The 55,589-nt window shown below is 46.5% G+C and overlaps 1 protein-coding gene across 1 annotated transcript; it reads left to right on the forward strand.

The window, feature by feature from the left end:
* Positions 1–18,693: 18,693 nt before the first annotated feature.
* Positions 18,694–52,980, forward strand: HTATIP2 (HIV-1 Tat interactive protein 2). The gene is made up of 6 exons (XM_063437263.1): positions 18,694–18,857; positions 22,665–22,854; positions 25,714–25,821; positions 32,114–32,251; positions 32,511–32,572; positions 52,482–52,980. Exons 1-6 carry the CDS (start codon positions 18,763–18,765, stop codon positions 52,702–52,704), a joined length of 816 nt encoding a protein of 271 aa, XP_063293333.1. The 5' UTR covers positions 18,694–18,762; the 3' UTR covers positions 52,705–52,980.
* The last annotated feature ends 2,609 nt before the right edge of the window (positions 52,981–55,589 follow it).

Below are 55,589 nucleotides of genomic sequence, written 5' to 3' on the forward strand. Positions count from 1 at the left end.
CATCCAGCACACACACACACACACACAGATCATCCAGCACACACACACACACACACACACACACACACACACAGATCATCCAGCACACACACACACACACACACACAGATCATCCAGCACACACACACACAGATCATCCAGCACACACACACACACACAGATCATCCAGCACACACACACACACACAGATCATCCAGCACACACACACACACACACACACACACAGATCATCCAGCACACACACACACACACACAGACACAGATCATCCAGCACACACACACACACACACAGAGATCATCCAGCACACACACACACACACACACACACACACACACACAGAGATCATCCAGCACACACACACACACACACAGATCATCCAGCACACACACAGATCATCCAGCACACACACAGATCATCCAGCACACACACACACACACACAGATCATCCAGCGCACACACACACACACAGATCATCCAGCGCACACACACAGATCATCCAGCGCACACACACACCATCCAGCACACACACATCATCCAGCACACACACATCATCCAGCACACACACATCATCCAGCACACACACATCATCCAGCACACACACTTCATCCAGCACACACTGCATTCATTATACACAATCTGCACTTACTACAAACACACTACATTCATTATACACACTATGCACTCATTACAAACACACTACATTCATTATACACACTATGCACTCATTACAAACACACTACATTCACTATACACACTCTGCACTCACTACAAACACACTACATTCACTACACACACACTGCATTCATTATACACACTCTGCACGCACTACAAACACACTACATTCACTATACACACTGCACTCACCACACACACTGCATTCACTATACACACTATGCATTCAATATACACACTCTGCATTCACTACAAACACACTCACACTACATACGCTGCATTCATTATACACACTCTGCACTCACTACAAATACACTGCATTCATTATACACACTCTGCACTCACTACAAACTACATTCATTATACACACTCTGCGCTCACTACAAACTACATTCATTATACACACTCTGCACTCACTACAAACACACTACATTCATTATACACACACTGCACTCACTACAAACACACTACATTCATTATAGACACACTGTACTCACTACAAACACACTACATTCATTATACACACTGCACTCACTACAAACACACTACATTCATTATACACACTTTGCACGCACTACAAACACATTACATTCACTATACACACTCTGCACTCACTACAAACACACTACATTCACTATACACACTTTGCACTCACTACACACACTACATTCATTATACACATTCTGCACTCACTACAAACACACTACATTCATTATAGACACTCTGCACTTACTACAAACACACTACATTCATTATACACACACTGTACTCACTACAAACACACTACATTCATTATACACAATTTGCACGCACTACAAATACATTACATTCACTATACACACTCTGCACTCACTACAAACACACTACATTCACTATACACACTTTGCACTCACTACACACACTACATTCATTATACACATTCTGCACGCACTACAAACACACTACATTCATTATACACACACTGTACTCACTACATTCATTATACACTCTGCACTCACTACAAATACACTGCATTCATTATACACACTCTGCACTCACTACAAACTACATTCATTATACACACTCTGCACTCACTACAAACTACATTCATTATACACACTCTGCACTCACTACAAACTACATTCATTATACACACTCTGCACTCAGTACAAACACACTACATTCATTATACACACACTGCACTCACTACAAACACACTACATTCATTATAGACACACTGTACTCACTACAAACACACTACATTCATTATACACACTGCACTCACTACAAACACACTACATTCATTATACACACTTTGCACGCACTACAAACACATTACATTCACTATACACACTGCACTCACTACAAACACACTACATTCACTATACACACTTTGCACTCACTACACACACTACATTCACTATACACACTTTGCACTCACTACACACACTACATTCATTATACACATTCTGCACTCACTACAAACACACTACATTTATTATACACACTGCACTCACTACAAACATACTACATTCATTATACACACTCTGCACTCACTACAAACACACTGAATTCATTATACAAACTCTGCACTCACTACAAACACACTACATTTATTATACACACTGCATTCACTACAAACACACTACATTCATTATACACACCCTGCACTATATGCATAGGAGTGGATTTTTTTTTTATGGGGGGGGAGGCGGGTGGAGAGGGGTGGCGGGACTCTTGGGTGAGTTCCCACACTTTTTTCCCCAGGACTTGACCCCTGATGGTTATAGACATATTTTGTAAGGCAAGATAAAGAAGATTAGGCGTGAGCTTTCACAGGTTAATTTAAGTTGATTATTGTCAGGGTACCTGTAGTCTCTACCCCTGAGACGGGTAGAGATTTAGACGTTTTTCCATCCAGACGGCATGATTCTCCCGTTCCTCGCGGTCCCCTCGCGCATGTAAACGCCGGCCGCGAGAGAACTATGCCTTTTTGTAACGTGACGCTCAATAGTCGACGTCATGACGCTATTCTAGCCCGACCTGTCAGTCAAATCCCGGACACGAATCAGGTCTCGGCGGAGGCGTGATTAGTCTCTAGAACCAGGGTATTTAAGGGAGCTCTCAGCATTTGCTCATTGCCCTGTCGTGGTTCTAGCCAGCCTAGTCACACAGTGCTCTTGTATTCTCTTGTCTTTTGGTTCTGACCCGGCTTTGTTATTACTTACCTGTCTTCTCTGTTATCCTTGACCCGGCTTGTCTCTCGCTTACCTGTCTTCTCGTTCCCTCGACCTCGGCTTGTCCCTGACCATTCTATACGTAGTATTACGTTTAGTCCGGCCATTCTAAGGTCCGGTATAAGTATCTGCTACTCTTTGTACTCTGCGTGTTGGATCCCTGTCCCGATCCTGACAATTATACAGGTAGTTACTTCGATAAGAGAGTTCACTGACTTGATGTGCCTCACTACTCAAACTCTGTCTAACATACTCATAAGTATAGGTTACATTTGCAAGCTAATACTTAAGGCTTAAAAGGCCCTAGAATGAGTATACTCATTGGTTAGCAAGCAGACAGAGGTTTTACCATGCTAGTAACTGTAGGCTGGTTGTCTGGGTGCGTGCCTAATGAGTGGGTTGCATGGTTTAACCGATACAGTATACTAATAATCTTAATATACTAGTGCAACATGTAAGTATCAGTAGCATGCTTACATAACGAAAAGAGGAGCATGGCTAATGAGCAGGTGTACAATAAAGTGTTCAAACTATGTACAATGCGGTGGCTAGTCTCAGCAGCAGTATACAAGAGGGCATAGCATTCGTTATCACCTGTGCGGTAGGACCATGTGTTGCCCTGTTTTTGGGCCTGCAGGAGCATAGTCCAACTACGTGCATGTCGTCCCATTCAGCTGATGCCGGCTCTGGAGGCTTGACAGGTGGGCCTTGGGCACTTGCGGAGTTGGTGCTGTGGCAAGAGTCTGTCGCCTGTGTGTCCCGGAGAGGCCCCCTGCCTGCGTTCTGTGAAAGCTGTGTTGCTTTCCGGTAAGCCTCATGTCTATTTGGGTGTATGAGCGCAAGGTTGTGCTTCTTTGGCTGGAGGATTCCGGTATTGCTGAGCGGTATGTTAATCGTGCGCGCTTGGTCTCTCGCTGTTATGTGTGCGGGTGGGTGCCGGAGCCTGGGAGGCACGTCGCCGTTCTCCGCCGTTTTGAACTCCGATGTTGGCACTGTCTGGAGGCTGCTCTGGGGGCTCGGGTGGGCCTCTGCTCAGGCGGCGTCGAGTAGCTGGGTGGATCCATGCCTCCACATTTTGCATCGCCAGCTTGAAGTGCCGACCCTTTGTGTGAAGCAATGTCCAGAGGGTAGTGCGGAGCTGGTCAAAGAATTCTAGGGTGTGCTTCGGTGGTCTGATGAGGTTGTTTTGTGCCACCATCTTGCATGGGCCCCTGTAGTCCCGTGCGTTTGCGGGTTTGGTCGCTTGGTTGAGCCGCGTTGTCCAGGTAGTCGTCCCCAGCGAGGATCGGGATATCCCCCGCCAGTCCAGGGGGGGGGTAGCGGGGCAGCATCCGAGTGAGTCTTATGAGCAGGTCCCATGTTGGGGGATCGGCTGCCTCCCCCAGGCCTCAGGCCCCGCTCCAGTGTAGGCCGCGAGGCCGGTATGGGTGCTCGTTTTATGTGTCGATGCGGGACAGATTTCATTCTGTTCCCTGTGTGGCCCTGTATGGGTTTTGGGGCATTTTGTGCTGCTAACGTGGTTGGATTGTTCAGGCTAAACGTTTTTGTGCTCGTTGGCTTGAGAGCTCTCATGGAGCATGTCCGGCCATATTGGCTGTCAGGCCCGCCCCCTGTTTCTCAACTTTTACCTTTATTGGAAGTGCACGCTATTTCACCTGTCAGCTTTTGTAGGATTTGGTGAGTGTCCCCCATCTGAGTCTCCCCTCATCTATGGGTCTCCCTCTGAGGCTGGTGAGGCTGGAGTATGTGGGTTTGGTTGGCCACCGTCTTGTGAAGCCTGCTGCACTGCACTCGAGACAGCAAACATTTCAGCCACTCTATTTCTGCTATATGCAGATCTTTTATCGTGTTTGCTGGGTGTCCACATGCCAGATGCTGTAGTAAGTGTCACTCTTTTTGCGTTGGTGCTGTTTGTTGGTGCTTATCAGGCAGGAGCTCTTTGCTTATGTGGCCATCTTGGTCAGCAGTCAGACCACACCCTTCTGATTGCCCTTTTATGGAGCCATACAAATAAAATAAATTATTAGAGAACTCAACATTACTTTGCTTTTTTTGTAGTGAGACATTTTATTAAGTGTTTACCACCTGACCCTACATATCAGTGTTACATGTTATGTCCCAATATGATAACACACAAACACATCACCTTTTATTTATCTACTACTGAATCAATATTCATCACCAATTTTCTAAAAGTTTTAAGATTCATAAGAAGTCCCAGTGACTTCAAGAAATATTTGTTGGCCAGTCACTCGCCTTGATTTTAGGGAATTTGGTTCATCCCTCATTTCAGGACTTCCTGCAATGGACACCTTCAAAACTATTTCAGTGGGATTAAGGTCCAAAGCTTGTTGCGTGGTCCATTTTTTGGTTTTAGCTTCTGCTTGCTTTGTGTCCTGACACTTTCTTTTAGAATCTACAGGTACTATCTGTGCTGGAGTGAGGGCTTCGTAGGACTAGAATCACACATTTTGAGGGATTTACTGAGAAAAGGTGAAGATAAATTTACATTGTCATTATTATGTCATAACTCTTGTAAAATACATGTGCAATATATATCAGATTTACCACTGGTCCATACGACCTCTGGATTCTCCTTTCTGTGCGACTGCAATATGACATAACTAGAATACATCTAGTATACAACCAAAATCCCAGATTTTGTGTACACCTTTCAGCAGGAATACTGTGAGGTGACTGGGAAGCAATTAAATTAAAAAAAGATAGTTTCGACATAAGAGTGGGCCACTGTTGTAGGAATAAGAATAAATAATGATTAATGAAGAAAACCTTAAAGTTCTTTGGACCCATTGTAAATCATGGTCCTGGAGCTGCTGCTCCAAACGGTCCTGTGTTAATCTGGCCCTGAATACAATCAAGGGTTTGTGGTTGTGTCAATGATGGCCATCCTGTCCCAGGACTACAAATCATTCCTGTGTAGACTGGTTGCCAGGAAAATATTTTGATCAGAATGCAATAAAGTGTCAATCTCTATAATAATTTACATGAAGAGCAATAAACAGTGCTGTTTCCACTAATTGCACTGGACAAGGGCATCATATGTCAGCCTTCTGAATATTGTATGATCAAGGACTCCGTGTTATTAATGAGATCTGAATCACATAGTGGCCAATAAAATTATGTATTCTTTCATCTGTTAAGAGGATTATTGATGCCAGCTGACCCAGACCAGGTTGATTCTGAGTGAGGGCTATTCAAAACCCATAAGTACTAGGGAATATAAATATGAAGGAGGTTCCTTGCAAGGCAGGCATAATGTTAATGATTTAATCCTTACAGCTGTGCCTAGCTCGCTCTCCAGAGGGGTCCATTTGTGTGTCTACTCTGTCCAGTTACCTACTGTCAGTGAATATGATCGGAGCCAATACACAGAGGACAATAAGAAGCAGATTGTAGTGTCAGGCTTCATTAAAGATCATAATTAGTATTCCGGTGTATCCTAATCTTTTACCATAAACCTCGGGTTTGGACCAGAGGGTGGGAAGTTGGTCTTTGTAACCGATGGTTCAGCTGCCATGTGTACCACTTTGTCCATGGTGCAGGGGGTGGCAGAAGGTGGAGTAACTGGAAACGTGTTAAATATCCACACGTCCTTTTGATCATGTTGCAGACACCTGCTTTTAGTTTGACTATGCTAAATGGTCCTTTTTTTGACGTTCTACCTAATATTCAGAAATCATCCAGTCCCTTGTTTTACATTGCAGAACAAATATATATTTTCACTGTGTCAATACCAGCTGTAAGTGGTATCTATCCAGAAGAGCTTACATTCTAAACAGACAGTAGTTCCCTTACAGATACAATCAGTATGCGTGACATGAAATAATATGGAGTTTTCAAATTCATGAGATGTTCAATAAGTTTCCTTCTAAAGTTTTGGAAGGTTGAAGCTTGCCAAATAGAAGTTTGGTAAGGTTGAAGCTTGCCACATGAAACTATAGCCTTTTTTTCTTTTTTAAACAAGGTTAGCAATAATCTGCGTTGACTGATAAAGGAAGATGGAGAAAGGGAGGTGCAGGGGGTGCACATAAAAAGGAATATTTGAACCGAGGAAAAGAAACATCAACATTTAGAATGGGGAGATTGAGTTTACCAGTATCTAGATAAATATACCCCATGCTGAATGACATCCCATACTGATGGCTGAATTCTTTGAAGGAAAAAAGGAATTGATAGTCTATAAAAAAAGAAGATAGTTGAGGTGGGAAGTTTTAAAATACAAAAATGTTTTAAAGATAGAGGAATAGAGGAGGGGACATTTTTTTTTAAATTCACTAATGGAAACAATTACAGTTCATTATTTCACTGAATGTACTATGAGCAGATTTAAAAAGAACAAAGTTCTGAAACAGCCTATTTTAGCCCAGAATGTATGTAACTGGAACCAGCAGTAAGACTAGAATGAGATGTTAAATGAGGTTGAGGCACTGGGACTGAAGGGATTCTTAATTGAATGGATGAAGAGCTATTTGACAAAAGACAACGTAAAATTATTCTGAACTCACTGCAGTGTTATGGATACAAGAGCAAGAGGGGCAGATAGATTTCAGAATCATCTGTTTAAAGATAGAAGTTTACGGTCACCTCAATTGTTTAAAGACTGACGGAATTTGAGTTGCTCAATAAAACTGGTAGAATGGAGAAGACTTGGAGATCTCCTGCTGAGAAGACTAATAGGAGTAAAAGGAGCAAGTGTAGAATACAATCATTATTAGACCATTAATTCCAGGAGTCAGAAGAACCTTGGAGGGAATGTGTAGACATCACGGGGATTGGACTTACCGTAATAGGTGTTTTAGCGAATACTGATTGTAAGCTCTTTGGCTAGGGAAAGTGTGTCGTTAAACCTTACTTAACTATATTTTTAATGAGCATATAATGTCATATATATTAATGTACTAGACATAGTAACAGGCATTGCATGACCATGCTACCCCTTTATTATAGATACTTATAAAGCATGTATCTTGCAGAGATCTAAATGTATATATATGTTTTCAATATCCGACCCTATATCAATTAACAGATATATATAATATATTAAATGTATAATATATATATATTATTATATGTTTTCAATATCCGACCCGATAACAATTAACAGAGATATATAATATATTAAATGTATAATATATATATATTATTATATGTTTTCAATATCCGACCCGATAACAATTAACAGATATATATATATAATGATAATATAATATATTAAATGTATAATATATATATATATATATATATATATATATATATATATATATATATATGTTTTCACTAAAAAAAACGGCATGATTTAGAAAGATTTTTATTTTACACAATGAAATGACTTGATCTTCAGAGCAGAAAAATTCTAAACCAAAAGAAATTTTAAAGAAACTCCCTCCCCCCCATAAAGATCCAAAGTAAAATGTCTATATAATTTAAAATAAAACAAAACAAAAAGCCAACAGATTGTTTTAATAAATCAGGGCAAGTTTTTTTTGCACCTGAGACTTTTACTAAATAATCCCTTTAAACATGTAAATCTTCTTGGCTGTTACACAGATTTGGCAATTGTCATGATGATTTTAGGGATGTGGTTTTTCATTAACATGAGAAATGTCTGGAAAACCAAACCGCTCCAGGAAGACCCCAATGTCTGGACTAGATGGACAATGGTTCTGGGGGCAACGAGGCAGTCAGACGATTTTAGGATATTAGAGCTTCACTGCCCTCTGGTGCGAGGACATGAAACTATAGCTTTTTTTTTTTTTTTTTTTTAAGCAATGTTAGTAGTAATGTGTGTTGACTGATAGGGATATTTACCAAACAGAGAATTTTAAGTGAATTTCAAATTTAAGGTTAAAATAGTTGAACTGGAATAAATATTTTAGCCATTCTCACTTTAAAAGAAAAAGGGGTAATTACTGTCAAATTGGGTTGAGTTATTTAGAAACACAAAGGGAATATCCTTTTTTTTATCGTTATTCTGAAGATCTTTATGGCAATAGAACTTATATAGGTCAAATTAGCCAAAATAGAAAAAAAGACTCAATTCATGTTTCATTTCCAGTTTGGCTATTGTAGATTAAAATTTGCAATTTCATTGCTTGTTCTTCACAGTTCCTGATTTTGCGAATAAAGCTCTGGGTCTGAAAGGTAAAGGAAGCCTATAAAGGTCCAAACATCTTTCATACATGGACGATCTCATTGGAACCATACAGAACGCCAACAATTGTGAAGATTCACAACTTGAGAGTTCCACCCATAGCATCATGGCAATACTGTCCTGTTCTATAAAGTCAAATAAATATCTTAATCCAAATCCCTGGGTTTGATATAGAACATGCCACTATTTTTAAAACAGCTGTGTTGAAGATTCCTTGTTGAGTTGATAATATTTTAATTGAATGTGTCAAAATGATAATATACACAATAAGTGGGGACAGAACTTATGTCATGTGTATAGTTTTATGCGCACAATTTTTTTAATGTTTGTTTGAACACAGATTGGTTTGCCAAGATATTTAATGGTTGCAGCACTGAGTTTATATTTAAAGGGACACTATAGTCCCCAAAACAACTTTAGCTTAATGAAGCAGTTTTGGTGTATAGATCTTGCCTCTGCAGTATTGCTGCTCAGTTATCTGCCATTTAGGAGTTAAATCACTTTGTTTATGCACCCTAGTCACAACTCACTGCATGTGACTTGCAAAGCCTTCCAATACACTTCCTGTAAAGAGTCATCTAATATTTATCCTTCCTTTATTGCAAGTTCTGTTTAATTTAGAGTTTCTTATCCCCTGCTATGTTAATAGCTTGCTAGACCCTGCAGGAGCCTCCTGTATGTAATTAAAGTTCAATTTACAGAGCAAGAGAGAAAATCGTTGAAGGTTAGTTACATCTGATTGAAAGTTAAACTATTTTTTCTTTCATGCAGGCTGTGTCCATCAGAGCCAGGGGAGGTGTGACAAGTGCTGCATAAACAGAAACAACGTGATTTAACTCCTAAATGGCAGTGAATTGAACAGTGAAATTTGAGACGCCTAATCTATACACTAAAACTGCTTCATTAACCCCTGAAGGACCAAACTTCTGGAATAAAAGGGAATCATGACGTGTCAGACATGTCATGTGTCCTTAAGGGGTTAAAGGGACACTCCAGGCACCCAGACCACTTCTGCCCATTGGAGCGGTCTGGGTGCCAACTCCCACTACTCTTAACCCTGCAAGTGTAATTATTGCAGTTTTTTATAAACTGCAATAATTACCTTGCAGGGTTAACTCCACCTCTAGTGGCTGTCTACTGGACAGCCACTAGAGGTCACTTCCTGCTCTATAGCACAGGAAACCTGTGCTAGAGCATCGCTGGATGTCCTCATGCTGTGTGAGGACCTCCAGCGTCGCTCAAATCCCCATAGGAAAGCATTGAAATGAGTTTTTAATGTTTTCCTATAGGGAGAACTAATGCGCATACGCGGCATTGCCGCGCATGCGCATTAGGTCTCCTCGGCCAGTGGGTGGGATCAGTCTCGCAAACCGGCCGATGCAATGGAGAGGAGGAGCGTCGCGGAGGAGGAGACAGTGGCGAGGGACATCGCTGCTGCCTCAGGTAAGTGACTGAAGGGGTTTTCACCCCTTCAGTACCTGGGGATTGGTGGGTGGGTGGGAGGGAGAGGGACCCCTCAGTGCCAGGAAAACGGATCGTTTTCCTGGAACTGGAGATTCCCTTTAAGCTAAAGTTGTTTTGGTGACCATAGTGTTCCTTTAATAGTGAAAAGGTTTTAATTGTCAACATACATTTTTAAAGTTATTTCTTGCACTTCAAATACTGCGTCACTTTACTACTTATAAGTACCATGTGTAGAATATAGCTCACAGATATCAGCGTAAAAGTATCACCTAAGCTGTAATGCTCTGGTTTAACTTGGCATCTTGTAGTAAGTACTATGCTGTCAGACTGCAATCCTGACAGAGCTGTTGACTAAACTAAAGTGTGAAATTCAAACATTCAGAGTTGTATTTAGAAACAAAGTGAGGGCAAATAAGAACCATTCGGCCCATCTAGTCTGCCCAATTTTCTAAATACTTTCATTAGTCCCTGGCCTTATCTTATAGTTAGGATAGCCTTATGCCTATCCCACGCATGCTTAAATTCCCTCATTGTGTTAACCTCTACCACTTCAGCTGGAAGGCTATTCCATGCATCCACTACCCTCTCAATAAAGTAATACTTTAATATTATTTATTATTTTTAAACCTTTGCCCCTCTGATTTAAGACTATGTCCACTTGTTGTGGTAGTTTTTCTTCTTTTTTTAAATATAGTCTCCTCCTTTACTGTGTGGTAGTTTTTCTATTATTCATTATTAAATGGACACTAGAGGCACCCAGCCCACCTCAGCTCACTGAAGGGGTCTGGGTGCAGTGTCCCAGGTCCCATAACCCTGAGCAGGTTTGTATTGCAGTTTTTACAAAACTACAATAATTACCTCCTAGGGTTAACTCCTGTCTGGTAGGCAGCCACTACAGGGACTTCCGGATTGACGCTGGACATCCTCACGCTATGCATGGGGACGTGCAGCATCACCCAAGACCCTATAGGAAAGCATTGAATAAAGCTTAATGCGAGAGTGGCCACTCATGTGTAATAGGTCTCCCGGCTGGCTGACGTTGGCGAGGGAGGAAAGAAGGCAGATCTGAGCCAGTGCTGAGGGGCATCGGAGCGGGACCCAGGTAAGTGACACGTATATGTAAATCCAAATTATAGCTACATTTAGTGAAATTATGTCCGGATTTTCTACTTAAGTGAGAATTGCCAGGAATTGAAAGTGAGTTTAAATTTTAAAGTCAAAGTAGCCAAATTGGAAGCATATCTGACTATTTTAGCCTGAATTATGAATAACCCTATTAGATATAAATATGATTCTTGTTACTTTACTGGATTTATAAAATTACCCTTCCTTCTGGCTTCCTGGAAGAAGTGTGTTTGATGTTTGTTATACATATTAGCAACCTGCCTAAGCTTGACCCTGGGCGTTTTATCCAAACGTCCCTACTCTCCGAAACCCTGACCTCTGTTGTCCATGAGGTTTATATGTTAAATGCTGAATTGTATTAGATTAATTTCAGATTGCAAAATGAATGCAGATTTTGAAAAATTCTTCCATGGAGCTATAGTCACAGCCTGGCGGGTTTAGTCTAAATTTTGCAAACCAATTATTAATTCACTACTTTTATATCTTATGGTGTCGTTTCATAAATTAACTCTAACAGGGTTATTTACTAAAGCAGGCTTTCCCAAACTCCAGTCCTCCAGATGTTGCTGAACTACAACTCCCATGATTCTCCGCCTATTTCATTCATATAATCATGGGAGTTGTAGTTCAGCAAATATAATTGGTCATTTCATATTTAATCTATAAATAAAATCAACATTTGCTGCTCCCTAATTGTTAACCACCTTTTTTTTTTTTATTTTTTTTAAACCAATGGACTAAATGCCAAATCATGAACAAACTAAATAGCTCATCCATTTGATTTGTTTTGCGATTCATTTGCCATATGGCGAATCCTAGTTGCAAAATTTGGACAAATCCTGATCAGCCAAACTGTGAATAAACCCCTCGTATCCAAATGCATGTCTTAATTGAATTGTAAAATGAAATTACAAACTTAGGGCCTCGATTTAACCCCTTAAGGACACATGACATGTGTGACATGTCAAGATTCCCTTTTATTTCAGAAGTTTGGTCCTTAAAGGGACACTCCAGGCACCCAGACCACTTCTGCTCATTGGAGTGGTCTGGGTGCCAACTCCCACTACCCTTAACCCTGCAAGTGTAATTATTGCAGTTTTTCATAAACTGCAATAATTACATTGCAGGGTTAACTCCACCTCTAGTGGCTGTCTAGTAGACAGCCACTAGAGGTCACTTCCTAGTTTGTAGCACAGGTTTCCTGTGCTAGAGCGTCGCTGGATGTCCTCACGCTGTGTGAGGACCTCCAGCGTCGCTCAAAACCCCATAGGAAAGCATTGAAATGATTTTTCAATGCTTTCCTATGGGGAGACGTAATGCGCATGCGCGGCATTTCCGCGCATGCGCATTAGGTCTCCTCGGCCGGTGAGCGAGATTGGTCTCGCCCACCGGCCGACGTAATCACTAGGAGGAGCGTCGCGGAGGCGGAGAAAGCGGCGAGGGACATTGCCGCTGTCCCAGGTAAGTCACTGAAGGGGTTTTCACCCCTTCAGTAACCGGGGATTGGGGGGTGGGAGGGAGAGGGACCCTCCAGTGCCAGAAAAACGGATCGTTTTTCTGGCACTGGAGTTTCCCTTTAAGGGGTTAATTTGTTTGAATCAAAAAACACAAATGATTCCATTCTGTTAGAAAAAGCTCATAAAATTATTTATCTACAAAAATTCACATAGACTTTATTGGTGACTTCTGTGAATAAATTATTTTAAATGTGGTTTTTTTTCTTACATGATTCTTTTTCGAACAAAGTAAATCGAGACCTTAGTTGGAAAAAAATTAAATTCAGTTGGTTTTCCACCTTGAGTATTTGAGATTAGTTACTGCAATTCAATTAACTCTGAATTGCAAAATCCAGCTGATTTGGAAAAAATGTTCAATTTACCTACAGTCAGAACTTGGATATTTTAGCCTTAAAGGAACACTATAGGGTCCGGAACACAAGCATGTATTTAAATTTAGTTGCCCCCCAATTAAGTTGCCCCCCCTTGCCTTGTCCCCTTTAGAAAGGCTTAAAACTTACCTTATTTCCAGCTCTCCATAGGTCTGCAGGCACTGGCCCCACTCCCGATCTTTCCCACAATGAAAGCATTGGAGTGGCTGAGTGATCATTAAAGGGACACTATAGTCACCGGGATGACTGCAACTTATTGCATTTTTTCAGTTAAGTAGAATTATTCCCTTCAGGCTTTTTGCTGTAAACCCTGTCTTTTCAGAGAAAATGCAGTATTTACATTAGAGCCTAGTGATAACTCCACTGCCCACTCCTCAGATGGCTGTTAGAGGTGCTTCCTGGGGCAGTGCTGCAAAGTGAGCAGCACTGCCATTCAGTGTCTCCACCCTCTGCATGCAGACACTGAAATTTCCTCATAGAGATGAATTGATTCAATGCATCTATATGAAGAGATGCTGATTGACCAGGGCTGTGTTTGACTTGTGCTGGCTCTGCCCCTGATCATCCTCCTTCACAGTCTCAGCCAATCCTATGGGAAAGCATTGTGATTGGCTCAGATCACCACTTCTGATGATGTCAGCAGACAGAGGCAGTTCAGGGGCAGAGGCAGCAGCTTCAGACTTGAATACAAGCACGATTTTACTTTTTACTATATTTAGGGAGGCAAGGGGGGACAGGAGGGCAAGATGGTGGGTTTAACACTATAGGGTCAGGAATATATGTTTGTCTTCCTAAACCTGTAGTGTTCCTTTAAGAAGGAAGTGGCGGGGGAACAAACACCACCATGGGCAATCAGCATCTCCTCATAGAGATACATTGAATCAATGCATCTCTATGAGGAAAGTTCAGTTAGTTTCTCCATGCAGAGTGTGGAGAGGCTCACAGTGCAGCATTGCCCCAGGAAACTCCTCTATTAGCTATCTGAGGAGTGGCCAGTGGAGATGTCCCTTGACTTTGATGTAAAACACTGCATTTTCTCTAAAAAAAACAGTGTTTACAACAACAACAAAAAAGCCTTCAGGGACTGACTATACTCACCAAAACCACTACTTAAGCTGTAGCTGTTCTGGTGACTAGAGTGTCCCTTTAACTTTCTCATTCAGGTTTTAATTTTAATTGTCTACAATTTGGAGTATAGTGAATTAACCTCAAACTATTTAGAGAATAGATTCCATGGAAAACTGTAAAAGATATACAGAGAAAACGTTTTGGCAAATTAGCTGAGATGTAAGAATCTTTTTTTTCACTGTTCAGTGAATTAACTGAATTACATTGGAGGTTAAAAAAATATAAAAATTCAATAGGGATTGGAACCAAGTATACGAACACCATAAAAAGGGGCATAAACTCTAAATAGTGAACTAACTAAAAGGGAAGAAGAATGAGGGGTGTGGAAAAGGAGTATATGGTTAAAGATTGTCCACCTCAGAAAGACTACTGGGACCTAAATATTTGCTAAATACATCCTAAGGGTAAAATAAAAGTTAACTTTTATTGGTATAGAGAAAAACTAAATAATTATATACAAGCAAAAAACTAAAAATCATGTACATACAGAACCGATAACATAATGTAAAAAATCTCCTTGATGTTGCTACAATGTGATATCCACTGCCTGTATAATGAAAAATTAAACAAAGTAGCAATGAAAAGAAACAGAGAAGTGATAAGGTGAACGGAAGTTTCATTTAATTATTATTTTATTATTGGTATTTATATAGCACCAGCATATTCCGTAGCGCTTTACAATATTATCAAAGGGGGAGATTTAACAATAAATGAGACAATTACAAAAACTTACAGGAACGATAGGTTGAAGAGGACCTGCTCAAAGGAGCTTACAGTCTATAGGAGGTGGGGCGTAAAACCCAACAGGAGAGGAGGTAGCAATCAAACAAGGTGGAGTGAAGCAGAGCTGGAGGAGATAATAGAGTCCTGCTCTTTAGGAGAGAGCAAGGGACAGGTACATGAGGTAGAGGTTACTCTGGGAGGCCATAATCTTTCCTACAGAGATGGGTTTTGAGGCACCTTTTAAATGATTAAAGACTATGGGAGAGCTTGATGGTCGTAGGCAGGCAATTCCATAGGAAGGGAGCAGCCCGCGAGAAGTCCCGGTAGCGTGAGTTGGCCATACGAATGCAAGCATCGGACAGGAGAAGGTCATGGGCAGAGCGGAGACACCAAGAATTAGCAAGAGTAGCAACAGGGTAGTATACACGGTACAGACTGGAGCTCACAGTCTGGCCTAACACTCTGACAGCTGCAAACCAACAATCTAGGTAAACTAAACTAAAATTTGGTACTATACCTATACGAGGAAAGGGGGGAAATACCTATACTGGACGCTTGTGCCTTCGAGGGCACCCCCAGTCTATACCCCTCTCCTCCTCAAATAACAAAGTCGGCAGTAGTCTTAGAAGGTACCTAGCAACTGTAGAGAGAAACTACCGGAATAGCAAGAAACAGGAAAAATCTAAAGTATAATACCAAAAAAATCAACTCCCCAATCAATCAGATTAACCCCTTAAGGACCAAACTTCTGGAATAAAAGGGAATCATGACGTGTCAGACATGTCATGTGTCCTTAAGGGGTTAAAGAAACAGACTGGATAGCTGGTCTGATAATCATTGAAGCTACACAGGCTTTGGGAAGATAGTTAAAGTCCCTGACGTACGTTTCACCAGTGGTGGCTCATCAGAGGGGCTCATCAGAGTCTGTACCGTGCATACAACCCTGTTGCTACTCTTGCTAATTGCTAAAAGTACAAAGCAAAATGGAACGTCTGCACCGTGTATTATCTGCCTTAATACATTCTTAAAGCAAGACTGTCACTGTCTGAGGACTTTGCAGAATTACCCAAGACCTCCAATGGTGACATTGCCTTGGGGGTCTGGTGGCAGGGGGGGCAGGCATGGAATAGTGAGTTCTACTTACCTGAACCTGTCGCTCATGGGCGCTGCCATCTTCCCAAGGCAGGTTTTCTTTGAGCCAACGTCATTACTGTTCTCTTGAGACTGCAGCAATGAGGTCTCTATAGGAGCCCCCGGGATGCTTTGAGAAGCATTTGATTGGACAGTGTGAATGAGACTGTGAAGTCAGACCGGAGCTTGCCTGGCCCTGGAATCCAGGTAAGTTTATAACGTAATTTGCTGCTTTATAACTGGGGGGTCCTAATTAGAAATGTCCAGTAGGACATTCTTATCGGAACTAGCAAAAAGAACTGGAGTAAGCCTTTAATATCTGTAAAAGAATTAATGTGCTCTTTCACACTGCCCGTGAATTTAAGTGCTGACTGTCTGATATATTGTTTAAAGCAGAACGTACACATTAATATGTAGATGCGATTTTTGCAACCAATTTTTTTTTTTTTATAATTACGCTCAGTATTAGAAGAGGCAAAAGTATAACCCACAAGTCAAACACGGTTCAGTACCACACCTATGTTTACCTTTTTATTGAATCCAATTATGATTCTGCTTTGATGCCAGTGTAAATAAGCAGGGCGATAGTATAGATGTCAAAGCCGGAACGTTCTTAGCTATTGCTTTAAAGGACCACTCTAGTGCCAGGAAAACATACTCGTTTTCCTGGCACTAGAGTGCCCTGAGGGTGCCCCCACCCTCAGGGACCCCCTCCCGCCCGGCTCTGGAAAGGAGAAAGGGGTTAAATCTTACCTTTTTCCAGCGCTGGGCGGAGAGATCTCCTCCTGCTCTCCTCCTCCGATCCTCCTCTTCTCCTCCCCGTCGGCTGAATGCGCACGCGCGGCAAGAGCTGCGCGCGCATTCAGCCGGTCACATAGGAAAGCATTCATAATGCTTTCCTATGGACGCTGGCGTGCTCTCACTGTGAAAATCACAGTGAGAAGCACGCAAGCGCCTCTAGCGGCTGTCAATGAGACAGCCACTAGAGGACATAGTTTCTCTGAAACTGCTATGTTTATGAAAAAATGGGTTAACCCTAGAAGGACCTGGCACCCAGACCACCTCATTAAGCTGAAGTGGTCTGGGTGCCTAGAGTGGTCCTTTAACCCCTTTAAGGACACATGACATGTGTGACATGTCATGATTCCCTTTTATTCCAGAAGTTTGGTCCTCAAGGGGTTAAAACTGTCCTAAATTAAAAGAATATAATACTTGTTTATATTCAGCAGTAGGATTGTATGTTATGTTTGCTGTGCTTAAAGAAATCTTTTCTTTCTATATATTCGTTATTCAGTAGCAGTGGAGAAATGTACCAGAAACCAAACAAAAAAGTGCACTGTGTCTTTAAGACATTAAAAAAAAAAAAAACTTAGATTTAAAATGTGATTTGCATAAGAACATAAAACAATTGGTGCAGTAATATACTTTTTACCCAAAGTGCACTGTGCTAAAACACACTAAAATGTGTAATATTGTGCAAAAAATATAATAAAAATCCACACAAAATAGTGATATAAACAGCTTTTGCGAATTGAGTCACTGAGGAGTATTTCACTTTGCTTGTCCCAAGGTTCCAATATAATATCTAAAAAAAATAAGAGATGATTCTGATACTGTACATGGTGAGTAATAATGTTATGTCACTCTGATGATACAGTCATTGTATATTACATGGGGTGTAATAATGTTATGTTACTGATGATATAGTGTGTATTATATAGGGCATAATAATGTTATGTCACTCTGATGATACAGTATTACATGGGGTATAATAATGTTGTGTACCTCTGATGATGCAGTCAGTGTATATTACATAGGGTATAATAATGTTGTATCCCTCTTATGATGCAGCTTTGGATATTATAATGTATCACTCTTATGATACAGTTTGTGTATTTTACATGGGGTATAGTAATGTTGTATCACTATTATGATACAGTCAGTGTATATTACATGGGATATAGTAATGTTGTATCACTCTTATGATACAGTCAGGGTATATTACACGGGTATAATAATGTTGTATCACTATTATGATACAGTTAGTGTGTATTACATGGGGTATAATAACGCTGTATCACTCACTCTTATGATACAGTTAGTGTATATTACATGGGGTATAATAACGCTGTGTCACGGTAATGACGCAATCGGTGTGTAATACGCATGTTCAGGAAGCTCAGAGCTCACAGTGACAGCGCTGGGCGTTCTATTATTCGGGTGCTGTTTGCTGTTCGGTTCCATGCCCGGGCTCTGGTGGTTCTCTCTATCGGTTCTGGTTGTTTTTGTCGCCGTTTTGTATCAGCTTGAAAACTCACCCAGCGTGGAACTACCCAGGTACCATTAACCTCTTTCCTTCCCATACTCTAAACATTAACCCTTTCTTTCCAATACCCGCCCTTCCCATGCTCTGACCATTAACCATTTCTTTCCCTTGCTTCAGCCATTACTAGCTGCCCTTCCCAGTCACTGTGCATTACCTGCACTCATTATTAACCCCTCTCGCCTACCCAGCATTACCTGCACTCATTATTAACCCTCTCTCTAATACCCAGGATAACCTGCACCCATTATTAACCCCTCTCTCCTACCCAGCATTACCTGCACTCATTATTAACCCTCTCTCTAATACCCAGGATAACCTGCACCCATTATTAACCCCTCTCTCCTACCCAGCATTACCTGCACTCATTATTAACCCCCTCTCTAATACCCAGCATTACCTGCACTCATTATTAACCCTCTCTCCTACCCAGCATTACCTGCACTCATTATTAACCCCCTCTCTAATACCCAGCATTACCTGCACTCATTATTAACCCTCTCTCCTACCCAGCATTACCTGCACTCGTTATTAACCCTCTCTCTAATACCTAGGATAACCTGCACCCATTATTAACCCCTCTCTCCTACCCAGCATTACCTGCACTCCTTATTAACCCCCTCTCTAATACCCAGCATTACCTGCACTCATTATTAACCCCCTCTCTCCTACCCAGCATTACCTGCACTCATTATTAACCCTCTCTCCTACCCAGCATTACCTGCACTCATTATTAACCCTCTCTCTAATACCTAGGATAACCTGCACCCATTAATAACCCCTCTCTCCTACCCAGTATTACCTGCACCCAATATTAACCCCCTCTCTCCTACCCAGCATTACCTGCACTCATTATTAACCCCTCTCTCCTACCCAGCATTACCTGCACTCATTATTAACCCTCTCTCTAATACCCAGAATAACCTGCACCCAATATTAACCCCCTTTCTCCTACCCAGCATTACCTGCACTCATTATTAACCCCATCTCTAATACCCAGCATTACCTGAACCCATTATTAACCCCTCTCTCCTACCCAGCATTACCTGCACTCATTATTAACCCCCTCTCTAATACCCAGCATTACCTGCACTCATTATTAACCCCCTCTCTCCTACCCAGCATTACCTGCACTCATTATTAACCCCTCTCTCCTACCCAGCATTACCTGCACTCATTATTAACCCCTTCTCTAATACCCAGCATTACCTGCACTCATTCTTAACCCCTCTCTCCTACCCAGCATTACCTGCACCCATTATTAACCCTCTCTCTCCTACCCAGTATTACCTGCACCCATTATTAACCCCTCTCTCCTACCCAGCATTACCTGCACTCATTATTAACCCCTCTCTAATACCCAGCATTACCTGCACCCATTATTAACCCCTCTCTCCTACCCAGCATTACCTGCACTCATTATTAACCCCTCTCTCCTACCCAGCATTACCTGCACCCATTATTAACCCCTCTCTCCTACCCAGCATTACCTGCACTCATTATTAACCCTCTCTCTAATACCCAGCATTACCTGCACTCATTATTAACCCTCTCTCTCCTACCCAGCATTGCCTGCACTCATTATTAACCCCTCTCTCCTACCCAGCATTACCTGCACTCATTATTAACCCCTCTCTCCTACCCAGCATTACCTGCACTCATTATTAACCCTCTCTCTCCTACCCAGCATTGCCTGCACTCATTATTAACCCCTCTCTCCTACCCAGCATTACCTGCACTCATTATTAACCCCTCTCTCCTACCCAGCATTACCTGCACTCATTATTAACCCTCTCTCTAATACCCAGCATTACCTGCACCGATTATTAACCCCTCTTTAATACCCAGCATTACCTGCACTCATTATTAACCCCCTCTCTAGTACCCAGCATTACCTGCACTCATTATTAACCCTCTCTCCTACCCAGCATTACCTGCACCCATTAATAACCCCCTCTCTAATACCCAGGATAACCTGCACCCATTAATAACCCCCCTCTCTAATACCCAGCATTAGCTGCACCCATTATTAACCCCCTCTCTAATACCCAGCACTACCTACACCCATTATTAACCCCCTCTCTAATACCCAGCATTAGCTGTACCCATTATTAACCCCCTCTCTAATACCCAGCATTAGCTGTACCCATTTTTTTTTTTTTGTAAATCTGTTTATTGAAATATAGCAGAGGTATCAGGTCGGCTCGCAGGCCGGAAAAATATGCATTATTTCCAACGGGTAACAAGATAAACAACAAAGTATATGGTTTAGTAAAGTACAAGCAGTCATAACATGTCTTGTCGTGGTCCGAGGTTCTGGGTGCGTGGCTAGTTACATATGTTGTGGCACCTACCCCCAGAGAGGGGGTGCAGCGGATGTATCTCGTCCTAGGATGGTGTATTCGCACATATAGACACAACTATGCTTGTAATCGTGACAAGCTACAATACTTGTTGCATTCGCATCAGGCGATAAAGTTACACATATTGTGAGCAAAAAGAGAAGAGAATGTTTAGCAAGCTACAGACAAATTCAGAGAACATATGTATGTATGCGTATTCCCAACGTACTGCCACTCTTATGTCGGATACTGCTTGCGTTCGCAACCCACTCGTTGTAAGCTAGGCTAACTCAACTCATGTACAGTCACCACTTTCGGCAGTATAGATTGTCGTACCGTGTCATGTCATAGGAAGGAGGGCCAGGTGGTCAGGTAGGAAGGGTCTGCCAATTCGGGTCAGGAGGAATAGAGTGGAATAGAGTTGAGATGGGTTATGGTCTAGGGGTCCGCTGAGTCGCGTCGGGCGTATATGACAGAGCATCAGAGTTGGGACCTCTTCTGCGTCTTGGGCGTGTATCAGATGTGCTTCTATGTGTGCAGTGGCGCTTACGTATCTTTCTCTGTTGAGATTATCAGCCTATTCCTCATCCCTCCCCGACCTCAAAAACTCAATCCACAGCCTTCTCCCGTGAGTACCCACATCCTAGGGCTCGCGTCAAAAGCGGAGGCCAACCCGTCCCCCGTGACCGCCACCTGTAGCAGAGCTCGAGAGTTAGACATTAGGCTGTGCCAACCCCATGCCGTTAGGTCATGTCCATATATTAGGATCACGTCATTAAGTGTGTCATGTCAGGGGCGACTGATTCTGTCACTCATACGTTAGTGAGCACTTATCAGTCAAGGCGTCACGGTGTAGGGTTTGTCCCGTTCATAGGTCAGCCAGGGCAGTATGTATCCCTGGTCACGGAGCTAGCAATCAGGGTCCAGAGTCCTTTCTCAGATTCTAGTCCAAGAGTCACTATCTGTTGGTGTCGTTGTCTGCCATAAGTCGTACGTCGCCAACTATCCGTCCTGTATTTGGTCCTACCAGTCCCGATCCCAGACAGGCCCGACCCCTACAGACCCAGAGCATAGGGGAGAAGGAAGGGAGTTAGGGGGGGGGGGGCAGTGCTTCCTCGAGCAACCGCCTCCTGTCGATATCTAGCGATATATAAGAACCACGGGGTCCACATTTCGGTGTGCTTTGTCCCCCGGCCAGTGATGGTGGCGTGGGCTTCCTCTGCCCCCTGAATCTCTTCCACCCTGCGTATCCATTCTTGTTTAGTCGGCACCACATTCGTCTTCCAATGGGCTGGGATGTTTGCTTTGGCGGCATTAAGCAAGTAGCTGTACCCATTATTAACCCCCTCTCTAATACCCAGCATTTGCTGCACCCATTATTAACCCCCTCTCCTACCCTGCATCCATTATTAACCCCCTCTCTCCTCCTCATTATTAACCCCTTCCTTTTTACCCAGCAATAATAATTAATACTTACAGGATGGCAAATGACTTCAATACTAAAGAAGAGGACTACAAAAAGCTTAACAAGTCCTGCTTCATTCTTGGGGCCACAGGAGAGACTGGCCAAGAGCTGCTGAAGGAAATTATTAATCGCCAACTCTTCAGTAAAATTACCGTCATTGGCCGCAGGAAGCTGCCTGTGGAAGACGAGGCCTATAAGGATGTGGTAGGTATTTCCTGTTAAATTACATCTGTTATGGAGCCAGTTTATTAATATTAGGTTAAGAGGTAGAAAAGTGGATCGCAAAAAACAAACTCTTCCTAAACACTGACAAAACTGTCACAATGATCTTTGGAACGGTACCTAGATTACACAAATGACACAATTCCCACCTATCCATCAAAACAAATTCAAATAGCACACTGACCGCAGTCCACTCTTTCAAATACCTGGGTATGTTGTTAGACCCCAATCTATCTTTTGGCCTGCACATAGAAAAGCTTGCATCTAAACTTTATCCAAAACTAGGTGCCCTGTACAGAAACAAATCCTGCCTAAGCCCTACAGTAAAGGAAAAGATTGTACAGCAAATGCTGATGCCAATCATTGATTATGGGGATGTAGTATATGCACCTGCACCACAATCCCACATAAATAAACTCAACACATTGTATAACTCGTTCTGCCGATTTGCGCTACAATGTAATTACAGGACCCTCCATTGTGACATGCTAATAGAACTAAACTGGCTGTCGCTGGAATCCAGACGCACCCTTCATCTTTCCAGCCTTGTGTTTAAGAGCTTTTCTGGGAAGCTCCCGCCCTACCGGCTGTTTCCACCTCCGATCCAGTAGCAGCACTTTATTTAGTCTACCTCAATACAAAAAGAAAGCGGCCCGATCCTCCTTCTCCTACAGAGCACCACAGTTATGGACCGACCTCCCGCACACTTTCAAATCTTCCCTAAGCCTAAAGTCCTTTAAGAGATCCCTCTCTACATATCTCAAAACAGAATGCACCTGTCATGGTTGATTATATATTTCCTACCTGTTCTATGTTACATTTTGTATATATTGTATATTAATATTGTTTTTGTATTTTATTGTACCATAATGTATCAATGCAATGTTTCGTGGACCCAGGACATACTTGAAAATGAGAGAAATCTCAATGTATCTATCCTGGTAAAATATTTCCTAAATAGTTAAATACTTAAGAGATTATTACAGGTTTATGCAGCCCTGGTGATTTCTGAAGCTGATATTCAGAGTTTTCACAATGGGAAAAAACCCAAAAGAAGAAAAATAAAACTTATATAACTAAAACAACTATGTATGTACAAATAGCAAAACCCCAGACCATATAGGATGAATACATATATTATTACTTAAAGGGACACACAAAGCACCATAAACAAACTTTATATTAATTATGTAGTTGTGGGATAGATCATGCCCCTGAAGTCTCACAGCTCAATTCTCTGCCATTTTGGAGTTAAATCACTTTTGTTTCTGTTTATGCAGCCCTAGCCACACCTCCCCTGGCTGTGACTGACACAGTCTGCATGAATAGAAGGTTTTAATTTTTAATCAAATGTTAACTTCTTTTCGAAGTTTTTATCTCCTGCTCCATAAATTGAACTCCCGCACAGGAGGATCATGCAGGCCCTAGCAGGCTACTAACAGAGCAGGAGATACGAAATTCTAACAGACTGTGCAATAAAGGAAGTTTATAGATCTCTCTTTACAGGAAGTGTTTAGGAAGGCTGTGTAAGTCACATGGAGGGAGGTGTGGCTAGGGCTGTATAAAAAAGTGATTTAACTCCTAAATGGCAGAGAATTGAGCAGTGGGGCATGATCTATACACCAAAACCACTTCATTAAACTAAATGTGTTTTGCTGCTTAGAATTTCCCCGTATGGTTAAAATCTTTAGATTACGATCAGTGAAATACTCTTCCCTACAAGGTTTATATTATACTAACTGTAATACACCAGTCACCATTAGATGTAATATTTATTTTATATACATGTTTTATACAGTAGGTTCAATAAAGGTAATGTTACAAATATCAAAATACCAGGTGCCATAGGGTTAATCATATATAGAAGAGTGGAACCCACCCAGAATACGTGAAATATTGTACAAAAACAGAATAACCTGTATAGGCAGATATTCCGGTGTGTATTCTGTATAGATAAATCAAAAAGCTAACATAGCGTAAAAAATATAATAAATATTGGATATCAATATGTGTGGTATAGGTACACTCACAAACGAATGAGAAAATCAAGCCTTTCACCCACTCAGGGGTACTTTGACGAAAATGAGAGGTAGTACTTCAGTAGTAAAAAAGAGGCATATCTCCAAATAATTATGGACCTCCTGGTGTCTGGAAATCCAAAGTTCCGTGGTAAAAGTCTTGGAGCAGTAATGCAATAGTTACAATACATAAAATAAACAATATGAAATAAAAGTCCACAAGGAATGAAATCCAACGCGTTTCGTCCGTTATAAATTGCTGGACTTCTTCAGGGATTCTTGTGGGTTGTTCCTTGCGTGTATTTATACCTGGTGGAATCTCCGGTTCACCTCGATCAGCTGTTGATTTCACATGCGTTTCAGCAATGGAACGCATAAAGGCGCCAAATGTCCGGGATTCTTAGTTGGTGTTTCCGGGTATGAAGACGCATGCGCGAAGTACGCGCATGCGTATGTAAAGAGTACCGCAACCTGCGAGGGACATAAAACGAAAGGCGAAAAACCGCCTGAAAATCTAATACTAACGAGCAAAAAGTACATAATAATGTGGGTGTGATGGTAACCAAAACACACAATGTGTTTGGAGGGATGTATTTATATATATATAGGGTTAATATAGGGTTATATGGGGAGCCATAGGGTTAATAGCTATAATGTTATTAATAGGAAATCACTGGCATTAACACAGTTATTGCTGGTAATATAAAACATTGACTCCTCTAACCTTTTATACTCTCCGCTGTTAATAAACAGGTTGTGTTTCTGAACAGTGAGTGGGCCAGTCTGTTTCTGTCTCATTTCTCTCTAATTATTGTCTTTTCAGGCGCAAGAAGTGGTTGATTTTGACAAGTTAGATGACTCTGCTGCAGCTTTTCAAGGTCATGATGTGGGTTTCTGCTGCTTGGGAACCACTAAAGCAAAATCCGGGGAGGTGAGTAAATTATTTGGACTTGTTTAAAGTTCCCAGCATATATATTCAAACCCTCACTGCAATGTCACTACACTGTCCTCCAATTAAAATACGTTCTTATCCCGCACTCCTTATATACGGCTCACACAGGAAGACAGGCTTAGTTTTATTCATAAGTGAGAATTTAAAGAGAATCTCAAAGTTAAGGCCAGAGTAGCCAAAGTGAAAGAATAGCTGCCGAGTTTGACTATTTTGCCCTTAAAAAGACACAATAGGCACCCAGACCACTTCATCTCATTAAAGTGGTCTGGGTGCAATGCCCCTGTTCCATTAACTCTGCAATGTTAATTATTGCAGTTTCTGAAAAACTGCAATAATTACATTATTATTATTATTATTATTATTATTATTATTATTATTATTATTAGTATTTATATAGCACCAACTACTTCCGCAGAGCTTTACAATATTATGAAGTGGGGGGGAAATGTACAATTCCTCAGAAACAATAGGTAGATGAGGGCCCTGCTCAAACAAGCTTACAGTGTAGAACAGGGTTTCCCAAAATGTGGGTCGCACTGAACCGCGCCTCCAGGGCTGCCGGGGACCTAAGAGACAGACAGGCAGTCGGGCCCTCTGTCCGTGATCGCGGGCCCGACATCAGGAGGGGGCCCGGTGGCTTGCCCTGTATGCTGCTGGGCCCCTCCATCAGTCTGCCCGAGAGAGAGAGCCCATGACCTGTGGTCTGCAGCTCCGCCGGGTGCAGAGCTGCAGACTGTGTGATAGAGGTCTTGCGTGCACCCAGAGCTTTGCCATGTTACTCTGGGAGCTCGCGAAACTTCTATCACATCCCACAATGTATCCCCTTCTCTCCCTGCCCCTCCCCACACTGTAACCCCTTTTCTCCCGCCCCCCTCCCCACACTGTAACCCCTTCTCTCCCTGCCCCCCTCCCCACACTGTAACCCCTTCTCTCCCTGCCCCCCTCCCCACACTGTAACCCCTTCTCTCCCTGCCCCCCCAACACTGTAACCCCTTCTATCCCTGCCCCCTCCCCACACTGTAACCCCTTCTCTCCCTGCCTCCCCCTGACACTGTAACCCCTTCTCTCCTTGCCCCCTCCCCACACTGTAACCCCTTCTCTCCCTGCCCCCCTCCCCACACTGTAACCCCTTCTCTCCCTGCCCCCCTCCCCACACTGTAACCCCTTCTCTCCCTGCCCCCCTCCCCACACTGTAACCCCTTCTCTCCCTGCCCCCCTCCCCACACTGTAACCCCTTCTCTCCTTGCCCCCCTCCCCACACTGTAACCCCTTCTCTCCCTGTCCCCCTCCCCACACTGTAACCCCTTCTCTCCCGCCCCCTCCCCACACTGTAACCCCTTCTCTCCCGCCCCCTCCCCACACTGTAACCCCTTCTCTCCCGCCCCCTCCCCACACTGTAACCCCTTCTCTCCAGCCCCCCCTCCCCACACTGTAACCCCTTCTCTCCAGCCCCCCCTCCCCACACTGTAACCCCTTCTCTCCAGCCCCCCTCCCCACACTGTAACCCCTTCTCTCCTGCCCCCTCCCCACACTGTAACCACTTCTCTCCCTGACCCCCTCCCCACACTGTAACCCCTTCTCTCCCTGCCGCCCCCCAACACTGTAACCCCTTCTCTCCCTGCCGCCCCCCAACACTGTAACCCCTTCTCTCCCTGCCGCCCCCCAACACTGTAACCCCTTCTCTCCCTGCCTCCCCCAACACTGTAACCCCTTCTCTCCCTGCCTCCCCCAACACTGTAACCCCTTCTCTCCCTGCCTCCCCCAACACTGTAACCCCTTCTCTCCCTGCTTCCCCCAACACTGTAACCCCTTCTCTCCTTGCCTCCCCCAACACTGTAACCCCTTCTCTCCTTGCCCACCCTTCTCACACTGTAACCCCATCTCTCCCGCCCTCCCCCCGACACTGTAACCCCATCTCTCCTGCCCCCCTCCCCACACTGTAACCCCTACTCTCCCTGTCCCTTCTCTCCCTGCCTCCCCCCAACACTGTAACCCCTTCTCTCCCTGCTCCTCTCCACACTGTAAACCCTTCTCTCCCTGCCTCCCTCCCCACACTGTATCCATTTCTCACCATGCCCCCCATTTGGGGTACTTTTGGGACTTTATAGAAATGTGTGTTTTTTCTGGCTGGAGATAATTGAGTCAGATACTGTATTAATTCAATTATCTCCCAGGGAGAGGGGAGGGATTGTGTGCTGTGTGTGGGAGTGTTGTGCCTTGTAACCTTATTCTTTTTGGTCAGTGAATATTGTAACTCAGTTCCCTACAAGGTCCATGTAGGCGTACCCCTTGCAGGGGGATTGTCATAATTGGCCAAGTGTGGCACCATTAAAATCAGTTCCTCTTCACCCTCATCATACAGCCTCGTCTCTTGTGTGGAGAGGACAGCTATATTCACTCTGGGGATTGCTATACTCCTTATACTTCCCTGGGTTCTAACCACTAGCTCTTATAAGAGCTGTTCCTACTATACTCTCTGGAGTAGGAGAGGTTCACCCACTGGAGGTTGGACGCTCTGCATTGGGACATCCAGCGTTGGTAAAATCCCCATAGGAAAGCATTGCAACAATACTTTCCTATGGGGAGGGCCTAATGGCCTCGTTGCTGGTGAACATTAGTCCCTCTCCCTCGTCAGGTGACAACGGAGGAGGCAGAGTGCCAACCCAGCACTGAGGGATATTGGAGTTTATCAGTAAGAGAGTGCACCAACTTTGAATTCCTAGCACTATGGTATCCCTTTAAATTTTCTGCAGATTTAATCAGATTGATCCATGTGGGTTCGTGGCCATGTACGCAGTGCTTTAAACAATGTTATTTACTCATAGAATTTATCATATTTAAAATTCACAGCCTCTCCTCTGTGAATTTGACCATCTCTGGGGCATTTTCTAAACTCTGACTGCAAATTAAACCCAAATGGCAAAAGTGAGGATAAATGCCAATCTGTGACTGGAGGAGATTTTATTTTTTTTATTTTTTTTTAAATTCGCTATTTTAACCCAAATTCAATTCAGATGTAATTTGCTTCAACGTGGGATTTAGTAAATAATCCTGTCTAAATATGTCTATAACACTAGAATCCTGCCCACCCTGACAATCTGTGCATCTACTGAGAATCTGCCCCGTTTGCCCAAAGAGCTTGATAATCTGTTAGATTACAATTATGTATGTAGCGCCGGCATATTCTGCAGCGCTGAACGTTAGCTAGAACAAGACATACAACTCTTACAAAACACTCTTGACATATGGAACAGTAGGTGGAGAGGGACATGCCTAAACAAGCTCACACGCTAAAAATCTGTGACCTGAATAGAGAATCTCTCTACACCATTTAACAATTATTTTTCACAAAGAAATGATTCAATCACTAATCATTGAATTCGGGTTAATTCACACCATATTGTAAATATTTACACACACAAGCCTGAAATTTGCTGTAATTTCACTTTAAAGGGACACTATAGGCACCCATCTTATTGACGTGGTCTGGGTGCAGTGTTCCAGGCCCCTTAAGACTGTAAAGATAATTCCCTTTGAGGGTTAACTCCGCCTGTCCTTTTGGTCGCCTAACTGACGCTGGACGTCCTCACGCTATGCACGAGGACATCCAGCGTCACCCGAAACCCCATAGGAAAACATTAAGTGTCCCTCGAAGGCTGGCGTCGGTGGGGGAAGAGCGAAGGGGGAGCCTGAACCAGTGCCGAGGAACATCAGCGCTGGAATCAGGTAAGTGACAGAAGGGGGTTTTAACCAGGGGTGGGCACTATAGGGAGCTATAGTGCCAGGGAAACAACTTTGTTACTATACTTACCCTTTAAAAATTCCTACAAAAAAAAATAAAAAAAATAATTCACTTTTTGCTATTTCATTTTCAGTTCACTATAATTTGGTATTTATAGCAAGTTAAATCTGAAGAACATTAGCCGTGAATTGTTCGAAATTTACTCTGTGGGATTATGCTCGTGCACCCCAGGAACCCGCCTCGTAACGCAGAGACCCGTGCAATATTGAGTTTATTTATTATATCAGAGTGAAATGAAGGTGTATTTCAATTCTTAGGCCAAAGTAGCCAACATGAGAAATTTGTGCAGGTCAGCAATGCTTCCAGTTCTGGTTTTATTGGCCTTCAATTTAAAATTTGCTTTGAATTTACGACAACTCTTAGTTTGCACATTTCAGCTATCAATTTGCTTCTAATGATACAAGGGATGATCAGACCTAGCGCATATATCATCTTTCTCTAATTTTTAACTTGCATTCTAAAAACATTGTAATTTACTCAAATTCGCCCTCATTTACCTACCGTCTGAGAACACAGTTTGCTAAGTTTCTGGTGGAAAAATGTTGCACGTTTTCACACAAGGAGCTATTGTTCTGTCTGTGGCTTTAAGTACTCTCTCATTGAAATCAAGTTAGGCTGTAATTATTATTAAATGGATATAAAGGAGGATTACTTTCTCCAGCCGGCCAGCTCAGCCTCTCCGCGGATTTGAGAAACTCTTTTGGGATTAGCTGACTGATGATTTTCTAATGCAACAATATTTCAACTTTGGCCGGGGATTTGCAAAGGGAAAGGGCGTGGAATCTCGTCATGCAGTGCCCATTGAGCGAGGATGATGGGTTAAGTGTGGGACGCTTGGGCTTGCCGAGGCCGCTTGTTCTTCAAGGAGAATTTGTCAGTTGTAAGCAGCGCTGTTGAAAAGAGGGACGCTGGCATGCGATGGCTGGGGATAGCATTGAAATGAGTCGGCTTGCCTAAGCAGATTGAAAGAAATCTCATGGTATTTGTGTCAGTTAAATTTCCAGCAGACAATTGGAGATGGCAGCACTCGATTAAGTGATGTATAGTGCAGAATTAAAGCCAACACAAATTAGGGGCTCACTTTAATCAAATTACTTTTTAAATGGCTTGGGGTGTGTAGGAATGCAGCGTGGGTACAAGTTCTTTCCATTGGCTGACGGTGGGAGCGCTTCCTGATGGAGGAGTTTACCAAACAAATGGCAAATACTGTTCTTCTTATAATAACCTCTTACTGCAATCCGTGTTCGGAATTCAGAACTGAGTGTGTTTTTTTTTTTTTTAGAGCTTTTGTAATTTTTATAAAAGTGTTTGTTTGCAAATATGTTGTCTTTGAGTGATTTCACAATCTGGCTTTTTTATTCATTAAAACCATACCTGCGGTGAGTGTACACTGCAGACTGAGATCAAATAATCTTGTAGGATAGATTGATAACTGCTCTGGATTTATTGTTTTAGTGAACTGAAATCCACATGGTAGAAATAAGGCTAACATAACCAAGTGGTAACACTATAATTTATCGGTTATGTAATGTAGAGTACCGGTAGATCTGTTTTAATGAATTAAAACTTTGTATTAATCCTTGAGGCAGAAAACGTTTTCAGTCCATTAACCAACTAACTGTTTTTTGTCTTATACACATGAGTACCTTTCTGTAGGAAGTATAATCATTTATAGAACATTCGAAATTTTTATATATATATATATATATATATATATATATATATATATATATAAATTTTTTTTTTTATTATAATTTTTTTTTTTTTTAATTAAATTCTTTATTTTTCTTTGTGCATTTGATTACATAACAGAGTAGCCTGTAGCGCCACAACAGCGGTTACAGGCGTTTCATTGGTGTACATTGTTATGGCAAGAATATACCGCACATTTTTATTTTTTGGGGGATAAAACAGGCTAGGAACATTTTTACATTTTAAACATATTAAGTACAAGCTAGTTTTGCTCGTCTATTGTGTTAGGTCACGGTGGGGTCATCCAGCTGAAGACAATAAACGTGCTATGATTCTACCATATATAGACGTGATTAGAGTCGATTAAACATTGCTAAAGACATCTGTCAGTGCCACGTCAGCTTGAATAAGCAGTTTCACGGTTAGACATAAGCATGGCATTGAGATAGTGGCAGGATTTTGTGTGATGTGTGGGCAATATAAACAGGCTTATTTGGTCCTGATTCTGTCTGGATGCTAGTTACATGCTTTATGAGCAGTCATATGCTTAATGAGTGGGTAGGGGTTAACTCTTTGTGGTGGACCTATAGTATACATACATATATATAGCACTCATGATAATAATTGCGAGTTAGACCATGGAAAGGTACCCCCAGACCCCACATAGAGTCCTTTCAAATCCCACTATCTGCAGGACGCAGTCCCATCATTCAGAAGGTTTTCATGCCCACAGCCATATTATTATTTTTTTTAATGACATTTTTCTGTTTTTTCCAGGCTGGCTTTATTCGTGTGGATCATGATTATGTTCTTAAGTCGGCACAGTTGGCAAAAGCAGGTGGATGCAAACACTTCAATTTGGAGTCCTCTAAAGGGGCTGACAAGGGGAGCAGCTTCCTGTATCTGAAAGTCAAGGTGAGACGCTGATAGGTTGAAAGATTTTTACCTTTTTTTATTTTTATTTTTTCTCCAATATATTATGAAACTATTTTACATGACTGCAGTATCCAGTCATTGCACATTTATTTAACATTCCCCATCATTCATAAGAGTGGATTTACAATACACCCCCGTTGCTTAACGGGGTGTTGGGTTTTTAAAGGTGCGCAGTGCCAGTGCGAGAAATTATCCCTGTGGACCAATGTAAACCGAATTCCATTTTGTATACTTTAAGGGGGAGGTTGAAGCGGAGGTCGGAGAGCTGGACTTTGAACGCTACACAATCTTCAGACCAGCGTAAGTCTGCTTGGCATTCCATTTACCTGTACATTATTATTATTTTGTTTTTTTAAATTCTTTATTTTGTTCGTGCAGAGATAAAACATACAATTTGCACTGCCACAATAGCTGGTGCAGTTCGATTGGCATTCACGCATGTTCACATGGCATCAGAGACATTGCACTTTTTTTTTTTTTTTTAAAGCGAAAAAACAAACCGGTTTACTTCGTATACTTCCTAACCACCTAGAAGGAACAGTCGCTTTGCCCACCAATTGATAGCGTGGTTTAGAAAAAGGTAGGGGTTAAGGTCATGCTAAAACATCGCTTTATCGAATTGAGTCGAGGACGAATGGCTTTGTGCCTGGCTTCCTCGTGTTAGTGCCTAGTGCGTTGAAACAAGAAAAATAATACAGAACAAGTTTGATAGACAACCAAGAGTTGGTGCAAAGGTAATACGGTACAATTTCTCACAGTGCCTCAACAACACTTGTCAGCGTTCTGAGTGACATATTAAAACAGTGTTAAGGCATGATTTACAATGCACATTTTTATAGTTTTAGTAAAAGACGATGAACAAAATAGTGTTGATAGTCAGTGTGAAGGTTAGTGTGGTCATTACGTTCGTCAACTGACTGTGTTATTAACCCCTTAAGGACACATGACATGTGTGACATGTCATGATTCCCTTTTATTCCAGAAGTTTGGTCCTTAAGGGGTTAAAGAGGGATATGTCGCTTAATAGCCGCTTTGTGTGGCTGGGAGAGGTACGCAGTGTCTCTATGTCTTACAGCTATGTGTGTTGATTGGGGTGCCAAAGCCGTTGTGTTGTTGTGGTGGGTCGGTGGTAGTAATTATGTATGACTACGGCTGGTGCAGCGTGTGTAGTTCAGAGTGTAGTCAGGCATTCTGTGCTCTGTGTCTAAGTGTGGTCGAGTTGTACATGAGACATATAAGGGATATACACCCTGAGTCCTACACATGGGGAAAAATAGGGTAAACAATACTGTACAAAAATTAGGCAAAAGGCAAATGAAAGTGATCAAATGGCAAACAAATGTCATACACAAGGCAAACCATAGTACATGTGAGGTCTCACTGCTGCGACCTTTGTGTAAGGATCCATAGGAGATATCTTGTTGAGTCACCTTTTCAGCCTATTCCCGCTGTCGGAAAGAGGCTGTGTCCCTCTGGCTGGTCGTGGGGAGCAGCCACCGCTCCAAGGTGAGTTAGGGCGTCTTTCAGACTGTGTGGACTAGGGTGAGTAAAATGTGCTGGCTTGAGTACAGTCCCTATCGATGATAGATGGCTTTGCGGGGCGTCCAAGCATCTCAGAGATGTCTGCTGGGGTGACTTTCCCTCAGCGTCCAAAGATGATATAGTCCCTGGGGTGCTGTGCGTATTAGGAGGTGACCGCAGCGTAGGATTCAGGGGTCGAGCCTCTTGGGATAAACGGGTTGATTTTTGCCGGGTCCCAGGTCTGCGCTGGGGTGGTCGGGTGAAGGAGTCTTTCCTGAGTGAGTGAGGTCTGTGGAATGCCCAGAGTTGTTTGGGGCTTGGCCTTCCGTGTTATGGCTGGGGCTGTCAGGTAGTTGTCCTCTGCGTCTCCAGAGAGATCATCCGAGAAATCAGAACAGCCACCGTGGAGGGCCGCCATGTTAGGCTCCATCGTGCCTCGTGCTTGCCTCCTCCTTTCGCCGATCGTCCGCCCAGAGGTAGGCTTGTCTGGACCCGTTTTTTTTTTTTTTCTTCCCCATTGTGTTTTGCTTAAGAGGGCTCTCCGCCGTTGTTTGGGGGTCAGTGAATGTTATTTTGTTTTAATTTAATCGGCTTTTCCGACGTTTGGCGCTCGGAGCTCTAGGTTCTTGCGACTGCTTTCCTCGGCAGTTCGGCCACGCCTCTACCTGTACATTATTATATACAGATCTCATTGTTCTCTTTACTGAACAGTCACTACTACGATCTAACACTCCAATGGAATTGTTTTTTTTTTTTTACTTTTAGTAGATACACCCCCAATGAAAATATGCACAAGTATTGAATTATACTTTTTTTTTTTTTCAGGCAATATGTAAAAACCGCTTGCAGATCTCTTGCCTGCAGCCTTTGTAAGCCCTTAACTACTAGCAGCCCTGGGGAAAAAAAATCTATACCAGTCCCATGCAGACAGCCACACACACACACACACACAGGCAGACAGCCACACACACACACACACAGGCAGACAGCCACACACACACACACACAGGCAGACAGCCACACACACACACACACACACAGGCAGACAGCCACACACACACACAGGCAGACAGCCACACACACACACAGGCAGACAGCCACACACACACACACACAGGCAGACAGCCACACACACACACACACACAGGCAGACAGCCACACACACACACACACACACACAGGCAGACAGCCACACACACACACACACACAGGCAGACAGCCACACACACACCCACACACACAGGCAGACAGTCACACACCCACACACACAGGCAGACAGTCACACACCCACACACACAGGCAGACAGTCACACACACACACACACACAGGCAGACAGTCACACACACACACACACACAGGCAGACAGCCACACACACAGCCACAGGCAGACAGCCACACACACAGCCACAGGCAGACAGCCACACACACACACACACACACAGGCAGACAGCCACACACACACACAGGCAGACAGCCACACACACACACACACACACACACAGGCAGACAGCCACACACACACACACACACACACACAGGCAGACAGCCACATACACACACACACACACACACACACACAGGCAGACAGCCACACACACACACACACACAGGCAGACAGCCACACACACACACAGGCAGACAGCCACACACACACACACACACACAGCCACAGGCAGACAGCCACACACACACACACACAGCCACAGGCAGACAGCCACACACACACACACACAGCCACAGGCAGACAGCCACACACACACACACACACACACACAGGCAGACAGCCACACACACAGGCAGACAGCCACACACACAGGCAGACAGCCACACACACAGGCAGACAGCCACACACACACACAGCCACACACACACACACACACACAGGCAGACAGCCACACACACACACAGGCAGACAGCCACACACACACACACACAGGCAGACAGCCACACACACACACACACAGGCAGACAGCCACACACACACACACACACAGGCAGACAGACACACACACACACACACACACAGGCAGACAGACACACACACACAGGCAGACAGCCACACGCAGGCAGACAGACACACACACACACACACACACAGGCAGACAGACACACACACACAGGCAGACAGCCACACACACACACACACACACACACAGGCAGACAGCCACACACACACACACACACACACACACAGGCAGACAGCCACACACACACACACACACACACACAGGCAGACAGCCACACACACACACACGCACACACAGGCAGACAGCCACACACACAGGCAGACAGCCACACACACACACACACACACACACACACACACAGGCAGACAGCCACACACACACTCACACACACACACACAGGCAGACAGCCACACACACACTCACACACAGGCAGACAGCCACACACACACTCACACACAGGCAGACAGCCCCACACACACACACACACACAGGCAGACAGCCACACACACACACACACACACACACACACACACACAGGCAGACAGCCACACACACACACACACACACACACACAGGCAGACAGCCACACACACACACACACACACACACACACAGGCAGACAGCCACACACACACACACACACACACACACACAGGCAGACAGACACACACACACACACAGGCAGACAGACACACACACACACAGGCAGACAGACACACACACACACAGGCAGACAGCCACACACACACACACACAGGCAGACAGCCACACACACACACACACACACACAGCCACACACACACACACACACACACACACACACACACACACACACACACACAGGCAGACAGCCACACACACACACACACACACACACAGGCAGACAGACACACACACACACACAGGCAGACAGACACACACACACACACACACAGGCAGACGACAGCCACACACACACACACACACACACAGGCAGACGACAGCCACACACACACACACACACACAGGCAGACAGCCACACACACACACACACACACAGGCAGACGACACACACACACACACACACACACACACAGGCAGACGACAGCCACACACACACACACACACACACAGGCAGACGACAGCCACACACACACACACACACACACACACACAGGCAGACGACAGCCACACACACACACACACAGGCAGACAGCCACACACACACACACACACACACACAGGCAGACAGCCACACACACACACACAGGCAGACAGCCACACACACACACACACAGGCAGACAGCCACACACACACAGGCAGACAGCCACACACACACACACACAGGCAGACAGCCACACACACACACACACACACAGGCAGACAGCCACACACACACACACACAGGCAGACAGCCACACACACACACAGGCACACAGGCAGACAGCCACACACACACACACACACACACAGGCAGACAGCCACACACACACACAGGCAGACAGCCACACACACACACAGGCAGACAGCCACACACACACACACACACACACAGGCAGACAGCCACACACACACACACACACACGCAGACAGCCACACACACACACACACACACACACACACACACACACACACAGGCAGACAGCCACACACACACACACACACAGGCAGACAGCCCCACACACACACACACACACACACAGGCAGACAGCCACACACACACACACACACAGGCAGACAGCCACACACACACACACACACACACACACACACACAGGCAGACAGCCACACACACACACACACACAGGCAGACAGCCACACACACACACACACAGGCAGACAGCCACACACACACACACACACACACACACACACACACACACACACAGAGGCAGACAGCCACACACACACACACACACACACACACACACACACACACACAGAGGCAGACAGCCACACACACACACACACACACACACACAGAGGCAGACAGCCACACACACACACACACACACACACACAGGCAGACAGCCACACACACAGGCAGACAGCCCCACACACACACACACACACACACAGGCAGACAGCCACACACACACACACACAGGCAGACAGCCACACAGGCAGACAGCCACACACACACACACACACACACACACACACACACACAGGCAGACAGCCACACACACACACACACACAGGCAGACAGCCACACACACACACACACACAGGCAGACAGCCACACACACACACACACACACACACACACACACAGGCAGACAGCCACACACACACACACACACACACACAGGCAGACAGCCACACACACACACACACACACACACAGGCAGACAGCCACACACACACACACACACACACACACAGGCAGACAGCCACACACACACACACAGGCAGACAGCCACACACACACACACACACAGGCAGACAGCCACACACACACACACACACACACACACAGGCAGACAGACAGCCACACACACACACACACAGGCAGACAGCCACACACACACACACACACACACACAGGCAGACAGTCACACACACACACACACACACAGGCAGTCACACACACACACAGGCAGACAGTCACACACACACACACACACACACACACACAGGCAGACAGCCACACACACAGCCACAGGCAGACAGCCACACACACAGCCACAGGCAGACAGCCACACACACACACACACACACACAGGCAGACAGCCACACACACACACAGGCAGACAGCCACACACACACACACACACACAGGCAGACAGCCACACACACACACACACACACACACACACAGGCAGACAGCCACACACACACACACACACACACACAGGCAGACAGCCACATACACACACACACACACAGGCAGACAGCCACACACACACACACACACACAGGCAGACAGCCACACACACACACAGGCAGACAGCCACACACACACACACACACACACACACACACAGCCACAGGCAGACAGCCACACACACAGCCACAGGCAGACAGCCACACACACACACACACAGCCACAGGCAGACAGCCACACACACACACACACACACACAGGCAGACAGCCACACACACAGCCAGACAGCCACACACACAGGCAGACAGCCACACACACACACACACAGGCAGACAGCCACACACACACACACACACACACAGGCAGACAGCCACACACACACACACACACAGGCAGACAGCCACACACACACACACACAGGCAGACAGCCACACACACACACACACAGGCAGACAGCCACACACACACACACAGGCAGACAGCCACACACACACACACACACAGGCAGACAGCCACACACACACACACACAGGCAGACAGACACACACACACAGGCAGACAGCCACACACACGCAGGCAGACAGCCACACACACACACACACACAGGCAGACAGCCACACACACACAGGCAGACAGCCACACACACACAGGCAGACAGCCACACACACACACACACACACAGGCAGACAGCCACACACACACACACACACACACAGGCAGACAGCCACACACACACACACAGGCAGACAGCCACACACACACACACACAGGCAGACAGCCACACACACACACACACACAGGCAGACAGACACACACACACACACACACACAGGCAGACAGCCACACACACACAGGCAGACAGCCACACACACGCAGGCAGACAGACACACACACACACACACACACAGGCAGACAGCCACACACACGCAGGCAGACAGACACACACACACACACACACACAGGCAGACAGCCACACACACACACAGGCAGACAGCCACACACACACACACACACACACACAGGCAGACAGCCACACACACACACACACACACACACACAGGCAGACAGCCACACACACACACACACACACACACAGGCAGACAGCCACACACACACACACACACACACAGGCAGACAGCCACACACACAGGCAGACAGCCACACACACACACACACACACAAACAGGCAGACAGCCACACACACACTCACACACACACACACAGGCAGACAGCCACACACACACACACAGGCAGACAGCCACACACACACACACACACAGGCAGACAGCCACACACACACAGGCAGACAGCCCCACACACACACACAGGCAGACAGCCCCACACACACACACAGGCAGACAGCCCCACACACACACACACACACAGGCAGACAGCCACACACACACACACACACACACACACACACACACACACACACACACACACACACACACAGGCAGACAGCCCCACACACACACACACAGGCAGACAGCCCCACACACACACACACACACACACAGGCAGACAGCCACACACACACACACACACACACACAGGCAGACAGACACACACACACACACACACAGGCAGACAGACACACACACACACACACAGGCAGACAGACACACACACACACAGGCAGACAGACACACACACACACAGGCAGACAGCCACACACACACACACACACAGGCAGACAGCCACACACACACACACACACACACAGGCAGACAGCCACACACACACACACACACACACAGGCAGACAGACACACACACACACACACACACAGGCAGACAGCCACACACACACACACACACACAGGCAGACGACAGCCACACACACACACACACACACACACACACAGGCAGACGACAGCCACACACACACACACACACAGGCAGACAGCCACACACACACACACACACACACACACACACACACACAGGCAGACGACAGCCACACACACACACACACAGGCAGACAGCCACACACACACACACACACACACACACACACAGGCAGACAGCCACACACACACACACACACACAGGCAGACAGCCACACACACACACACACACAGGCAGACAGCCACACACACACACACACACACAGGCAGACAGCCACACACACACACACACAGGCAGACAGCCACACACACACACAGGCAGACAGCCACACACACACACACACAGGCAGACAGCCACACACACACACACACAGGCAGACAGCCACACACACACACACACAGGCAGACAGCCACACACACACACACACACACAGGCAGACAGCCACACACACACACACACACACACACAGGCAGACAGCCACACACACACACACACACACACACAGGCAGACAGCCACACACACACACACACACACACACAGGCAGACAGCCACACACACACACACACACAGGCAGACAGCCACACACACACAGGCAGACAGCCACACACACACACACACAGGCAGACAGCCACACACACACACACACACAGGCAGACAGCCACACACACACACACACACACAGGCAGACAGCCACACACACACACAGGCAGACAGCCACACACACACACACACACACACACAGGCAGACAGCCACACACACACACACACACACACACACACACACAGGCAGACAGACACACACACACACACACACACACACACACAGGCAGACAGCCACACACACACACACACACACAGGCAGACAGCCACACACACACACAGGCAGACAGCCACACACACACACACACACACACACACACACACACACACAGGCAGACAGCCACACACACACACACACACAGGCAGACAGACACACAGGCAGACAGCCACACACACACACACACACACACAGGCAGACAGCCACACAGCCACACACACACACACACACACACACACACACACACACACACACAGAGGCAGACAGCCACACACACACACACACACAGAGGCAGACAGCCACACACACACACACACACAGAGGCAGACAGCCACACACACACACACACACAGAGGCAGACAGCCACACACACACACACACACACACACAGAGGCAGACAGCCACACACACACACACACACACACACACACACACACACACAGGCAGACAGCCACACACACACACACACAGGCAGACAGCCACACAGGCAGACAGCCACACACACACACACACAGGCAGACAGCCACACACACACACACACACACACACACACAGGCAGACAGCCACACACACACACACACACACACACACACACAGGCAGACAGCCACACACACACACACACACACAGGCAGACAGCCACACACACACACACACACACACAGGCAGACAGCCACACACACACACACACACACACAGGCAGACAGCCACACACACACACACACACAGGCAGACAGCCACACACACACACACAGGCAGACAGCCACACACACAGGCAGACAGACAGCCACACACACACACACACACACACAGGCAGACAGCCACACACACACACACACACACAGGCAGACAGACAGACACACACACACACACACAGACAGACACACACACACACACACACACACAGACAGACACACACACACAGGCAGACAGTCACACACACACACACACAGGCAGACAGTCACACACACACACAGGCAGACAGCCACACACACACACACACACACAGGCAGACAGTCACACACACACACAGGCAGACAGCCACACACACACACACACACACACAGGCAGACAGCCACACACACACACACACACACACAGGCAGACAGCCACACACACACACACACACACACAGGCAGACAGCCACACACACAGCCACACACACAGCCACAGGCAGACAGCCACACACACACACACACACACAGGCAGACAGCCACACACACACACAGGCAGACAGCCACACACACACACACACACACACACACAGGCAGACAGCCACACACACACACACACACACACACACACACACACACACACACAGGCAGACAGCCACACACACACACACACACACACAGGCAGACAGCCACACACACACACAGGCAGACAGCCACAGGCAGACAGCCACACACACACACACACAGCCACAGGCAGACAGCCACACACACACACACACACACACAGGCAGACAGCCACACACACACACACACACACACAGGCAGACAGCCACATACACACACACACACACACACAGGCAGACAGCCACACACACACACACAGGCAGACAGCCACACACACACACAGGCAGACAGCCACAGGCAGACAGCCACACACACACACACACAGCCACAGGCAGACAGCCACACACACACACACACAGGCAGACAGCCACACACACAGGCAGACAGCATCACACACACACACACACAGGCAGACAGCCACACACACACACACACACACAGGCAGACAGCCACACACACACACACACACAGGCAGACAGCCACACACACACACACACACACACACACACAGGCAGACAGCCACACACACACACACACACACACACACACAGGCAGACAGCCACACACACACACACACACACACACACACACACACACAGGCAGACAGCCACACACACACACAGGCAGACAGACACACACACACACACAGGCAGACAGACACACACACACACACAGGCAGACAGCCACACACACACACAGGCAGACAGACACACACACACACACACACACACACACACACAGGCAGACAGCCACACACACACACACACACACACAGGCAGACAGCCACACACACACACACACACACACACAGGCAGACAGCCACACACACACACACACACACACACACACACACACACACAGGCAGACAGCCACACACACACACACACACACAGGCAGACAGCCACACACACACACACACACACAGGCAGACAGCCACACACACACACAGGCAGACAGCCACACACACACACACACACACACACACACAGGCAGACAGCCACACACACACACACACACACACACACAGGCAGACAGCCACACACACACACACACACACACACAGGCAGACAGCCACACACACACACAGGCAGACAGCCACACACACACACACACAGGCAGACAGCCACACACACGCACACACAGGCAGACAGCCACACACACAGGCAGACAGCCACACACACACACACACACAGGCAGACAGCCACACACACACACAGGCAGACAGCCACACACACACACGCAGACAGCCACACACACACACACACACAGGCAGACAGCCCCACACACACACACACACACACACACACACAGGCAGACAGCCCCCCACACACACACACACACAGGCAGACAGCCACACACACACACACACACACACACAGGCAGACAGCCACACACACACACACACACACACAGGCAGACAGACACACACACACAGCCACACACACACACAGGCAGACAGCCACACACACACACACACACAGGCAGACAGCCACACACACACACACACACACACACACAGCCACACACACACACACACACAGGCAGACAGCCACACACACACACACACAGGCAGACAGCCACACACACACACACACAGGCAGACAGCCACACACACACACACACACAGGCAGACATCCACACACACACACACACACACACAGGCAGACAGCCACACACACACACACACACACACACAGGCAGACGACAGCCACACACACACACACACACACAGGGAGACGACAGCCACACACACACACACACACACACACAGGCAGACGACAGCCACACACACACACACACACACAGGCAGACGACAGCCACACACACACACACACACACACACAGGCAGACGACAGCCACACACACACACACACAGGCAGACAGCCACACACACACACACAGGCAGACAGCCACACACACACACACACACACAGGCAGACAGCCACACACACACACACACAGGCAGACAGCCACACACACACAGGCAGACAGCCACACACACACACACACACACACACACACAGGCAGACAGCCACACACACAGGCAGACAGCCACACACACACACACACACACAGGCAGACAGCCACACACACACACACACACAGGCAGACAGCCACACACACACACACACACACACACACACGCAGACAGCCACACACACACACACACAGGCAGACAGCCACACACACACACACAGGCAGACAGCCACACACACACACAGGCAGACAGCCACACACACACACAGGCAGACAGCCACACACACACACAGGCAGACAGCCACACACACAGGCAGACAGCCACACACACACACACACACACACACACACACACACACACAGGCAGACAGCCACACACACACACACACACAGGCAGACAGCCACACACACACACACACACACACACACAGGCAGACAGCCACACACACACACACACACACACACACACACACACACAGGCAGACAGCCACACACACACACACAGGCAGACAGCCACACACACACACACACACACACACACAGGCAGACAGCCACACACACACACACACACACACACACGCGCAGACAGCCACACACACACACACACACACAGAGGCAGACAGCCACACACACACACACACACACAGAGGCAGACAGCCACACACACACACACAGAGGCAGACAGCCACACACACACACACACACACACACAGAGGCAGACAGCCACACACACACACACACACAGGCAGACAGCCACACACACACAGGCAGACAGCCACACACACACACACACAGGCAGACAGCCACACACACACACACACAGGCAGACAGCCACACACACACACACACACACACACACAGGCAGACAGCCACACACACACACACACACACACGCAGACAGCCACACACACACACACACACACACACACACACACACACAGGCAGGCAGACAGCCACACACACACACACACACACACACAGGCAGGCAGACAGCCACACACACACACACACACAGGCAGGCAGACAGCCACACACACACACACACACACACAGGCAGACAGCCACACACACACACACACACACACAGGCAGACAGCCACACACACACACACACACAGGCAGACAGCCACACACACACACACACACACAGGCAGACAGCCACACACACACACACACACACAGGCAGACAGCCACACACACACACACACACACACACACACACACAGGCAGACAGACAGACACACACACAGGCAGACAGCCACACACACACACACACACACACACACACAGGCAGACAGCCACACACACAGGCAGACAGCCACACACACACACACACACACACAGGCAGACAGCCACACACACACACACACACACACACACACACAGGCAGACAGCCACACACACACACACACACACACACAGGCAGACAGCCACACACACACACACACACAGGCAGACAGCCACACACACACACACACACACAGGCAGACAGCCACACACACACACAGGCAGACAGCCACACACACACACACACACACACACACACAGGCAGACAGCCACACACACACACACACACAGGCAGACAGCCACACACACACACACACAGGCAGACAGCCACACACACACACACACACACAGGCAGACAGCCACACACACACACAGGCAGACAGACACACACACACACACACACACACACACACACAGGCAGACAGCCACACACACACACACACACACACAGGCAGACAGACACACAGGCAGACAGCCACACACACACAGGCAGACAGCCACACAGCCACACACACACACACACACACACACACACACACACACACAGAGGCAGACAGCCACACACACACACACAGAGGCAGACAGCCACACACACACACACAGAGGCAGACAGCCACACACACACACACACACACACACAGAGGCAGACAGCCACACACACACACACACACACACACACACACAGGCAGACAGCCACACACACACACACACACACAGGCAGACATCCACACAGGCAGACAGCCACACACACACACACACACACACACAGGCAGACAGCCACACACACACACACACACACAGGCAGACAGCCACACACACACACACACACACACACAGGCAGACAGCCACACACACACACACACACACACAGGCAGACAGCCACACACACACACACACACACAGGAAGACAGCCACACACACACACACACACACACACACAGGCAGACAGCCACACACACACACACACACACAGGCAGACAGCCACACACACACACACACACACAGGCAGACAGCCACACACACACACAGGCAGACAGCCACACACACACACACAGGAGACAGCCACACACACAGGCAGACAGCCACACACACAGGCAGACAGCCACACACACACACACACACACACACACAGGCAGACAGCCACACACACACACACACACACAGGCAGACAGACAGACAGACACACACACACACACACACAGACACACACACACACACACACACAGACAGACACACACACACAGGCAGACAGTCACACACACACACACACACAGGCAGACAGTCACACACACACACACACACACACACACACACACACAGGCAGACAGTCACACACACACACAGGCAGACAGCCACACACACACACACACACACACACAGGCAGACAGTCACACACACACACACACAGGCAGACAGCCACACACACACACACACACACAGGCAGACAGCCACACACACACACACACACACAGGCAGACAGCCACACACACAGCCACACACACAGCCACAGGCAGACAGCCACACACACACACACACACAGGCAGACAGCCACACACACACACAGGCAGACAGCCACACACACACACAGGCAGACAGCCACACACACACACACACACACACACAGGCAGACAGCCACACACACACACACACACACACACACACACACACACAGGCAGACAGCCACACACACACACACACACACACACAGGCAGACAGCCACACACACACACAGGCAGACAGCCACAGGCAGACAGCCACACACACACACACACAGCCACAGGCAGACAGCCACACACACACACACACACACACACACACACACAGGCAGACAGCCACACACACACACACACAGGCAGACAGCCACACACACACACACACACACACAGGCAGACAGCCACATACACACACACACACACACACACACAGGCAGACAGCCACACACACACACACACACACAGGCAGACAGCCACACACACACACAGGCAGACAGCCACAGGCAGACAGCCACACACACACACACACAGCCACAGGCAGACAGCCACACACACACACACACAGGCAGACAGCCACACACACACACAGGCAGACAGCCACACACACACACACACACACACAGGCAGACAGCCACACACACACACACACACACACACACACACACAGGCAGACAGCCACACACACACACACACACACACACACACACACAGGCAGACAGCCACACACACACACACACACAGGCAGACAGCCACACACACACACACACACACACACAGGCAGACAGCCACACACACACACACACACACACACACACACAGGCAGACAGCCACACACACACACACACACACACACACACACACACAGGCAGACAGCCACACACACACACACAGGCAGACAGACACACACACACACACAGGCAGACAGACACACACACACACACAGGCAGACAGCCACACACACACACAGGCAGACAGCCACACACACACACACACACACACACACACACAGGCAGACAGCCACACACACACACACACACACACACACAGGCAGACAGCCACACACACACACACACACACACACAGGCAGACAGCCACACACACACACACACACACAGGCAGACAGCCACACACACACACACACACACAGGCAGACAGCCACACACACACACACACACACACACAGGCAGACAGCCACACACACACACACACACACAGGCAGACAGCCACACACACACACACACACACACACACACACACACACACACACACAGGCAGACAGCCACACACACACACACACACACACACAGGCAGACAGCCACACACACACACACACACACACACACACACACAGGCAGACAGCCACACACACACACACACAGGCAGACAGCCACACACACGCACACACAGGCAGACAGCCACACACACAGGCAGACAGCCACACACACACACACACACACACACACAGGCAGACAGCCACACACACACACACACACACACACACACACAGGCAGACAGCCACACACACACACACACACACAGGCAGACAGCCACACACACACACAGGCAGACAGCCACACACACACACGCAGACAGCCACACACACGCAGACAGCCACACACACACACACACACAGGCAGACAGCCCCACACACACACACACACACACACACACACACACAGGCAGACAGCCCCACACACACACACACACACAGGCAGACAGCCACACACACACACACACACACACAGGCAGACAGACACACACACACAGCCACACACACACACACACAGCCACACACACACACACACACAGGCAGACAGCCACACACACACACACACAGGCAGACAGCCACACACACACACACACAGGCAGACAGCCACACACACACACACACAGGCAGACAGCCACACACACACACAGGCAGACAGCCACACACACACACACACACACACAGGCAGACAGCCACACACACACACACACACACACACACACACAGGCAGACAGCCACACACACACACACACACACACACAGGCAGACGACAGCCACACACACACACACACACACACACAGGCAGACGACAGCCACACACACACACACACAGGCAGACAGCCACACACACACACACACACACAGGCAGACAGCCACACACACACACACACACACACACACAGGCAGACAGCCACACACACACACACACAGGCAGACAGCCACACACACACACACAGGCAGACAGCCACACACACACACACACACACACACAGGCAGACAGCCACACACACACACAGGCAGACAGCCACACACACACAGGCAGACAGCCACACACACACACACACACACACAGGCAGACAGCCACACACACAGGCAGACAGCCACACACACACACAGGCAGACAGCCACACACACACACACACACACAGGCAGACAGCCACACACACACACACACACACACACACACGCAGACAGCCCCACACACACACACACACAGGCAGACAGCCACACACACACACACAGGCAGACAGCCACACACACACAGGCAGACAGCCACACACACACACACAGGCAGACAGCCACACACACACACAGGCAGACAGCCACACACACACACAGGCAGACAGCCACACACACACACACAGGCAGACAGCCACACACACACACAGGCAGACAGCCACACACACACACACAGGCAGACAGCCACACACACACAGGCAGACAGCCACACACACACACACAGGCAGACAGCCACACACACACACAGGCAGACAGCCACACACACACACAGGCAGACAGCCACACACACAGGCAGACAGCCACACACACACACACACACACACACACACACACAGGCAGACAGCCACACACACACACACACACACACAGGCAGACAGCCACACACACACACACACACACACACACAGGCAGACAGCCACACACACACACACACACACACACACACGCGCAGACAGCCACACACACACACACACACACACACAGAGGCAGACAGCCACACACACACACACACACACAGGCAGACAGCCACACACACACACACAGAGGCAGACAGCCACACACACACACACACACACACACACACACACACACACAGAGGCAGACAGCCACACACACACACACACAGGCAGACAGCCACACACACACAGGCAGACAGCCACACACACACACACACAGGCAGACAGCCACACACACACACACACACAGGCAGACAGCCACACACACACACACACACACACACAGGCAGACAGCCACACACACACACACACAGGCAGGCAGACAGCCACACACACACACACACACACACAGGCAGGCAGACAGCCACACACACACACACACACAGGCAGACAGCCACACACACACACACACACACACAGGCAGACAGCCACACACACACACACACACACAGGCAGACAGCCACACACACACACACACACACAGGCAGACAGCCACACACACACACACACACACACACACACACACACACACACACACACACACACGCAGACAGACAGACAGACACACACACACAGGCAGACAGCCACACACACACACACACACACACACACACACACACAGGCAGACAGACAGACACACACACAGGCAGACAGCCACACACACACACACACACACACACAGGCAGACAGACAGACACACACACAGGCAGACAGCCACACACACACACACACACACACACACACACAGGCAGACAGCCACACACACACACACACAGGCAGACAGCCACACACACACACACACACACACACACACACAGGCAGACAGCCACACACACACACACACACACACACACAGGCAGACAGCCACACACACACACACACACACAGGCAGACAGCCACACACACACACACAGGCAGACAGCCACACACACACACAGGCAGACAGCCACACACACACACACAGGCAGACAGCCACACACACACACAGGCAGACAGCCACACACACACACACAGGCAGACAGCCACACACACACACAGGCAGACAGCCACACACACACACAGGCAGACAGCCACACACACACACACACACACACACAGGCAGACAGCCACACACACACACACACACACACAGGCAGACAGCCACACACACACACACACACACACAGGCAGACAGCCACACACACACACACACAGGCAGACAGCGTGTGTCAGTGGAGTGGATGCAGTGTGTGTGTGTGTCTCAATGTGCAATCTGGGGTGGGAGGGGGAGGAAGGGGCATTTTAAAATTAATTTTAAATTAAATTAAATGTTATTCCACCCTCCCTGCTTACCTGTGTCCAGGGAGGGGGAGATTCCATCCCTGGTGGTCCGGTGGCATGGTGGGGCCCCCCCCGGCTCCCTGTTACCGCAGAGGGGGCCCAGCACACAGCATCTTCACATTCAGTTCATTGCCTCCAATAAATCTTGCGGGTCTCGCAGGAGTTATTGCAGGCAATGAACTGAATGTGAAGATGCTGTGTGCTGGGCCCCCTCTGCGGTAACAGGGAGCCGGGGGGCCAGCGGCTGCACACATAGATGGTGAAATTCGCTATCTATGTGTGCAGAGAGGGAAAGTGGGGCCCGGGACTGCCAGAGCCCGTGACAACCAGAAGAATTGGATTGGTTGAGATCACTGTCCCTGACCTCTGCCAGGGGTGGAGTTGTGGCCATAGCAAGATAGCCATGGTAAAGCTAGAAGGTAAGTAAATATCCCCAGTATTATGTGGGGGCCCAAACATCTAAATAGCCAGAAATATACTCTGTTACATGTAAATGTTTGTATTTCAAACATTACAGTGCCGTTTAATGCTTCTCATAATGAAGCACTTTATTCAGTCCTTCTCTCTAAGAACCATTTGAATGGCTGAGTGTGGCAATTGCCCCCAATTGCCCCCAAAGTGTCCCCAATGCTTCTCCGTGAGATCAATTGGACAAAAGTCATTTATTTTGTCCAACTGTGAGGAGAATAGCACCGTGCTGGTGTAAAGGAGTTTAAGCATGCGTGGGATAGGCATAAGACTAAGACGTAAGGCCAGGGACTAATGGAAAGTATGTAGAAAATTGGGCAGACTACATGGGCCGAATGGTTCTTATCTGCCGTCACATTCTATGTTTCCATGTCTGTTTCTCGGTGTAAAAAAAATAAAAATAAAATAAATTTGTCTCACATGGCCTTCTGTGCTTTATTGCAGAGTTCTGCTGTGCGATAGAAAGGAGTCGCGTCCCACAGAATGGATGACGAGGAAGGTTTTAGCGCCAATAGCTTATATGTTCCCAACCGCTCTCTCTGTGCCTGTTAAGGTCCTGGTAAAGGCAATGGTAAATAATGCGGTGTTGCAAAGCGACCAGAAAGCAGAACTGCTGGAAAACAAGGCAATACACATGCTTGGGAACCTGGAGAAGACAAAGGGTTAATTAAATGCTATCCTAAAATGTATAAAGGTTTACTGGTTTAAACAGGAAGTGCGGAGAACAGACGAGAGAACTGAATTTTAGGGCAGAATTGTGAAACTGTAAAAATAGCCAAAGATTGATTTTCTAACTCCGTTTTCCAATCAACCTTTTTTTGCATAACTTTTTTGCAATTTCCCAAGTCCATTCTCCACAATTCCCAATTCAATTAATAAATCCTCGTATTTCCATGAACTTTTAATAGTTTGTTTCAGGAATTTACCAAAACCAGGGCTTGCAATTCCTTTTTTTTTTTTTTTTTTAAAAGACCTTATTTTAGCAATGTGTGCTTTATAATCTTTTGAATAACGTGCATGGTAAATAAGGGATTTTTTTTTTGTGTGTGCAAAATTCAACAATGCTTATGCAAGTACTGTAATTTCATATAATACAATGTAATTCTAGCACGTGAATGTATAGATGTATGTAAGATATATACATACACCTACCCATCCCTTGCAAAGCAATTAGAAAAATGTTCTTCTCTCCGCAACTTGTCACCGTGTACCCATGGCCATGTCTACGCATATATCTCAATACATATAGTATCTCACAGGTCTTCTGAAACAAGATGCAAACTATCATACTATTCCCAATTCACTGCAAGGTTTTGGACCAATACGCTGGCCTTCTTCTTTGTTGCCATATTTTCTATAATAGTGCCTTTATTGACTTTATTTTTTAAAAAATATACTTTAGGAAAAGGGTGTTTAAAGAATGTGTTTGTTTATTGGTGACTAATTTTTACGTTTGCTACTATAAGCTATTTTTGTAAAAGGGGGAAAAAAATGTTTAAAGTGAAGTAGTCATTTTTGTAACAGTTTTGTATTTATTTTTGCCTTGACGAACTATCCTGCTCTGGTGTAGGTCACACTTCAAGTCATACCCTCCTCTCTCGGTGAATGACTTTTAAAAACATTATACGAATATGCAGATGGCAATGATTTTGGCAAAAGTAACCGGCCGTGATGCCCAAACCAAAACTGCATCCATCAGTTGACTTACAACTGCCCCATGGCAAAAAGTGTGCCCAAAAAAAAATGTCTACAACCTAAAAGAATGAGGAAGAAAACATTACTTTTGGAAGATTTAATTATTTGAATGTGGATAAAAAGCAAGCTAAAAGCTTAGCACCAGAGGCGATATTGTTGCAAAAGAATGCATTGCTTAAAGCAGCTTAAACAAAATATAATTGATCCCAAATAAAAACGAATTTGTATATTTATGAGGCACACATCTTTAAATAATCAAAAGTGAATAGACACTCATCCATACAAACATAAAATATAAAACGTAAAAAGGCAAGCAGTAGAAAAAGAACTATAATCGTTTTAAAGAAAAAAACAAAAACCAGGTAGAAGAAAATCTATATTCTATATTTGTATAAAGAACACAAATATCTGAGGACCCAGTTAATGATAAATATTTGTAGGTTTATGTTGGATATGTAGTTTCAGACACTGGAAAAAATGAACCGGTTTGAAGATCTTCAGGAAAATACTTGAAATCCACGGGGATTATTCACTAAGCTATGAACTGAATAATTAATTACCAGTTGAGTAGAGTCGAAAATAAAATGTCTACACTGGAAAATCGTTTTGACCTACCTACCAACCCAAGTTTAGCAATTTACAACGATACACCTTTTATTAATGTTTAGGGAATAATCACGTGTTCGTATGAAGTTTTATTTATAAAGCACCAACATAGTCTGCAGAGCAGCATGAATGTTCTGTCCCTGAATGGTAGACACAGGAGCGGCAACATTTATGACCTTAAACCAGTGAAAGTTTCACATTAACCTCTTAAGGACCAAGGATTAGCCAAATCCTTTAATAGCATGACATGCTTGGTGTATAACTACATTAGGACAGGGCAGACTAATTATCATGTGGCAAAACAGTGCCATCTAGTGGAGCGATGCTTTATGGCTAGAATAACTCTCCCTACGGCAGCCCAAATCTGGTACCCTTGCTCTTATTTTTTTTTTTTGTAAATCTTTATTTTTGCGTGCGGTGGAAAGAACAAACATGTTGGTAATTCCGCATAAGTGAGAACATGGCTCATAAAAATTTTCAACATGGTATATACTGGTGAGGAACAATTCGCACATTTTTTAAAATTTAGTGGGCTGAAAAGTTGTATCGAGGGCCTTAACTGGTGAGAGTGTAGGGGAATATATACCCGTCTATGTGTGCCAGCGCGAGTACTTTGGAGACATCTAGCTGGTGGGGCGTGTAGCGTCCGGTATGCCTTTCCCTGTGTAGGTCAAATCCCACCCGATCCCTGATATCTGTGTAAGAATGATGCTCCATATGGGGTCCAGGGCTAGAGCCGCGTTTGGTGTGTGTGGCGCTGTGACGTTCCCCTTAGTGGCTCCCTATGTGGTTCGGTCTATTTCTGTTATACCTTCTTGTAGGAGCTGCATGGTTATCGCCTGGACCGGAGGTGCACTGTGTGGCATGGCTATTTACGGTGATGAAGGTGGCTATGTGTAAGCGCGAGGTAACGAGTGTTCGGTGTTCGAGTCTAGTAGATGTCTAGGTGAGTGGGAGGTGAGTAAAAGCCTCTGTGTGGGGTCATTAGAGTATCTATTATGTAGAGCTCCCTTGCTTGAAATGCCCTGTTACCCTAGGGCAGGGGGGGGGGGGGGGGGGGGAGAGAGGGTCACCAGGGCCAGTTGGTGAAGCCTCCCACGGGTCATTATCTTATTGCAACTAAAAAGGAGGTGGACCAGAAATATAGAGGTCTGCAAACATTGCTAACTTTGTTATTGAGAGAGTCCAATAATAGTCCAAGGGTTTCAGACCCGGCGCGGTATTTCAGGTCTTGGTGTCTCCACGGGGTCT

The sequence above is a fragment of the Pelobates fuscus genome, chromosome 12 (assembly GCF_036172605.1).
Source record: "Pelobates fuscus isolate aPelFus1 chromosome 12, aPelFus1.pri, whole genome shotgun sequence".
In the NCBI taxonomy this organism is placed as follows: Eukaryota; Metazoa; Chordata; class Amphibia; order Anura; family Pelobatidae; genus Pelobates; species Pelobates fuscus.

What these genes read in the sequence shown, in the direction of transcription:
- HTATIP2 (XM_063437263.1), top strand. Translation starts at nt 18,763, where the DNA reads ATGCCCGGGCTCTGGTGGTTCTCTCTATCGGTTCTGGTTGTTTTTGTC. An exon ending in CCCAGCGTGGAACTACCCAG is followed by an intron (nt 18,858 to 22,664) that starts GTACCATTAACC and finishes TAATACTTACAG; the next exon opens with GATGGCAAATGACTTCAATA. An exon ending in TACACAATCTTCAGACCAGC is followed by an intron (nt 32,573 to 52,481) that starts GTAAGTCTGCTT and finishes GCTTTATTGCAG; the next exon opens with AGTTCTGCTGTGCGATAGAA.